The sequence below is a fragment of the Triturus cristatus genome, chromosome 8 (assembly GCF_964204655.1).
Source record: "Triturus cristatus chromosome 8, aTriCri1.1, whole genome shotgun sequence".
Classification (NCBI taxonomy): domain Eukaryota; kingdom Metazoa; phylum Chordata; class Amphibia; order Caudata; family Salamandridae; genus Triturus; species Triturus cristatus.
Genome location: NC_140591.1, coordinates 558,526,463 through 558,598,551, shown reverse-complemented (window position 1 = coordinate 558,598,551; position 72,089 = coordinate 558,526,463).

Below are 72,089 nucleotides of genomic sequence, written 5' to 3'. Positions count from 1 at the left end.
ATGGAGAGCAAACCTTTTAAATCTTAGGGGGATATTTACAAAGAAATGAAGGAGCGGGCGTTAGCCTTCTTGGCTTAATGCAGCGCTCTGCCACTTCTGAAACGCAGGCCTGCACCGTATTTACAACAATACGGTGCAGCCCTGCGTTTTCCCCTGTGCTGGTGTTAATCAGTACAAGGGTGCCTGCGTAGAGGGAATGATTGTTTATGTGCAGGAAGGTGTCCCTTTCTGCACATAAACAATCTTAATTGTTGATTTGTAACTTCTATGTGTGTTGCTTTGTGCATTTTTAATCATTTTTAAAATGATTGTTTATGAGCAGGAAGGGGCACCTTCCTGCACATAAACAATCATGCATGGCGTTTTCCTGTTTCTATGTGTGCAGCACAATGCACACATACAATGCACAATGCAGCAGACATAGAAACAGCAAAAACTAAGAGAAATAAAGCATTCCTCCTTGTGCCATATCAAGAACAGGTTTTGTTTGGTCTTAATTGTGACTTCTTCATATTTACGCCACCCTTGTAAATATGGGCTGCTCCAAAATCAATTGATGTTGTGGTGAAAAGACCACCGCAACATCCATTGCCCACCCCTTTCAGATTAAGGGGCCCATTAGGATGTCGGGCGGATCATCCCCGCCGGGCCAGCAGTAGTCACTGCTGGCCCGGCGGGGGCGATCCGCCCGCCATCCACACCTCAAAGACCCCCCACCATATTAGGAAGGCTGGGGGGTCTGCGGTGGACGGAAAGACCATCCACCACTTGTCAGCTGGTCGACTCACCGACCAGGCGGAAATCAAGGTTAATATGGTGGCGGTGTCTGCAAGACACCGCCATCCATATTATGATTACGGCGGAGATCAGCCTTCCCATGGTGGCGTTGCCGCCATGGACAGGCATGCGGTCTTTGCTATAGGGGGCTAGTAGCGGGCACCCAGGAGGTTGGGGTGTGGGAGGTGCACATGGGGGGTACCTATGGTACTCCTCTGCATTGGCATAGACAAGGTGGCAGGCACCGCGCAGTGCCTGTCACTTTCTGCATGCCAATGCACAACGTGCATTCCCAGCATTGTGGCGGGCGGTGCGCCACAATGCTGGGAATAGGGGATGCCACCGCCACGGTGGTGGCATCCTAATTGCAGGTGCGGGACCGCCGCACCCCTGGCGGACGGTCCTGCATTCCGGTATGGTGGCGGGCAGACAAAATAGACCCCTAAGTGTAGCATTAAAGGGTACCTTATGTACAAGGCAGCGTTAAGCCACATTAAGTGGCTTAACACTGCTTTGTAAATAAGGCAAAGCCCATATCGCCACAGGAATGTCAAAAAAGTGACCTTCCTGTGGCAATAGGACTTGTAAATATGCCCCATAGTGCTTCAAAAATCAGTGGAACTTAATTGGATTCTCATCCTAAAAGTCAACCTTTGGTTAACTGTGATGGACAATTTGCCTTGCCCAGCACCAAAGGCAGATAATCATGGTTTCCATTTTGGCCGAGATCTACCTCTGATGATACAGATTCAAGTTGTCTTTGCACCTGGGGTTTGGTAACTGTATTCAATGTGTAGAATGTTACTGTTTTGTTCTCCCACTTTTCCTGCCAGCCTAGTGACAAGAGCAAGTGTTCTGTCACACAATGATTTCAATCCTCTCTATCTAAAACGTCCCAGGGAGTACCCTCTAGAAATTCCAGTGAATTTCAAACCTTGTGATTTGGATGGTCTGTAAATTAAGAGCATTTGATTATGCTACAGATGCCTTGCATTCTTAAATTGACTACCCATCCTACAACGTATTCAATTTAAGGCAATGCTTAGTGCATTTGGGCTGTAACAGAACACACCCTATCAGACTTATTATTTTTTTTTAACTCTGTTAATGTAATAAAGTGCTTAGACAGGAGATTACATTTGCCCTGTAAGTCCTACATATTACGTTTGCCACCTGTAATAGCATTGCATTTCGAATATTCAACTCTAAACTTTTGAAAACTCTTCCTTTGCACACTGGAAATTATTAACCATCTTTTTTCTGATGGCTGTTAAGGACTACGCTTTCTGTTGAAGTTGTCAGCTTTTTGAGGAGCTATTTTATTATAGTCTCCAGTATTCATTCAGCAGTGTCCTAGGGCAGTGCACCAGACGTGTTCTGGCACAGTGGTACCTCTTGGTGACTTCTATATAATTAAAAATGGTAAATTTAAATTGGATGTGGGCACTAGATTTCTTTGCAGAATATTGGTTCTGTCAGAAGGCTAGCCATTGGTGTGTATGTGGGTGTGATGATATGTGAGTGTGGCTTTTTCATAGAAAGTATCTGAAACTCTTTCTTTCTTCTATAAGTGATTGTTGGACTTGGCCCTCTTTGCAGGCCAGTCAATAGGCAGCTCTCTTGCCCATGCAGGTCAGAGTGTTGGAGCACTAGTAGGTGATGAACGATCAAGCTCAGACATTATCCAACTGAGTAGATGGTGTCCCTTATCAATTAATTTACTGCCATGAGTTTTAGATCTTCCCGCAGGATATGGGTGGGCCAAGTGGAAGGTTGGCCCAGAACATGAAAAATTGCATGTTGCTGTTTTATATCGGAAGGACAGCAGTGAAAATCTGTGAAAGATATTATGTTAAATCTGACCATCATTGTTATTAGGCATGTTAATCTTAGGGCCAAGGAATGTCTCTTTTTTGTGAAACCTATTCCATCATGTACAATACGATTCTAACTGAGTCTAAAATGTGGATTGTGGATTCCTCCAGAGGAATCCCTTGAGCTGCTGGGTGATGGTGATTAGAGAAGGTAATGTAGGCCCTCCTCTAGCCTCCATTAACTCAGATGAGTACTGTGGCTTCTGGGAGTTTAAAATATAATGGTGCAGGATATGCAGGATTGTGTATGTGCTTTAAAACAGACAGTGTTAAACTTGACATCCTTGGTGTGGTATTGCCTCAAATCTGATTGGCACTCTTAATTTACTTGCAAGTCCCTAGTATATGGTACTACACATACAAAGGACCTGCAAATTAAATGCTATGAGTGGGCAGCAACAATCATAGTGCCACCCATTAACATAGCAATTCAAAGCATGCCTCAGGCCTGCCACTGCAGCCTGTTGTGCATGTTTAAACTGCCATTTTGACCTGGCAAAATAAACCTTTTGTCAGGTATAAACCTTCCTTTTTAATACATACAAGTCAAATCCAAGGCTTATAGGGCAAAGTGCATTGTATGTAAAAAGTAGGACATGTTTAATAATGTCTTAAGTGTCATGGCAGCAGAAATCTCCTAAAGTTGTTTAAATCTCTCCCTTTGACTAACAGTGGGTTACCTAATTACTTTAATTAAGTTTAATTTAAAATCCTTTATAATGCTGAAATCTGATAAGTGACATTTTCTTGTCTTAACAATGGGTGCTTTCTGCCATTGTCCTGGGTCACATGACTGTGAATGTCTCTACCGTTAAGGTGTGTGCACTGCTTTCTGACAGAAACACAGAGGGGGCTTAGGTGTTGACAGGATGCGCCACCCTGGTAGGATGACTGGGAGCAGAGCCGTGTTCTGCTCCACTTGCACTTCAGTAAACTATGCCTCATACACACACAAATGAATCTGACACCTGGCATGAACTGTCTTTTGTCACCCTGTGCTGGGGGCTTGAAAGGGGAAGGGAAGAACTTACCAAAATCAGATGTGTAGGAAGGACAGGAAATCCTTCCACACAAAGGCTGGACCAGGTATTAATATTGGCCCTCCAGAGCAACTCTTTAGAACACATCTAGCCCTGTTGACATTATAGAAGAGGTACTGCCCTGATACCAGAGGACTGCCCTGCTGATTGAGCACTGCCTTGCTGTCTGAGAATCAAGACTGGGCCTGCTTACCTTCATCCCAGGCTAACCTAAGTGACTCCAAGGATCCATTGGCTGACCTCCTGTTTGAGCTACAGGGACATACTAAGCCCCAGAGGCCTTCCCAAACCTGCCCAGCTGACATGCTGCAACTGGACCCTCCTGAGCCTGCAAATTGACATGTCAGAGCCCTGCTGCCTTGCCTTGGCTGGAGGGAGTTCCTGGTCCCCAATATGTGCCCCTAGGTCCTGAGCCTTTGACTGGCATTAGTCTGGCTCCTCCCAAGAAGAAATGTGAAATCCTAAAGTTTGGGCTCTTCGTGTCAGCGTTTGGGCCCCTATGTGCTGGGACTCTGCAACCTGTGATGACCACCAAAGTGAAACTCATGTGAAGACCTGCTCTTCACACTGATACCAACTACCAGAAACAACGGCAATGCAAGATCTGCACTTTGTGTACAGCATCGACTGCCTGCGTGACCGCCAACATGAAGCTTCAGCAATGACCTGTCTGTGACATCCGACTGGATCTTCACACTACAGCGATGACAGCCTGGGCTGCCCAGCCTACTCTTCGCGCTGCAGCAATGACCATCCATGACAGTCTCCCTGCTTCTTCATACAGAAATCCATGCACCAGACTTTGAAGAGGTAACTCTTTCAGTGGGGCCAAGCTGGTCCCTGTATCCGACCCATGCTCCTCCAGGGTTGGACTTAACTTCTAGCACAAGCAGATGACTGTGAGTGGCACTTTGTGCTTTTAGGCACTATATATTCACTAAATAGTTTAAAATTGTATATCTCCATTCCACTGATTGGACTTTTGTAGTTCTGGTGTCATTTAGTTTTTTAATTGGTTTGGAATGTTCTTTGTGTTATGTTTTCACTTTGTGCGTGCTGCATGAATACTTTACACATTGCCTCTTAGTTAAGCCCGACTGCTTTTGTGACAAGGTAACAAAGGATTAAGCACAGTCTAATTTAGTGACTGTTGTGGTTCACCCTGACAAGGATTGTGGTTGTTGCCTAAGTGCATCTTCAAACCCCCGAAACCAATAAGCAAATTGCTTACAGAGAGTCTCTCATTTGCAACAATGCTTGTTTTTTACGGGTGCCTTACGAAGAGGATACAATGTGTGACATCTGATGATATGAAAGTCAAGTAAAAAACAGAAATACTTTCGAAGGGCCACAAATATTCTTCACTTTGTAATAACAGCCCCCAAACATGAACTTTAATACATAGAATCTAGTGACGGGTTGTAAATGTCTGTGAAATAACAGACTCTCCATGCTGTCTTTCTCTCCTTTCAATGGACTGTAACAATTTCATTATTGACAGAGAAGAATTATCTTATGATGTATATTGTGATGAAAAGTTGAAAAAGTAAGTTTTTTGTGTGTTTCATGTACAGCTCATGACGTGAAAAACTATGAACGCTCTCTTATTTGGTAAAAACTAAATTCTTTCACTTTCAACTCAACTTAAATATCTACACAGGATTTCCTGCCCCAACAAGAAGAGGGAATAATGTTTTGTTTGGAGTAATTGTACTTTTGATCTCAATTGAGGACCTACCTGTAATCTCATCTTGGTATGTATTTTAGGTAGGTATTTGGGTCAAGGAATCTGTTGAGCTTTCCTTTTCTGATAACAATGCCATATCTAGTGGACCAAAATAATGTAGTGGAGTAGAGTAGAGCTCTCGATGCCTCACAACTCTCCGGCATATAAGGATAATTATCTGTATTCGGAGTCCTAAGGAGATGACACCAAGCCTTGATGGAATCTAATGAGCGTGCAAAGTGCTGAGCAACAAAAAAGAAATGAGCTGGACATGGCCCTGGATCCTTGATAAAAGAGCAGCCCTACTTGTATTAGGGAGGTGCGACCACCGGTGAGGCGGTGGACGCACTGCCACCATGGGTGTGGTGGTCCATCAGACTGCCAAACTCATAATAAGGCACATAGGCTCTAGAATCTTCAGAAGCAAAGGATACATTCCTCTGGCCACCAGAAACCTCATGGAATTTAACAAGCCTAAAGATGAGTACTGGAAGGCTAATGTTTCTATGTGTTAAGCCACAAAAAAAATATAAATGCCAGAGCCTTGGTTCAAGCCAACCTGGAGTCCCACCTCCGAAATTTTGAAGTTTCTCTATGGTTAACACTTATGGTTTCAAAGCAGTTTTTGATATTGACACTCCCATCCTTCATAAACATGGCATACGCATCACTTTTTCTAACCTCAAACATCTTCACCCAACTACACAGCTCAAAAAATGGATAATTCTGTGCACGACAAACACATTGAAATTCCTAACCTCTCTTTTGAGTATGGAATGTTAAATCCATTTCAATGAAAGTGCATTAATCACTAATCCCAGCAAATTAGAGTTTATAAATTTACTTTCATCATTTTATATGAACCATACTCCTGGCATTGTAATGCCTGTTTTCTTAGTGACCAGGGTACTTCCTGCAGCTCCTACAACTCTGACAAGGAAGGCATTGGCATGAAAAATCATCCTCTACAATACCCTTCACGCAATGTCTGCTCTTAGTTGAAATGACTCCCCATCATCAATCGAAAATATTTTGACTGCCATTTGCCCTATGGCCTTCACCCTTGTCCTCTATCATCTTCCTACTCTGCCACATTCTATAGCATACTCTTTTACAACAAAAAATATCTTGCTGTTCTCACTTATCCAGATGACACTTTTGCCCTACTACTCACAACTGTTGACCCTACTCCAGTCTTCCGTAGCAAATGCAGCTGCAAGCTTCTTTCTTGTAGGTGAAAATAATCCTTATTTCCTGGATGGCATCTGCATGTTATTTAAATAAAAATCCAGATCACTAGATTTATTTATGATAGTCTGCAAAGGGGTCACATATCAACATAACTACAGTCTTAGTTGCAACAGCATGAAAGCAAGAAAATACAAATTATTCATATGTGCCCTTTGAGGAATAACTTATATTAGCAGATATATAGGTCACATTTTCTATCAGTCACTCTCACTAGTCCCTGTAGCATTCAATGCACAGAGTATATAAAAATGTTGGATATATCAAGGAAGGATGGGGTTGACAGGCAGACCATCTGAACGCCAGACATGCATGCACTGTTCAGTATTTCAGAATGCAGTCTAATTGGCATTCACTCAAAAAGGCTGTTCTCCCCTGATCACAGTTAAAATGCTTATGTTTCTCCTACAACTCACTTGGAAAAAATATCACTTTAAATTTAACTTTAATTAAACATGTAGCATATTAGCAAATAATAAAACCAGTGTAAGCTGGTAATTTTGGGAGGGAGGGGGCCGGCGGGCCACACACATAGATATATATACACTCACTCACTCTCAGGGATTCACAAGTGCACACACACACACACACACAATCACAAAAACATTGCACGTTTATACATACAGGCACACAAGCACCAAACATTGAGAAACATAAAACTTACCTGTCCTACACCCCCGGGAGAGGAAAGCCTCAGAGGTCCCAGGAGGGTTAGGACTGCTGCCTTTCAAAGGTTGGCTAAAGTCTGTAAAGATGTGTCAGTGATAGACACTTGGTCCTGGGCACTTCAGGGCTTAAAACAAAAGCGCCCAGGTCCGAGACAATTGGTGATGCTCCCCCCTCATCACTAGGTGGGAGGGCTTCAAAGCACTTTTGCCAAGAAGAGGAGATTACACCCACAGGGCTGTGAAATCCTCAGCCTGGCAAAGTTCAGCTCGGGCAGCATGAAGCCTGCACATTCAGCACTTTCCTAGCTCCTGGCTGTCTGAGCTGAACAAGAAGAATGTCTGTCAGGCTGACCTTTGCTCAGCCCGACAGACACTCTTTCCAGTAAAAAGGTGAGGCGGCAGGGCCCCTTCTTCCACATGGTCAGACTGTGGCTGAACAAAATGCTCAATATGTATTGGTTTAGGCATGCTCCCCATCAAATTGATTTCTTTACTAGTGTACGCAAATGTGTTGACGCATCTCTGACATTTTAGAATGGGGTATTGCTTTTAACGGCAGTATGCATAGCAAATCAACATTATCTGAACACAATTGTTTAATGATCTCCTTTTTTGTTGTTTTGAATCTCCATTTGAAGAATCAACAGATGTGCTTTAGATTCAGTGTACTCAGGTATCACACAAAGAAACTGCACACTGACGCTGAAGTTCATAGTGAGCAATATATAATAAAATTCTGGTTTACTTCCGCCAGTTCAAAACTATTGTGCTTTTCATACATTTACTTAACTTGCTGATTTTTGCCATTATCTCCAAGAGCATCAGAGTTCCTTTTTCAAAAAGATTCAATCTGTTTTGACTAGAAGTTCTTTGATTTGTATCAGGCAAACACCCTCCTTGGCATACAAATATGCAAGTTGTGAGTAATCTTTGTGTTAAACAGATTGAGAACTTCATTAGTCTCTGTCTTTTGAGCTTCTGTGCAAAGTGTGAGATTAAGTAGTTCTCACAAAAAGGTTACATTTCAGTAATCTTCTTGGCACATCCCTAGCAGACTCCAAGGGACTCTTCTCACCTGGAGACTATGTGCCACTGATTAAGGATATTTGTCACAGTCCATGCATGAACCATCCATACAGGTGGAAATATTTCTGAGGATCCACTTGTGTTTAGAGAGAGGCTTATACAATTCAATGTCTGTTTTGGAGAAAAGGATTAATTATTCAAATGCTGTGCTACTCAAAATGTATCAGAGCATACTTTTAAAAGATGTTTTGTTTACATTTAACAAATCCTAACAGACAAGTCTATTAAAGGCAATGACTTTCTACGTTGGTAGCAGTGAATGACTGATATTTGGCAACATTTAGAAAAACTAGACATATATTAAAAGGACAATGTACATCTAGCCATCCTTTGGAAGATAATAAAATATAATTAAACTGAATGATGTGCGTGTGTGTATATGTGTGTAGATATACATATATATTATATAGTGACAGTCGGCACTGGATAGATATAGTTACTTCCAGATTTTAATAGAAAATTGATTTTTAGGATTGTTAAAAACTTTGGTGCGTATGACTTCAGAAAACCTGCCAGAAAAAGCTTCATCCACCTCAGCTCCTTCCTACCAAGCTTTGGGTTGTCCATCAAGCGGGCCGAGAAAACGGGGCGGTCGCAATTTATTTTCTCAATGCAATTTTCTATAGGCAAATTAGACACAGCTACAGCAATGGCTGAACAAAATAACACCAATTTTAGCCAAAAGATAGACCTTAGTCCAAAAAGTGTTTTTTTTTCTAATTTGATGTAAATACATTCAGTAGGTTTGAGAAATTAAGGTTCAAAATGTATATAGATTTCAAGGTAAGATTAGATCAGCTGACACCACATCAATAAAAATGAAGTTGCAGCCATTTTAGGACTCGTCTCCAGTCAGTCCTTAAAAAAGTTTACAAAAATAGAGTCGGGTAAGGTAGGGATACCCTTCCGCCATAGGCCTAGAGAGGGGCCCCAGAAGGACCCCCCCAGACCACAGTTTTTTTATTGTGGTGGCATCGCCGATCTGTGGAGAATCCAGGGATCTACTGTGCCATATGAAACAAGGTTTTTTCCTGCCCTTTTCCTTTTTAAGCCCCCCATGGGTGGGCCAGTACATCGGGAAGTTGCTAGTTTGTTTTTTTAATGTATTTGGGAAGGAGACATGGAGCCCCCATCCCTGATCTTTCTAGAGGCTGTGGGGACCCAGCTCTCAGAGCCAAGGTTAGTTTGATAGGGGATGGGTGTGCCCCCCCAGGTATTTGTAAATCCCTTGGGATGTCATCCTCCAGGGCACATCTCTTAATTTGGGGGAGAGGGGAATGAGTTCCTCCACACTTTTCTCTTGTATGGCTTTGGGACCCCATCCACTTGGGCCCAATTCTGTTATTGGGTGAAGGTGGAGAGGAGCCCCCCTACCTATGCTGTAGTTCATCCCCGGGGTTTGACTTATGTCTCCCAACTCTAGTGGGAGCAGTAACGCTCCTGCGGGGCAGGAGAAATTATTTCAATTTGTTCCCCGCCCTCAAGGGAAGGGAAGAATGTTTGCTTCCACTGCGGGAGCAGAGCTAAAATCTGCTCCAGCAGGGTGGGAGCATACATGTTGCTGGCTTCTACCAGCACCCACAATGGTTGCTGGCCTGGAACCTGCAGGATCCATCGGAGTCTTGGGGCTCCCCCACAGCCCCCAACAATAAAAAAGCTGTGGGTGTAACCACTCATTTATTAGCCACTGCTTCGGGAAAGAGCACCCCTTAATGCCCTTTGTGGGCTAATTTACATATTTTGTGATGCATGGCAGTTCCCTAGTCTGGGCAGGGTCACCATCAGCATATTTTGGAACTGTTTTTGGCAGCTGCAGGGAGTATAGAAGCCCTCAAGAAATACTTTAAAAAATAACTCTATGTTTCCTGGGGCCTATATAACATGACCTCACGTTTTTCAGCTTGAAAATGGTGGATGGTCTTGTGGTTACATTATGTGGCTTGAGGAGTGAAAAAGAAAGAGTTTGACAATTGACGATGTTTAAACTGAAAATATGTTATTTTGATGTTTATTGAAAGGTATTGTAATGACCCTTTGACAAAACAGTATTTACATATTGATAGTGAGTTACATAAAACAAACTAGAAATTCTCTTTTGAAAAACAAAGGTTAAAGGGATGTTATGGTTAGGGGAAAGTGTCAGCTAAAAACATACCATCTTAAATGAATGAAACCACTGAAACTCACCCTGCACTGCTAATTACCACTCATATTACATCACTCATGACATGTTCTATGGTATCATTGATTAATCACTGGGAGATCTAAAATGACATTTGTTTTTTCAGAGAATTACTATATTTTTTTGACTGCCTAAAGACGTGTGATCCTTGGCTGATCAAGGCATTCGTGAGTGACAATATGCAGAAGTTGATGCAGTGGTAGTCCTTTCTTGCCTCACCCGGGATTTTCTACATTAATCTTCACTTAGCCCCCAGTTGTCTAAAAATGATTTATCACCACAGGACTATTTGACCTCTATTTTCTATTTGTTGGTGTTGTATCTTCAACAACGTATATGGCACCCAAATGTAAGCATGAATTGATTGTTCTAGCTCTACAGTGAAAATAGATGTTGATAAATAACCTGTTAACCTGGTACATCTTTTGTAAATTACAAAATAAAGTGGTTCATTGGATGTCATTAGGCTCCTATTTTGTGGACCTTCACACAGCAAAAACTACAAAAAAATAAAGACTACACAAAGTTACAGATTGCACAATCACATACAACCCCTTGCAAGAAAAAAAAAACATATTGCAAATCCTCTACCCCGACAGTTTGTCTGAGGCGTCAGCCAATACTAAAACAATGCCTACTATTTTAAGACGTGAGACTCTATAAAACAGAATACCCGCCTGCATCATAATATACCATACAGGCATTTTTGCCTTTTGCATTTTCTTTTCACAGTGAACAATAATTAGCGACTGCCTTTCACAAAAGACAAATAATGTCATTAATGAGAAAAATCACCACTTAAATAGACCTACACATGAAGATACTCTCTAGAATGATGAACAATCACAACACCCTGACTCAATATTGATTATTAAAAGGTCTTTCACTAAAGGATCTTATGACCCAATTTAGGCCTTTAAGGGACCTTCTCCAATCACCAGAAAGCTAAGGCCAGAAAGAGGTCATATCACAGCCACAGTAAGCACTGCTTCTTTCTCTCAGTACCATGCCTTTTCAGGAAAACATCAATACAGCACAGTCTCTGGCCAATACATTTAAGAAGGAAGCCTTCACTAGTAAGGAGTATTGCGTCTAATGTGGTTAAGAATGAAAGCCCATAAGATATTCTTAGAAATATACGGAAAGGCAAAATGGCGCCCACATTGCTGGTTGATTAGCAAAAATTCTCGGACCCCCCTTCCCTCATTGTCTGAAAACCTCTTCCCCTGGCACCCCAGGAAGAATTATAATCACCTCCGGCTCCCACGAGGTATGCTGTGGTGTTTTTTGGCAGCCCCTCTGTCCTTGACGCGAAGGCTCCTCGGCACTGTCTGGCACCCTCCTCGGCTTCCGCATTTTCGTCACGAAGCAGAGAGCTGCTTCTGGGTTGGGGGCGGAGCTGACCCGGCTGGGTTTCCTTCTCCTATGTTTCTGAAGGCGATACGAGGGAAGCCTCGTATTCTAATGGAGGTGGCTGGGACCGCCAAAGGCAGCTTGAATCAACAACGGAGTGGCAAGAATGGCACTACAAGTACCACAGGAGAAATGGTGGAGGAGAAACGAGAAGGTGCACAAGGTGGAGGTGAAGACTTTGGTAAGTGCAAAATACCTTCTCTGCTTTTGCCTGAGAGGGGGGAAAAGTGAATTACAATCCTCAAAAATATGCAGGGGGAACGGTAGGAATAATTAGTAAACTGGTGAACTCCTCTGTGAACCAGGGACAGGCTGAAGGGGATATTGGCTACCCGCTACTGATCAACCCAGCAAGCGTAAGAGTCAGATTAAGATAAATGGTGATGCTCTTCTTAATCCTGGAGTCATGGGAGGTGAAGCCCACCATTCTGCAACCCCTGTCGTGGAGGACACCCCCAAAGGAGAAAAGCATGCAGGACTTAATAATATTATTGATGAAGCTGGGAACAGTACTATAACTGGAAAGGCGCAGACAGACAGCTCTTTGAATATGGATGAACCGGTGGATGATCCGAGGGCAAAGGATGACATCCACACTCAGAATATTGTTAAGTAAACAGACTCCAGGGATTATTTTTTCCCTTTTGGACCCCTCTAACTTATCAGGAGATAAGCTTGAATCAATTCTTAGGTCGTGCTCCAGGGGTGCATCTCCGAGCAGTGGCCATAGTGAGACAAGTAGCTTGCATCCCGAGAATCAGGACCAATGTCAGAAGCCGCCCTACGGACACTAAGCAAGAGGTATGAACATGGTGAGAATGCGATACATGCTGGGGCAGAAATGCCCTGGTATGGGACTACTCATTTTCAGCTGGGCTAAAGACAGACTGACGGGCTGCAACTAAACATACAACCAAAAACTTGATGGAGAAGCCTGGAGACATCTCACTGGCAGTGATATACCAAAGCATTATGGCATATAGAGAAGAAGCTTGCATGAAAAGTCAACGGACCCAAGCTGCATATGGCAAACTTCAGAACTCTGTATGACGGATTGCGAATCATGCTCTGAATTTGCAGAAAGGTTTAATGAGGCAGAAGCCTGGATCTCAAACTTGGAAGATAAGCTGGTAGCTCAAAAGGCAGTGACTAGGTCAATGCGCGCATCAAAACAGGACACGCAGTGAAAATAATGGATCTTGAAAACTGTGTTTGCCTAAATATTTTGAGAGTCCCGGGGATCTCAGAGGGCACTGAGGGGCGAAAGTTAATTGTTGACCTTTTTACTAAAGCCTTCCTTGAGCTCCCGCAGTGGGACTGGAATCAGGAGACTCAGAGAGCGCATAGATTCCCATTTGACAATGCATGAGACCAGGACAAACTACCTCTAGACCCACAGCAATCATAATATCCATTAACAACTTCCTGGCACAGGTTGGAATGGGGTGAGAATTTTTTGTGAGACCAGATTTTTGCCACCAGATGGTGGAAAAACGACGGCAGCTTGTCTCTCTGTTTCAGGGCAAAGGGGCCCAAGCAAACTCGATTTTTCACCTCAGAAGTGCAGGCCAAAGAGTACTTTCAGTCTATTAAATAGGGCTTTTAGTGTGTAGGCATATCATATTCTCTGTCTTATACATTTCGGTCTGGTCTCCCTGCCTGTCTGTTTTCTTTTATTTTTCTTTCTTTTCTTCTATTTGCTTCTCATCATGTATCTCTGAGTATGGGGAAGTGATTTATTCTGCTTGTTGATATCTAAAAATAATTGTGTGAGGGGGCATTCCCGGGTAACGTGAGCTATTCATCACAGGGACCATTGGTCCTAATGCCTCATTGCAGGGTGGGTGGTGTGGCTGTGGATCTGCATTGGAAGCTCCGTGAGGGGGGTGGAGAGGGGGGTTGGGCTAGGGGTCAGAGGGGGGTTGGGGAGCAGGAAGGGTCGTGGTTGGGGGGTAGGGAAAATGTAATCCATAACAAATGGAAGATAGAGGTGCAGAGGTGTGTGAAAATATGTGGCAGGATCAGCAATTGGAAAAAAATTGGCTGTATATGATGAGGGAAAGGACGTTATCCTCTGGATTGCGCATATGCTCCTTTAATGTGTGTGGGCTAAATAACAAGGGGAAACGGCAACGGGTAGCTGCTGAATTACATGTGGTCCAACCCAACCTGGTGTGCTTACAGGAAACCCATATCCTGTGGTGTAAATGGAAGATCTTAAATAAAGTAGGCTATTCGTTAGTGACTTGCATGCAACAGTCTACTATGAATCATTGGGTAGCAATTTGGGCTAAACATGGGATCCAAGGTATGGGTAGAACACTGGTAGACAAACAAGACTGGTGAGCTGTTACTGAATGTATGCTGGGGGCCATGAAGTTTGCCCTGTGCTCAGTCTATGGGTCTAACTTGGATGAGGCATCGGTACTGGAGGTACTCAATTTAGGACTGGCATCACAGCCCATCTTATTGATCTTGTGTGGTGACTTTAATATTCATCTGGGCTGCCAGGAAACCCAAAGCTTTTAAGGCACTACATCACCTTTTAGAGGACCACAGCTTGATTGATGCATGGGCCTTATTACGGGACCCAGACCCTGGTTTTACCTTTCATTCCCACCCACATAACAAAATAGTGTGGCTAGACTACTTTTTTACTTCATTAGCATTACTTGCGGGGGCTACAATTCAGGTCTATCCTAGGATAATGTCGGATCATGTTCCATTGGTGATGGATATTCTGATAATTAATACACTCCCCTCCCCGAGATCTTTCTCATTTGATAGGAAGCTTCTAATGGGCGCAGTATTCGTTAATCATATGAACAACTGGATTAGGTGATTTCTAGAAATTAACCATAATTCTACCCCTCTGGCTTATGTGTGTGATGCTTTAAAGGCAGGGTTTAGGGGAGAAGTTCTGAGCTTTGGACTATTGTAGTGATGAAGCAGGAACACAGTTGTAGATTTTGTTGAGTTTATTGATAAACAGCTATACGGCAGACAGGAGACATAGGAAGATCTCCATCCAGTTTCAACCGCCCTCCATGGCTTTTGACTAAGGCAAAACCCAACAACAAGGCAACTAGGCAACAGTAGAGCATTCTAACAAGCATTAGAACATTAAGCTGCAGCATAAGGCCACAGCATGAATAAAGCAATAAGAGAGAATACAACATATCCTCCTTTCTCAAATAACAGAAAGAAAACAAAAATAAGAAATAAAAGAATATAAAAAACAACATATCTTGAAAATGAAAATAAGTACAGGATATAAAAAGATCAAAGTCGACATCTACTGGGAATGACCCTCAATCTTGTGCTTCTTCTACCTGAAACTCCGGAGGGCACAGAAAAATCATGACCTATAGGAGAGTCAGCATCATCAAGTGGTAAATTCTTGACTTTAACAATCTTACCCACATTCCACCATTTTCCTCCTTCGACCTGGACAGCACTCCTTCCCACCTTAATTACAGTAATGGGAGGACAAACTTGCTATGTCCCTTTTTGACATGTGTAGGAGACTTTACACACCCCAAATCTCCCTCAATCAGAGGGACACTTTTAACAGCTCTCTTTTTGGCATACCAAGACTTTTGTTTGGATTGAGATATAGAGATATTTTCTCTGGCCAGATCCATAAGACATTCAACATCAGATATGGTCTTAACCCACTTGTTCATCCAGGCGGGCTTAAAGCTAGTGTTGGCTCTTCTTCCTCTTAACAGTTCAAAGGGAGATACTTTGGTCGTAGAATGGGGAGTTGTTCTATAGAACCAAAGCATGCTGTTAAGAGACTTAACCACATTGTGGTTACCAGATATTGCCCATTTAACTCAATCACCCACAACTCTGTTCAATCGCTCAGCAAGCCCGTTAGACTGGGGGTGATAAAGAGAGCTCTTTACATGTTTAATATTGCTTGACTGTAGAAATGTTTGGAAACTGGCACTAATGAATTGTGTCCCATTGTCTGTAAAGATGGTTTCAGGAAACCATTCCCTGATAAAAACTTCTTTAAGAAAATAAATAACAATTGCAGAGGAGGGATCCCTTACCAGATTAATCTCTGGCCACTTTGACCCATAGTCAATAAGCACCAAGATGAATCGACAACCACCAGGTAAGTTTTCAAATGGACCCATAATATCTAACCGTAGTTTGTTCCAAGGTGCAGAAGGATACTCGATAGGAAGAAGGGTTGGAGTCAACACTTTCAAACCTTTATCAGCAGTACGGCACACAACACACATGTCAACAACATCACTTATTTCGGCATCCATACAAGGCCACCAGAAAAATTCTCGTATGTGTCGTTTTGTGAAAGTAGAACCCAAATAACCATCATGAGCTTTGTTAATGATCCCTTTTCTAAGACTCTGTGGTGGAATAAGCTTGTCAGATCACAGCAAAACTCCACCCTCTATAGATATCTCAGACTCAATCTTCCAAAAAGGTTGAAGACGTGGAGAAAGAACATGTTCTCTTGGCCACCCACACTTAACAAACTCGCACACTTGCTGCGAAACATCATCATCGCTAAGAGCTTTCAGACAGTTTTCTTCAGTGCCAAGGTCATGTTCCTGTAAATCGAGAGAGGCTACAAAAAAGTCATCAGAGTCTTCCTCATTCTGAAAATCATGTTCCCCATCAATATTTTTCACAGGAAAGCAAGATAAAAAATAAGCCCTGATGTTCCTACCCCCAGAAACATGGGTGACATTGAATTGGTACTGCATAAGACGAGATCCCATCCGGACAATCCTGGGGGAATAACATTTACTGGTGCCAGAACCAAGAATATTCATCAAGGGCTTATGGTCAGTCCTCAATAGGAAACTTCCACCCCCGACAAATGGGTGAAATTTATTTTTCAATTTCTCACAGACAGGATAGAAGATCCTTCTCAATGATGGAATACTGTAGCTCTCTGTCCCTTAAAACTCTAGAGGCAAATGTGATGGTATTTTCGTCATTGCATGCATTTTGGGTTAACACAGCACCCAACCCAACTTGGCTGGCGTTAACTGTTATGCACATGGGTAATTCAGGATCATACGGTTTAAGAGCTCCACTGTTATTAAGACCTTGTTTCACACGTTGGAGAGCAGACGCACACTCATCGGACCAACTAAACACAACACCTTTTCTGAGAAAAGAGCTAATGGGTCGTACAATAGGCATAGTTGGAAATACATTTGGAATAGTATTCCAAAAGTCCAAGCAAAGTCTTGACACCTGTCTTGTCTACAGGTGCAGAAACATGGGTGATGGCATCTAAGAGCCCCTTCCTGGGTCTAATCCCTTCACCAGAAATGAGATGACCCAGATACTCAATCTCCTAACTGAGAAATTGACACTTCTCTGATTTGACCGCTACACCATGTTCTTTGAAAAACTCCAAAACTTTGCTAAGTAAGGAGTCATGTGATGGAACGTCTTTGGAATGTATCAGAACGTCAACCTGAAATACAAGAACTCCCTCAATACCACCAAGTAGTTTCTGCATGACACGTTGAAATACAGAGGCAGCGGAGGCTAACCCGAAGGGCATCCGCTTATAATGGAATGTGCCCAGGGGTGACACAAACACTGTGAGGGGATATGAGTCGGGATGTAACTCTATTTGATGATAGCCACTAGCCAGATCTAACTTAGAAAAGTACCTTGAGCCTCTGAAACATGCAAAAAGGTCACACATTTTTGGTAGGGGATGAGAGTCAATCCAGATCTCTTTATTTAAGGACCTCAAGTCTACATAAACATGCACCTTCCCGCACCTTATGAATGCAATGACCAAAGGCGAAAACCAGAGAGAAGACTCTGTCAGTTCGATAATGCCTTGGTCGCACAAAGACTTGAGTTCCTTTTCGAGATCGTCCCTGACACTAAAAGGTACATCTCTTAGCTTGTGCTTAACTGGACGTCCTCCATCTTTCACAATGATCTTGTGTTTGAACCCCCGTACCATTCCCAAACCATCACCAAAGACAGATGGAAATCTTTCCTTCCATTTACATTGCTGGTGTTCTTCCGACACTACAAGAACTTGTTCTTTTGAACCTGGCTTTAGAATCATGACGAACAATCATTGATGGTACCAGCCTAGAATGTTTAACCCCTATATAGCAACATAGAAATTTGCCTCTAATCTTTCGTCCCTTAAAAATCAAAACGTCTTCAAAGAACCCTAAGAGTATGATTTTTCGTCCCTCATACGAAACAGGGCAGCGATCGGGAGGTTCGAGAGGTCTCCACATGGTTTACAGAACAGCTTTTGCGCTATCATTGTAATTCTAGCACCAGAATCAACTAGTAAATTTAAAGGCTTATCTCCAACAAAGATCTCAACAACAGGATCAACACAGATAGATGGATCTCTTTCGACTGGTTCAGAATCATATACATCAGTAACAACTGAGACCACATCAGAGTCAGACTTGTGATCAGATTCTAACACACACGCAACAGTTTTTGAAAAGATTTTCACTTTTAAACATACCTTAGCAAAGTGTCCTACTTTTTTACAATATTTGCAAACAACATTGGCACCTGGACACTTCCCGCCCTTCTGATGAGGTGGATTACCACAACGATAACACATTTGTTTAGTGTTGGAATACTCTGACACATTTTTTTCCCACAGAGTGGTTTTTCCATGTAGTATTCTTGGGAGAAGAATAACGAAAATCGATTTGTTCACCCTTAGTATTAGCCATAACAACGTTTACAGAATCAAGAGTTTTGTCTTCTAATTCTTTCAATTTGAGAAGTTTCGATACTTTTTGCTATTTTGATAGAGACAACAACTTTTGATGAATGTGTTTGTCCTTGCACTGACATACAAATTGGTTTCTGATTAACTGATCTGTAAATGTTTCGAATTAACAAACAGAGGCCAGTCTGTGGAGCACAGAAATATATGCATCTACATCTTCCCCTTCACCTTGATGTCTGTTAAAAATTGTGTGACGTAAGACCATGAGACAACGGGTTGTTTATCAAATCTTATTTTAAGTTTTGTTATGGTTTCTTGATAGTCATCAATATCATCCTCTGAAAGGTGAAAAATTTTAGGAAGGTGCTTAAAGATAGACCTACCCTCAAACCCCAAGGAATTGAGAAGTAGACATTTTTTGCGCTCACTGCTGAATCTCAAAGCACCAATTGCTCCGAGATAGGTTTTAAAAGCATCAAACCAAATCTCCCATCAAACAGGAGGTTCTCCTGGAGAGTCCAGAAATGACGGAGGAGGAGCAACAGATTGCATTGCCAATGCATGTAAACACAATACTAAAGAAATATGTAAAACAGTAGTGTGCAGATAACAGTTTTGAATTCCGCTGTGCAATAATAAAGTGTGCGGATCACAGAGCGAATATCCGCACATAAAGTAGAAATATGATAGTTGAAATGGTGTGCGAATCACCGCAGTGGGATCCGCAAGTGTAGACCTCAAAGTAACAGTTCATAAAGCAATGTCAAGAAAGACCAAAAAATAATAATTAATGAAGAGTATGCCAATAACTGTGACTGGTTTGGTGTGAGGCACAAGAAATTAGAGTTTGTAACTATTTTAAAACAAAGGTGTGCCAATCACCGTGACTGGCATGACATGAGACACAAAATGCAAACCCCTTTTTTTTTATTAAAAAAAACAAAGGTTTGCCAATCACCGTGACTGGGTTGGCATGAAATACAAGAAGACATTTTGTTGGTGTGTGGATCACAGTAAAATGATCCACAGTAATGAGGAAATGTAAAGTATAGCACTTCTCTGCAAAAGAAAGAACGTGCCGATCATTGTGACCAGCTTATGCTGAAGAATAGGAGTGCAGGGATGAAGAGATAGCTTTGCTAGGCAACTAGTTGCCAAGCGTAGGTAGAGTAGTGAATAATGCTTTATTAACAAAAACGGTGCGTGGTTGGCAAACATCACTGCACAGCAATCGCGTTTGTTGACTTTACAAGGACTCCAGTCCAAAGATGGCGGCACGCAAGAGACGCAACACCGGGTGGCTACAGGCATGCTTCTGCAGCCAATCGTGTGACAGCAGGATTGAATAATTGCAAGATGTCACGAAAGGTTTTCAAGGGGCTCCACGCGATACTGTGAAGATGCGTGAACCTATTTTGACTTTTGAAGATGCAGCCAGGCAAAGTCAGGCAGATTTGGACCTGCAGGAGTGCGCGCACATGACAAGTACGCCAGGCATTCACAGACAACACGGTCCGGCTCAAACAATGCGCAGATCCTATGCGCAAAGGCAGACAAACAGATACATTTTCTATATAGAAAACGGTGCGTGGAAGGCTAAACTAAGTAGCGAAAACAGGATCAAGATGAGTCACTCGTCAAAAATGAAACATGCGTTGCTGCGCACAAAGGGAGCTTGGAAGCAGTACACCGAGAGGAATGTCCAAGGAAGTAATAGAATAAGGAAAATAGACTGCCTTACCACCAAAGAAGGTAGGGGCTTTCAATTTTCTTTTGTAAAATTGAAGATTTGAAGAATGTACATGCAGGTCCAGAGTGTTGCTGTGTAGCCAGCTCGTTGCCACAATTTGTAGTGATGAAGCAGGAACACAGTTGTAGATTTTGTTCAGTTTATTGATAAACAGCTACACGGCATACAGGAGACATAGAAAGATCTCCATCCAGCTTCAACCACCCTCCAAGCCTTTTGAATAAGGCAAAACCCAACATCAAGGCAACTAGGCAATAGTAGAACATTCTCACAAGCATTAGAACATTAAGCTGCATCATAAGGCCACACCATGAATAAAGTTAAAAGAGAGAATACTATAGCTATAATAACAGAGACAAGGGAAAGTAGGGATCCAAGACTTATACGGAAAACTTAAAATAGTCGAAGAGAATCTTATGCAGTTAATACAGGCTGGAGTTGATACCACCACGCTACAAACTGGGGTTGTCCATAGTAAAGCCAAAATCAACCTACATTGGAGTAAGGAAATAGCCATCAAGTATAAGTTGTACAAGAAAGAGAGTTATAGGTTTGGGGAAGCTGCTGGGCACTGTCTTGCAGAAAGGCTCCGCTCTAAAGAAGCGGTGCAGAGAATTAAGGTTATGAAAAATGCATAGGGTAAGATAGTCGAAACCCCCCCTGAGATTTTGAGCGTCTTTCATACTTTTTCAAGGCTTTATATGCAGAAGACAACTGTAGGGAATAGGCAGGTGAGGCTCAACTTCAGGGTCTAAATAGGGAACAACTGGGCCGAGATGAAGCAGCCATTCTGGATACCCCTATTACTATGGAGGAGCTTGAGGAGGCAATAAATAATGTAGCTAGTGACAAAGCGGCTGGTCCAGAAAAGCTACCCCTGGAGGTTTATAGAACCTTCATCCAGGAATTAAAAACGGATATGCTGGCTACTCTGCAGCAAGCGCAACTTGGGGGTGCACCGCCGTCCTGGGATGAGGCAAACATTATTGTTTAAAAAAAATAGGATTAACATGCAGATCTCCCTGGTTCTTATCGGCCTATCTCCCTGGTGAATTGCGATCGAAAGATCTATACCAACATTTTGGTGTTCCTTTGGCCAGGGTTATTACTCCACTAGTGTTGATACGACAACATGGGTTTATACTTACCAGGGGCACGGTCAGCCATATCAACAGGGTAGTGACCTTGTTGGATGCAGCCAATATGCAGGGTACCATGCTTGGGCTGGTACTGTTAGACGCCGAAAAAGCTTTTGACCGTGTCTCCTGGGATTTTTTATGGGTGGTTTTATGACATTTGTCCCCCAAGGCTAGAATTGTGCGTATATTGAGAGGTACAAGGCAGGGCTGTCTATGCTCCCCACTGTTATTTGCGTTATATATAAATCCCTTTCTGACTATGTTGGAGGGGAGCTTGAGGATTAAACCTGTGGTTTGTAGACAAGAACAGTTCTGAGTGTTTGCTTATGCAGATGTCATAGCGGTTGTGACATCTGACCCAGCCACAGCCATACCCGAGATAGAACAACTTTCGCACAGGTTTGGGTCCCTGTCTGGTTACAAACTTAATACATCTAAAACACAGATTATCTGCACAAATCAAGCCTGCAGTGGGGACCCCAGAGTGACCGATGAGGTGATATATCTGGGCATTAGAATGAAGTCATGGGTAAAGGAATTGGTAGAAGTTAATTGGGGCTCCATTCCCGCTAATATTAAACAACAATTAGAGAAAGTTGAGGGTCTTCATTTGTCATTGGTGGGCAGGTTCAAAATAGTAAAGATGACTATCTTTCCCAAAGTACTTTACTATTTTAGATCTGTACCTCCAGAACTTACTCAGAGACAGTTACAGCAGCTTCAATAACACTGCAGTAGGTTTTTATGGGCCTAAGGGAAACTGCGGAGAACAATGTGCTTCATGACACTAACCCGGGAGAAAGGTGGCTGGGCTGTCCCGTAATTTTCACTCTATTACTATGCTTGTATATTGCAAAATATGTGGATAATGTTAACAGGGGAGGAGGTTGAAAATCTTGCCAAGACTCCTTCTATGTATCAGATGCTGTTAGGTGTGAAGGTCAAGACCTGTCTATTCAAGATGCTGGAACCTAGCTATTACAAAAATACCTGCTTTAAGGTTTTAGCAACTGCTTTTAAGGTTTGGAAGGCGGTATGGAGAATGCTGCAGATAGAGTGGGTCTGTCACTATACACCCACAGTCGCATTAACTCTATTACCGACTGTCTTTTGGGATAGGATAGTAGATAGGTGGAGAGGCAAAGGGATTGTTTTTATTTATAGGGGATCTGTACAAGGATAGAGACCTTTTATCCTTTGCAATGTTGGCTGATGAGTATAAGCTCCTCAAAACGGATTTTTTAAAGTTTTTAGAAATGCGTGACTTTTTATGTAAAAAGCGGAGGCTTTTAGAATTCTTTAGTTAAGGCCATTAGACATAAAGACAGATTGGGGTTTTATATAACTGCCTGTTAGACACACGGAGGGATGAATTAGAAGCTCAAAATCTGAAATGGGATAATCGGTTGGGGTGTTGAGCTGTCTGTGTGGAGCAGTCGATGACATGGCCGGGGGGGTTTTAGTCTCCACTAATTTAAAGACACAGCATTTTAAAACTCTGTTACATTTTTATCATACCCCTGTTAAAATGTTGGGGTGCAGAGTTGGCTGAGTTGGCTGATATTGTACATATCTGTCACATCTGTATTTTACCTTACCCAGTTTTTTACCCCGCTGATGAATTGCTCTTTTTTGTAGGACATTGGTGTATATTGATATATTTGTTCTATGGAGTGACCGTGTATGTATTCATTTTGTGGATTACAACAAAAAAATGTTTTTAAAAAAAGAAACGTACACCAGTAATTTCATTGATCCCATTGGCCCTATTCAGAGAAAGTGGATTTTTGAGGAAACTCAAAGGTATATACTTTATGTATACCAGTGACCCTTCTCTAAACCTGACCGTCAGACTGTGAGCACAGGTTATATTTTTGTGTGTATTTTAGTGTGTATCTAGCTTATCCTGATTAGAGTGGTGGTTCCTGCTTGGACAGGGTACATGGCTCTGCCAACCAGAAACCTGTTAGAAATGGGGTTTCTGGTTGGCAGAGCCATGCACCCTGTCCAAGCAGGAACCACCACTCTAGTCAGGACAAGCTAGATACACACTAAAATATAACCTGTGCTCACAGTCTGATAGCTTGGCACAGAGCAGTCAGGCTTATCTAAAGAGGCAATGTGTAAAGTATTTGTACAACACACACACACACACTCCACATAGTTTTAGAAAAATAGATAAGAATGACAAAAATCCAATAGGTAGAACCGGTGTTATGAATGTTCAAAGTATTGAATCAGGATATAATGCTTAGAGACATAAAGCAAAAACTGGGGATATCTGGTCGAGCTAGACAGGGGTAAATCTAAAAGTTCAGGTCGACCACTATGGAACGTGCATCAGATACAGGTACCAGCTTTGGTCTGCTGAAAAAAAGTACCTTTGGAGAACCAACTTCGACGTTGTGATGCGAGGAGCATGGAGGTGAATCTTCACCGATCCAAAGGATTCATAGGTGTAGCATTGTTGTCAAGCTGCGCACTCTGGGAGACTTCATTGTCAATCAGCACAGGAGCTGGCGATGTGTCAAAGCGTTTCTATCGATAGGCACAACAGCAACAATGTGTCGACTTCATAGCTTGTAGCACAGAAGGCCTCACTTCAAAGGGCCCAGGACTGCGCTCACACCACTTGGCAAGGCATGGACTCACAGGTACTGTTGAAGGGTTGCCGAAAGTCTTTGATGTCCCTGAAACTTCAGTACAGGAGGAAAGTCAGCATGCCCTTGGAGTCACTCTGGGTTCAAATGAGATGGGTCCAGTCCTTTCCTCAGCAGGGCAGAGGGTATCAAGCAGCTGGTAGCAGGCAGCGCATCAGAGCAGAAAAGCAGTTCTTCCAGAGCAGCAGCCCAGCCGAGTGCCAGTCCTTGTAGCAGCACAGCAGTCCTTCTTCCTAGCAGAGTTCTTCAGAGGTCCAGTATTGTTCTGTCTTGGTAGAGTCAGACACCTAATACTGATACCCATTTGTGCCTTTGAAGTGGGGATGACTTCAAGGAAGAGTGTTTGAAGTGCACACTGGTCCTTTCTTCCTAGCCCTGGCTCCAGACTATCAGTAGGACACTGCCTATTCAGGTGTAAGTGTCAGCTCCCCCCTCCCTTCCTGCTGAGGAAGAGCCATCAGAATGCAGATGAGTATACAGACACACCTAACATTCCTTTGTTTGAGGCTGTCTAGAGGGAATGCACATTGTGTAGCAGTCACATACCCCAGACGTGAATTAGAGACAGGCTGCAGGCACACAGAGCAGTAAGCACAGAGAAATGCCCACTTTTAAAAGCGGTATTTCTAAATTAGCAATGTTAAATCCAACTTTACCAGTAAAGAGGATTTATCACTACCATGCCAAAAATATAAAATATGATGCAGCTGCTCCTCTATAGTCAGGAATTACAGCTTAAAAGTGTATTAAAGAATTCTCAATGTTAGTTTATGAGATGAGTAGGCCTCACAGTATTGGAAAAATTAGTTTGTGCGTTTGTCACTACCAGAACATACAAATCTGAACAGTACATGTCCTACCATTTACTTACATAGCACCGTGCCCTATGGGCTACTTGGGGCATACCATAGGGGTGTCTTATGTGTAATGAAAAAGACTTGTATGGCTTGGAAAATAGTTTTAAATGCTAAGCTAAAGTGGTAGTAAACTGCACATATGGGCCCTGCAATGGCATGCCTATGACAGTTCTGAAAGGCTGTGTGTGTGGGTGGCATAATCAGCACTGCAGGGAACAGCCCTGCTTCAACCAAAAGTTATAATTTCATGCATTTTAGAAATAGAGCCCTGTGTAAGAACACTACAGATTTTAGGGCACATTTATCAAGAGCTTCCATTGCCCTGGTGTCATGCAAAGTGACACAAGGGCAACACAAGCACTTAAGTGAGATTTACTATGCTACTTAGAGCCATCTTGTGTGGCTCTGCGTGGATAGTAGATCTGGAGCACCGGAAGGCTCCGCAAGTTGCAGCCTTGCGTTAGTCTGCCCTGGGAATGAGTTCCATGGTTCTAGCATGGGTGTTACCAAGCATTCTTCCATGGTCTATGGTGCAATGCCAGATCTACTAACACTAGTAAACTTGGGGATGCATCTAAATGATATGCCTTCCCTGCGGAGGTGTCCGGAAGAAATATGGTAATTTCTCATTGTTTTTCCCCCTTTCTACATACGCTAAATTCTGCAGCACACATAGAAATAGGGAAAGATCTCAGACGATTATTTATGTGTGGGAAGGTATTTTGTGTAAGAAGGTGTCCCTTACTGTACATAAACAATACAGGCTGCAAGACAGGCACCCATGTACCATGATGCCAGCGCAAAGGGAGAGCAAGAATATGCCTTATTTTATTAGTTATGGTGCATTTGTCCTCTCCTCTTGAGATAGTGCAGCACAGGAGCTTGTCTTTCTGTGCTGTATAGCCCAGAATACAAGCACATCTGCCCCTATGTGTTTTACCCCAAAAAATGTGGCCTTCACTTTGGAACCCAAATGAAGCTGACATCCTTGCCACCACTATGAGCCAGGTCATGTGTAATTTAGACAAGGTCCTACCACCCAACATAGGTGCTAGTGTACAAATGACAGAGTGAGTCAGACAACAGGTTTCCTCATTTAGCACACAAAGAACAAACTCTTGACATATGTCACACCCAACCTAATTATGCTTGGGATTACACAAACTATGCTGATCTGTCTCCAGAATTGCAGAATGCAGCATTCAGACTGGAAAATTTGGAGGTTCAACCACATATCATTAAAAAATGCCTGGTTTGACTTGTTCCCCATAGAGCAGCCGATTATAGACTGCATGATGACCAATGCTGGGTAATTTGTGGAAAAGGTTGTACATCTATGGTGGAACACACATGACATAAATAACAAACCTTGACCCTACCACCTTACAATCTAAAATACTTTATTCAACTGACAAATAGATGTAATCACAACTAAATTGCTTAGCTCAAATTGTGTAGCCCATACTGTAAGGCTTTTGAGCTTTATCATCCTTTCTACTACCCTTCTAGATCTCTTTGACCCTCATGGCCCTCATGGCCCTCCTTCTTTCTTGGACTATTCAATCCCTAATTGTCCCATTGCCAGCTGTTCCCTGTTAACATCAAAGTCATATTCAGTACAAGCAACCACTCTTCCTTATCATTACAGGAGGGATAACCTACTCTCTTTTCAAATTGTTTTCAATCTGAATTGCTACCCTCAAAGATCTCTCTCTGCTTCAATGTTTCTGGGGAGGCAAACTTCATACATTTGATATTCCACTATCCAAATGCCATCAGTGTGACCCTGATTAAAGTATCATTTGTACATACTGTGTTTACCCTGGCTGGTTAGTGGCATAGCTGACACATAACTTCCATCAGTTCTTCTCAACATGTATGGTGATTAAATTAGGTGGACGCTATGCTCCTCCAACTGCAACAACAAACTCATATCATGTCAGGGCTTGGTACCTTCATATATCTGAAACTCAGTGCCAAGTGACTCTCAAATGTTTGTGACCTGCATACTAGCTGACTTCACTGTAGTATTTATAAATACACACTTTCTTCCTTTTTATTAGGCCACCCAATCGCTGGGTTTAAAAATGGAAAGACAATAATGATTGTGACATTTCATCACACTGGTAAGCCAGAGAAAGCCTCATTTCGCACACAGTCATGGATGATCTCTTCACTCTTCCATATCCTAACACTTTCTGCAACATGCACATACCTAAGGGAACATGTCCCATTCTTTCCAGTCCAGTTTGAAACCACTCCTGGAAATTGTTTCACTGTGCCCACAAGTGAATCTCAAGAGTGCATTCTCTTTTGGTCCATTTTCTTTGGCCTTCCCTGCGAAGACATATAAGTTATGTTTACCCCGTTGTATCTGGTTCAATGCAATTCCAATATTTGCACTACTTTTGCAATAGTACACTTGTGGAACTATTCACAACGGCTTGGTTAGAACATTGGCTGCTACATTCATTCTACTACTACAGTTTCCATATTTGTAGTGTCCTTCTACCAATGGTTCATGTTTTCAAAACCTTTTTCCACAAAGAGGTAATTATAGTTTGATGGTGGGGCATATTTCACATCAATAAAACAAAAAAGAAAGATGCTACTACACCTTTGTTGTTCAGTTGAAAAGAACCCTACTAATTGTTCTTTCTTTTTAGCTGTGCAACTATTTCTACTGGAAGAAACAAAAGAAAATTACATTCTGTGTTGCTATTTTTTAAGCCCCTGGTCATTGATCTGTGTGAGGTTGTGCTTAAGATGTTTGTGGGGGCTAGAATGTTAATAGGTAGGATAGAACTTGGAATGTAGAAGAGAGAATGTGAGTTGAAGGGGCAGTGGAAATTACTGCTGGGCTCTGGCTAGGTGAGGTGTATTTAATAAAGAGGACTGCTACTTACACAGTGGTGGAAATAAACGGTGGGGGATACCTGGTAAAGAGTGTACTCACCAATATCACACTCTGCATGCCGAGTGTTTTAAAGATTGTACTCCTGGAAAATTAATCCTGGTGGGAGGGGAAGAAAAAATTGAATGGACGTCGATGAAGGAGTATAAGCTGAGAGAGTTTTGATTGTACAGCTGTGCCCAATTTCCTTTAGAAAATGGCATCACATGTGTGAACCAGGGCAATTTTAGAGGATTGGGCTTTCTGGCAGAAATGTGCACTCAATTGGTCATCAAAATAGATGGAACATGTCCGGCTGGGAGTCTGGTTGAAAACAAGTTCTATAAGCTCATGAAAGAGGCATTATTTATGGACAGGGCAGTCATTTTGGCTGATTGGGAAAAGTTAATATTCACAGCTGTAGTTTGTGGGAGGAGGAGTTCACCAGAGAGTGGTTGAGGTGTTGAAGAAACATTGCTAGACCTCTCTCTCCTTCACAGACACCGGCTTGGCATCTCTGCGAAGCCATGTTACACTCCCCGGCCATGTCCTTGCATTCTGGACAGATAGTCAGGAATACTAGACCCTCAACGATACGGGCTCCACTGCCCTTGCATTGGTCTGCGAGGCCCTGAAACTGGTTGCACGGGGGAACTCATTGCAAGATGGGCAAATGAGAATAGAGCACGGCAACACAATCAAAAGGTCCTAGAGTAAAGGCTTCTGGAACTGGAAACCATTCACAGACACACTGGCGCCCTGCAGGTGTGGGCAGACCTAGAGAAAGAATGTCTCCAACTGAAATGGCAAGATCTCGACTAGGCAGAAAATGCTATGCTACACTTCAAACATAATTTTTATCTGGGGGGCAATAAAGGATGTCGCATGCCATCACATTGTCTATGTTACAGGCACTACGCACACTCAGTAAAGTCCATCACAACAGACAGGGAGGCAGAAGTGACGGTCGAAGAGGGCATTACTTCAGCCTTTTAAGCATACAACGCTAACCTCTACTCTGAAGATAGCAGCCATCCTGTGGCTTATCAAGCATATCTTTATGAAGCAGTGGTCACTCCTCTTCCGGCAGCAGAGACAGAGGCTTTAGATGAGCCTATTCGGGTAGAAGAGGTGATCTCTGTGATCGCCCAACTGAAACCTCTAAAAGCCCCGGGTCTCAACGAGTCCAGTGCAGCATTCTACAAGACCTTCTGTCCTGAACTCACACTGCTTCTCAAGTGCCGTTTTCATTTCCTTGCCAAAACATGCTCTCTATCCAAGTCCATACTAGCCCCTTCCATAACGGTCATACCCAAACAAGGGAAAGACAGAAGCAATGTGGGTCTTACTGGCCCATCTCGCTATTAAATACGGATGCAAAATTATGTGCAAGTGCTCTGGACCATCGCCTGAATGCCCTTATTCTGGGGCTTGTCGACTCAGACCAAGCCGGGTTTATTCCCTCCTGGAACTGCAGCGCTAATACAAAACACATATGCCACTTAATAGATAAGGTCCATCGGTCATGAGTGGAGACTCTGCTGTTGGCCATCGATGCAGAAAGTTTTTGACCGAGTGCACTAGCCCTGCCTTTTTGAAACACTCAAACGGTTTGTCATTGGTGAGCGTTTCAGGCGATGGATTTGGACAGTGGTAAGAGTGAACGGAGTCCGGTCCAATGGGTTCCCAATACATTGGGGCACCTAACAAGGCTGCCCATTTCCCCGCTCCTCTTTGTGCTCTATATGGAGCCCCTAGAGCAAATACTAAAAGATAACCCTAGAGCTACGGGAATAACCTTTGACACAACCACCACCTGATTAGCTTATATGCGGATGATGTAATTCTTGCAATCACACGACCCCTGATTTCTCTCCCTGTGATCATGACAGAGCTTCGAGACTTCAGAGCAATCTCGGTTTCTGTGTAAACATGCAAAAATCCCAAATCCTAAGTCTCAATCAATCAATCAATCAATCATGGAATTTATATCGCGCACTACTCACCCGGAAGGGTCTCAAGGCGCTTGGGGGAGGGGGTCTGCTACTGCTCGAACAGCCAGGTCTTGAGCTGTTTCCTGAAGGCGAGTTCCATGTCTTAGCCGCCAGGTAGGAGAAGGATCTTCCACCGGCGGTGGCTCTCTGGATGCGAGGAACGGCGGTAAGGGCGAGGTACGCGGATCGTAGCTGGCGGGTGGGCGTGTAGAAGGTCAGGCGGTCGTTGAGGTACCTTGGGCCCAGGTCGTGGAGGGATTTGTGTGCGTGGGTGAGGAGTCTGAACATGATCCTCTTGTCGACAGGGAGCCAGTGCAGGTCTCTCAGGTGGCCCGAGATGTGGCTGTGTCGGGGGACGTCCAGGATGAGTCGGGCCGAGGCGTTCTGGATACGCTGAAGTCTTTTCTGAAGCTTGGCTGTTGTTCCGGCGTAGAGGGTGTTTCCGTAGTCCAGTCTGCTGGTGACGAGGGCCTGGGTGACCGTCTTCCTGGTTTCGGTCGGGATCCATCGGAAGATCTTGCGGAGCATGCGGAGGGTGTGGAAGCATGATGAGGAGACGGCGTTGACTTGTCTGGTCATCGATAGGAAGGAGTCCAGTATGAAGCCCAAGTTGCGTGCGTGGTCCGTTGGCTTGGGTGCGGTGCCTAGAGCCGGGGGCCACCAGGAGTCGTCCCATGCGGAGGGTGATGGTCCCAGGATGAGGACTTCTGTCTTGTCCGTGTTCAGTTTCAGGCGGCTGATGTTCATCCATTCGGCGACGTCTTTCATCCCTTCGTGTAGGCTGGCTTTGGCGGTGTCGGGGTCTCTGGTGAGGGAGAGGATCAGCTAGGTGTCGTCGGCGTAGGAGATGATGTTGAGGTTGTGTTGGCGTGCGATGGCAGCGAGGGGTTTCATGTAGACGTTGAAGAGGGTGGGGCTGAGCGACGATCCTTGTGGGACGCCGCAGATGACTTCGGTTGCCTCAGAACGGAACGGAGGGAGGCGTACTCTCTGTGTTCTGCCGGCGAGGTATGAGGTGATCCATTCCAGAGCCTTCCCTTGGATGCCGGTGTCATTGAGGCGTTGGACTAGGGTGCAGTGGCAGACAGTGTCAAATGCTGTGGAGAGGTCTAGGAGGATGAGTGCCGCTGTTTCACCGTTGTCGAGCAGGGCTCGGATGTCGTCGGTGGCTCCGATGAGGGCGGTCTCGGTGCTGTGGTTGGTTCTGAATCCGGATTGCGATGGGTCGAGGGATCTGTTTGTCTCGAGGAAGGCAGCCAGTTGCTTGTTGACGACCTTCTCGATGACTTTGGCAGGGAAAGGAAGGAGCGAGATGGGGCGGAAGTTCTTGAGGTCGGTCGGGTTCGCTGTTGGTTTCTTCAGCAGTGCGCTGAGCTCGGCATGCTTCCAGCTTTCCGGGAAGGTGGCTGTGTCGAAGGAGGTGTTGATGATGTCTCGGAGGTGGGGTGCGATGGTGGAGGTTGCCTTGTTGAAGACATGGTGGGGGCACGGGTCGGTCGGAGATCCGGAGTGGATGGTGTTCATCATGCGGGCCGTGTCTTCGGGGGTCACCTTGGCCCATGTCTGGAGGGTGGCGGCGGGGTGCGTAGGTCCGACCGATGGGTGCGGGGGTGGAGCGCCGAAACTATTGTGGATGTCGGCAATCTTGCGGTGGAAGTACGAGGCGAGGGAGTCACAGAGGTCCTGTGAGGGAGTGATGTCGTTGTTGCCAGTGCTGGGGTTGGAGAACTCCTTGATGATGTTGAAGAGCTCCTTGCTGTCATGGGCGTTGTTGTCCAGTCGTTCCTTCAGAGATTTCTTCTTGGTGGTGCGGATGAGCTGGTGATGTCTGCGGGTGGCGAGTTTGAGGGCGGTCATGTTGTCGGCGGTCTTGTCGAGGAGCCAGGCCTTCTCGAGGGTGCGGCAGGCGTTCTTGGAGTCCTTGAGTTCGTCGGTGAACCAGGGGGCCTTCTTGCTTCTGGGCCTGGTGAGTGGGTTCTTCAGTGGGGCAAGGTCATCGGCGCAGGAGGTCAGCCACTGCGTGAGGTTGCGGGCTGCTGTGTTGGGGTCCGTTGTCCTGACAGGTGGGCTCTGGCTGAGGGAGGTGGCGAGCTGGTCGGCGGTGATCTTGCTCCAGTTTCTGTGGGGAACCTGCTTAGGGTGGTGGTGGATCGTGTTCTTTCTGAAGCTGAAGTGGACGCAGCTGTGGTCAGTCCAGTGAAGTCCGGGGGAGTGGCTGAAGGTGATGTGCTTGCTGGATGAGAAGACGGGTTCGAGCGTGTGGCCGGCGTAGTGGGTGGGGGTGTTGACCAGTTGCTTGAGTCCGAGGTTGGCGAGGTTGTCCAGCAGGGCGGTGGTGTTGCGGTTGTTGTTGTTCTCCAGGTGGAAGTTGAGGTCCCCGAGGAGGATGTAGTCGGTGGAGTGGAGGGCGTGTGGGCTGATGAAGTCCGTGATGTCTTCGCAGAACTGTGTGCGCGGTCCCGGGGGTCTGTAGATGAGGGTGCCTCTGAGGGTAGTCTTGGGGTCGGTGTGGATCTGGAAGTGCAGGTACTCGGCGGCGTTGAATGCGTCGATGGAGTCAGTCGAGATGCGAATGGTGCTTTTGTGTACGATGGCGATGCCTCCTCCGGTCTGGTTGATGCGATCCTTCCTGATGATCTTGTACCCGTCCGGGATGGCTATGGCGATGTCGGGGGCTGAGGAGGCGCTCATCCAGGTTTCCGTGAGGAAGGCGACGTCTGGAGATGCGGTGTCGAGGAGGTTCCAGAGTTCCACGGCGTGTCTGTGGACGGAGCGGGTGTTGAGCAAGATGCACTTGAGGTGGTTGCTGTTGTCCGTCTTGGTGGGCGTGGTGCCGGGTCGGAGGCAGGAGAAGTTGCAGGATCGGCAGACGAAGGGTCCATGGGTGCGTCGCGGGGATGCTCGGTAGCATGCGGGGGTTCGGCCGGTGTTGAGTGCGTTGAGTGTGGCGGCATCGTAGGTCCTACGGGGGGGTGGCGGACGCGGTGGCCAGGGGGTGTGGCGCTGGGTGCGGTCCAGGCGTGGACGGGCGCAGACGGGATTACCTTTGGCGCACCTTCGGCGCACATAAGGCGCTCCCGCTGGGCGCGTCCGCTGCGCTGTCGCTCTGGGGGCGTCATAAGTAAGGAGCTGGGAGGGGGGGTCAGCTGGGAGGTGGGAGCGGGGTGGCCAATGGGCTGCGAGGGGAGGCGAGTCAGTGGGGTCAGCGGCGGGAAAGCGAGGGAAACTAGCCAGGGGCAGCGGCGGCGGTAAAAAGTCTCTATATAGACTCTGAAACTGAACGTCCATTGAAGACATAATTTGATTTTGAGTGGGTCACTGAAGGTCTCCTGTACCTGGACCTTACGCTGGGACACAACCTCTCCAAAACTGCTGCAGCAAACTATGCCGCATTGCTTACCCAGACATGAAAGGATTTGGTACACTGGCAACTTCTACCACTCTCATGGCTGGGCCACATAGCGGCTGGCTGTGAAAATGATCACCCTGCCCGCACTGTCTATATATTCCAGAAACTCCCTCTGTTCTCCCCCACCCATTATGATTCAAGCTCTCCAGAGAGACATTGACACTTTTATCTGGAGGGGCAAAAAGCCCAGGCTACAGCAACAACTCCTACATGGTGCAAAACATGACGGGCCTAGCGGTTTCCATGCTGCTGAAATATAACCATGCAGCCCAGCTTAGGTATCTTGTCGAGTAGAATCGCACACTCACTCGGAAGCATTCGGTATTTATGGACCAACAGAAGCAGGATCCTGTATATGGAGGGCAGCATGGCTACCCCGGCGGCAGAGGGCATGGGGACATTGCTCTTCACCTGTGGCAAGGCTGACTCTCAATGTTTGGGATAAATTAGCGAACACAACGGGCTTGACAATGTTACCATTGCCTCCAACACCCCTTTTTGCAAATCTGGACTTCCCTCCAGGCATGACGCAACACAAATTTAGATGCTGGACCGAGGGTGGTTGTAAATGCATGGGCAGTCTCTTTGATCAGGAAGGACTGATTACATTTGACCAACTCAAGAAAGACTACTCTCTAACAGAGACAGACCAATTCTCTTACATGCAACTCTGACACTGGGTGCTCTAGCCGAGGTTCACACTGGAGCAGGCCAGCCGATAACCCACTTTGAAAAATGGCTGCTTCTCAAAACAGATGACGAGAGGCTAATTTCAGAGATATATCCCTACTCGACAAAGATAGAAACACACCACAAGACCCCTGGGCAGATCTGCTGGGAGGGGGATCTGGGTAGAACCTTATCAGGCAAAGAATGGAAGGCTATCTTCTATAGTACTCATCACACGGCATACACCTCGGGACATACAAAAACCGCGTACAAGGTCATCTCTTTCAGGTGCAACACACCAGCCCACATCCAGAAATGGAATGATCGATGCTCCGGGGACTGTTGACGAGGATGTGGCAATTCAGGGACTCTGATTCACCTCATCTGGCATTGCCCAAAACTGAATAGATACTGGGACCAGATTCTAGACGGCATTGATGCTGCCTTTAATACAACTATATACCCCATTCAACAGATCTTATGCATGATCCAATGCACTGACATTTCCACTTCGCTCCATCAGTGGGAGACAAATGGCCCTAGCACTGAACGAAGCACTCAGGGTGATTCTGTCTTCCTGAGGCACGGACAGAACTCCTGACTACAAGCAATTGCTGCTTCAATTATGGCTCTTGCTTGGCATGGAGCGACTGTCCATGGCTGATACTTCTGACAGCTCTTCCTGTGCCGAGATATGGGCCCCATTTATTTCTATTTTCTGCAAATAATTCAAAGAGCAAACCTGTCCAACATAACTATGTATTTTAAGACTCCTCCCAGATCCCCTTTCCTTCAAAGTGGCAGAGAGGACGGTGACAGATTAGGAAAAGAGCCCTGGAAAAATAAATCGGTAGAAGGCTTATACTTTCCCTAGCATGGCAGGCTCGGTGGGGTAGAGGGTGGTGGCTGGATGAAGGGACAGTTTGCATTTATCTTTCTTTGCCTCTTATTATTCTTATTGTTTCTTATGGGAAAAACAGTTCTTACAATATATCGCTGCTGGTCGCCTTTGGTATCAGAAGATGCAATATAGACGTAGCCAGCCTGATGGATGGTAGACCGCTTGCTGTGTACACTCTGCTTTTCACACACTTGACTTCTAGACACGGCCAGCTGGGTTTGGATTGTAGAAGGCATGCTGTGTACAATAGAGGTTGTATTAATGACAATAATAAAAAAGATTTGATCCTGAAGAGACAGTGTTTGAACACAGATTGGAGCGCCGATGATGGGCACATCTTTGATTTTATATCAAGACGGGAAGCTCCTATTATGCTTTCTAATCTTGCTTTAATTTGTAAAGCAGCAGTCAAGAATGTTAAAACTGCAAATTCCAAGAGACTTAGGAACAGGCTAGCTAATGGGAACAAAGCACGTAATATTCTACATAACTAATAGTAACAAAGGACCATGTGTAATGCCTCACTTGACTTTATACAGCCCTCTTTTGTTGCTGCTTGCAGTCAAGATAAGTGTATTTACTACATTTTCGATTTTGATTTATTGTACAATTTAGTTGATTCTTTGTAGTCTTTCAAGCGTGTTGTGGCACTTCATGCATATTCATAACATTTTTTTCACACCACACGCTCGTGTTAGGGAGTTCACCTGTGGCTGTCTTTGGTTTGGCTCAACTGCTCAACATTTACCACTGCACATCGCCCACGTGTCAGCCATTGACGGCTGCACTCTTGGCCACGTAGGTTAATAATGCAAGAAACAGCCCTGTTTCATGCTCACTCCTTCCTTAGTCTCGAAGCTTCAGTGACAGTGACGCCCAGGGCGGTGGCCCAGTTTTGGCACTCTGGCGCCTGCAGTTTCAATCAGGCACCTCCTCTCTTTCGCAACTCTCTTCAGAGGAGTGCCTTTCTTTACATTCCAATGGCAGAGGGAGAGGCTTTGAGCCTGCCTTCCCTCTTGCTCACTGCTTCCTCTATAAATGTTCAGGACCAGTGGAAGTGCCTTGGTGTTTCTCCATGCCCCTAAAGTTTCTGTCACAAAAATAAACCCCATGATGCCTCTCCACAGTAAATATCCTTATTCACTATGGAATTTGTCAGCTCTCCATTAATGAATGAAAATGATGAGGAGAGGGAAGCTTTTAAGAATGGATTAAATTATTTTATTCACTCCTCAGTAGAACCGGCCATTGAGCCTCCATGAACTAGATGGAAAAGAATATTGAAAACTCTGTAATGACTATGATGTCAAAGTCTTGAATCGCCCATTCTGCGGGGATAGTGGAAAGAGAAAAACACAGTCTGTACCTATAAAAAAGAATACTGCATCTATTCCCATTCCTGAAATTACACTTTCGAGCAGTGAGGCTGCCTCACACCAGAACAAGGATGTTTTTCCTCCCAGGCCTCCTTCTAAGGAGAGCAACTCCAAATCTTATTCCAAGTGCAGAAGCATATCAAACTATACCAAGAATGTTTCCCAAAAAATAGTGATTTCTGATATTTTGGATAAAGATGATGATTTGGACGATACAGATGATGGTACTGATGATTTTCGATTCAATGATCCTTCCTCTCCTCCCTCTAAAGAAAAATAAGCTTTCTTCCTCAGATACTTTCCAAGCTAATACAGTCCTGTATGAACAGGACATTTCCATGTTTGAACCTTCTGTCATTTACCATCCTAATTAACAGAATGGTTACTGTTGCCCATGTTGGGGATTATATTTCCTCCAGGCTTCGTCTGCCTTTGGAGAATCAGACTGGGGCTAAATTAAAATCAGAATGCCCTGGGGCTTTGCTTCCCTCCCACATTACCGCCACGTCATCTATTGATCAATCTTTACTCACTTTTTCTCAAAATTTGGTAAAGACCACTGCAAAGAAGTTGATAAGGCCTGTTCTACTTGCCAAGACAAGTTACTGGATTTGGTGGGTCCTTTGGCTCACATTTTTGATATGGTCGAGGCTGCAAGACTAGACAATCTTGACATTGATCTTCTTAATTTGTCTATGTGGATTCAGAGGGCATTTTGTCTGCTTGGTCATGCTAATGTGGCAATTACCAATGAACGGAGGAAAGGCCTCCTTCTAAAACTGGCCCTAAAACTGGCCAATGTAGCCAATCTTGATTCAGGTGTTAAGAAGGATGGCCTTCTTTTCAGAGCTTCCTGTATTAAGGACCTTAACTGCTACGTTACCTACTTTTCGTCCATTGAAAAGGCTCAACAATCCTTGAAGAAGGAATTTTCCAAGCATGTTTTTGCATGGGGGGGCAGAGGCAGGAGCCACTTTACTAGCTGTTTCACTCACCCCCAGGCTCCTTGAATTCTTCCTACAACTATCAAGACTTCAGTCCACAGTATTACCCCCAAAGAGGAAGAGTTGTTTGTGGTTGGCGACAAAGGAACTACAGAGCCAATAAAAGGGTGAGTCTGTCTTCTGGCCCTCCTCTTGTAGGAGGCCGTCTTCAGTATTTTCTGTCAAAATGACAAACAGTAGCTGCAGAACCCTGGGTACTCAACACAATTCAGGGTTATCTTACAGAGTTTCATGCAACACCTTTTCAAAACCTTTTTCTCCTCTTCCAAAGTTCTCTCTAGACATGTCCAACCTAATCTCGCTAGACGTTCAGGGTCTTTTATGCAAACAGGTAAATCAAATATGAAAACGAGATCATTTAGGGGTTTTCAGTTCCGTTTCTAGTCCAACAAAATCCCAAAAAGATTAGACCAGTCATCAAGCTCAAATTACTCAATCAGTTTGCACTTTACTGCCATTTCAAGATGGAAAATATTATTCACCTTAGAGACTCGCTGCTTCAACTAGATTGGATGGTAAGACTAGATATACAGGACGCTTATTTTAAAATCCCCATTCATCTTTCTCACAGGAAATTTCTTCAATTTCAGTGTATGGGTCTAACTTACCAGTCTTCCTTCCTTCCCTTCGGACTTCATCAGCACTATGGTGCTTAGTTAAAGTAATGAAACCTGTAGTGGAATGCCTCAGGTCCCAGGGGATCAGATTGATAATTTACCAGGATGACATACTAATTGTGAGTCAAAATATTCAGATTCTTTGTTCTCATCTTCAACTCACTTCTTCATTGCTAACTGAGTTGGGTTTCTTGGTAAACACAGAAGAATCCATCATGATTCCCACTGAAGAAATCAAGTTTCTGGGTTTTCTATTGAATTCCTCAAGCACTACTCTTCATCTTCCTCATCAAAAAGTAAAGCCTATCAAAACTGGAATTCTTCACAAGCTTCGCAGTTCACAAATCTCCCTCAGATCTTTAGCAAGGTTAGTGGGCCTTCTCTCTTCCTCCATTGAGGCCATCTTTCCGGGTCCACTTCATTATTAGGCCCTTCAGCATCCCAATATTTGTCATCTGCAGAATGGCCTCGCATACTGATTATATCAACATAAATCCAGAGTCTCATTTAGAGCATCAATGGTGGATCGACCATTTAGATGCCTGGAACAGCAGGACTATCTTTGCGTCAGCTCCAGATCTTATGTTAGAAGCAGATACAAGACAGACGGCCTGGGGCACCTGTTGTGGTCCAATATTGACTGGAGGTGCATGGTCGTCTGAGGAGTCCAAATTGCACATCAACTGTTTAGAGATGCTGGCAAGCACTTTTGAAATTCAAAATGTAGCACAAAAACAGGGTGCAGTGCTGGATGTATGACGTTACAACGCATGCTATTACAACGCATACCTTTACAACGCATTTTTTACAACGCAAACACTATTACAACGCAATATTTTACAACGAATACTGTTACAACGCAAAACTGAGTTAAATACTTAAAAGTGCTTTTACAACGAAAACAATTACAACGCATACCATTACAACGCCAAAATATATATATTTTTTTAAAAAGTACAATAAAATCTGGCACGGGATGCAGGGAAATTAGGGGTTTTAGGGTGGGGAAGTGTATTAAAATGTGGAGCAAAACTGAACGTAAAATAACAGAAATTCATTACAAAATGAATGCGCGAGTATTAAAATTAATACTCGAGTATTAAAATTAATACTCGGGTATTAAAATTACTACTCCTCTTCCCCAAAAAAATCCGTTATAACAAATTTACAAGTTTTACACATATAACGAATAATTAATCAACAGTTCATATACATGCAAATCATGATTATATCAGAAAATAAGTAAACGGATTTCAACACAAAAACATACACATAGTCGCCATTTTAACCATCCCACTTCTAAAACTTGTCCTACAACACTTTCTATGAAAACAATAGCAAAATACATGTTCCAAAATGGATGCCAAAATGGAGCAAATAAGAGAAAACTACACATCTTTTAATGCTTTTTTAAATTAACATTTTCCACAGCAAATAAAAGTATACTAAAAAACACAACGAACGCTGTTTTAAAAAAATGTTATAATGACACTGACTAAAACTTATAAATACCAGCAAGACACCATTTTACAATCAGTTGATTATCAACTACCAGAGAGACCAGACGCAAAAACCTGACCCTCTGACACCTAGACTGTGACCTAGACTGAGAGAACACTGCAATCCATTGGAGAAGCATTCTTTCTTTCCTACTACAAGTAAGTCACTATTATATTTTAACACCATGTTTTGTCCTAAATCATGTTTCATTTCCATCCAAACAGTGCATCAAAAATAATTTTAATATTTTATAAAATGTACTCTAACCATTTTTTTTCTCTGAAGTAACTTTAATATATACGAACTTATAACATCTTATTTTTGTTCCTAAAACAGAAATTTGTTTTTCTATCAAAAGCAACATATCGTTTGCCAAATTTTTCTTCATCTCAACCTACTCGACTCACCTTTCTTATTGTGAAGGTAAATTATTTAATACTTCTTATAATTTTAATTTTTTAAATAAAAACATTAACTTTACCATTAGCAAAAGTGTTGGATGGTGTTGGGGTAAAAAATATTTTTTTAACTCATTGAAGGTGCATCATAAAGGAAAGTGTGGGATGGTGCAGGGGTAACAATTACTAATGTAACTCCAGTTAGGTGCAGTAGTAGGGAAAGTGTGGGATGGTGCAGGGGTAACAATTACTATTCTAACTCCAGGAAGGTGCAGCAGTAGGGAAAGTGAGGGATGGTGTAGGGGTATCCATTACTATTCTAAGTTCATGAAGGTGCAGCATTATTGAAAGTGTAGGATGTTTAGGGGTACAAATTATTTATCTAACTCAAGTGTGGTGCAGCACCAGGGAAAGTATGATATGTTATGTAGTTATACTTAAATAAAATGTCAGCATTACAAACAATTTTTCAAATTTTGCATTTGTCACCAACGTTGTCAAAGTTTTTCATTTATTATTTTTTTTTAATTTCATTTTCACAGACAATTGTTTGCAACTTTGTCGAAAAATTCTGAAAAACAAATAACCAAAAACTCCAGCCAGCAGGCCAAAACCATAGCAGAAGCCAAACCAAGAAAGAAACACCAAAAACAAAAGGTATTTAAAATGTACACTGTTATAAATCCAACAATATAATAGTCAAACCTTTTTTTTAATAATTTAAATAAAATTCCACAATGCATAAAATATGGGTTGTAGTTGGAATAACTATTACTATTCTAACTCAAGGAAGGTGCAGCAGTAGGGAAAGTGTGGGATGGTGTAGGAGTAATAATTACTATTCTAACTCCAGGAAGGTGCAGCAGTAGGGAAAGTGTGGGATGGTGTATGGGTAAAATTTACTATTCTAACTCCAGGAAGGTGCAGCAGTAGGGAAAGTGTTGGATGGTGTAGGGGTAACAATTACTATTCTTACTCCAGGAAGGTGCAGCATTAGAGTAAGTGTGGGATGGTGTAGGGGTAACAATTACTATTCTAACTCCAGGAAGGTGCAGCAGTAGGGAAAGTGTTGGATGGTGTAGGGGTATCCATTACTATTCTAAGTTCATGAAGGTGCAGCATTATTGAAAGTGTAGGTTGTTTATGGGTACAAAATATTTATCTAACTCAAGTTTGGTGCAGCACCAGGGAAAGTATGATATGTAATGTCTTTAGACTTATATAAAATGTCAGCTTTACTTAAAATGTTTCAAATTTTGCATTTGTCACCAACGTTGTTAAAGTTGTTCAAATTTTTTTTTTTGTTTTATTTCATTTTCACAGACAATTGTTTGCAACTTTGTCGAAAAAATCTGAAAAACAAATAACCAAAAACTCCAGCCAGCAGGCCAAAACCATAGCAGAAGCCAAACCAAGAAAGAAACACCAAAAACAAAAGGTATTTTAAATGAACACTGTTATAAATCCAACAATATAATCGTCAAACCTTTTTTTTAATAATTTAAATAAAATTCCACAATGCTTAAAATATGGGTTGTAGTTGGAATAACTATTACTATTCTAACTCAAGGAAGGTGCAGCAGTAGGGAAAGTGTTGGATGGTTTAGGGGTATAAATGTACTATTCTAACTCCAGGAAGGTGCAGCAGTAGGGAAAGTGTTGGATGGTGTATGGCTAAAATTTACTATTCTAACTCCAGGAAGGTGCAGCAGTAGGGAAAGTGTTGGATGGTGTAGGGTTAAAATTTACTATTCTAACTCCAGGAAGGTGCAGCAGTAGGGAAAGTGTTGGATGGTGTAGGGGTAAAATTTACTATTCTAACTCCAGGAAGGTGCAGCAGTAGGGAAAGTGTGGGATGGTGTATGGGTAAAATTTACTATTCTAACTCCAGGAAGGTGCAGCATTAGAGTAAGTGTGGGATGGTGTAGGGTTAAAATTTACTATTCTAACTCCAGGAAGGTGCAGCAGTAGGGAAAGTGTGGGATGGTGTATGGGTATAAATTTACTATTCTAACTCCAGGAAGGTGCAGCAGTAGGGAAAGTGTTGGATGGTGTAGGGTTAAAATTTACTATTCTAACTCCAGGAAGGTGCAGCAGTAGGGAAAGTGTGGGATGGTGTAGGGGTAAAATTTACTATTCTAACTCCAGGAAGGTGCAGCAGTAGGGAAAGTGTTGGATGGTGTATGGGTAAAATTTACTATTCTAACTCCAGGAAGGTGCAGCAGTAGGGAAAGTGTTGGATGGTTTAGGGGTATACATTACTATTCTAACTCCAGGAAGGTGCAGCAGTAGGGAAAGTGTTGGATGGTGTAGGGGTAAAATTTACTATTCTAACTCCAGAAAGGTGCAGCAGTAGGGAAAGTGTTGGATGGTGTTGGGGTAAAATTTACTATTCTAACTCCAGGAAGGTGCAGCAGTAGGGAAAGTGTGGGATGGTGTATGGGTAAAATTTACTATTCTAACTCCAGGAAGGTGCAGCAGTAGGGAAAGTGTTGGATGGTGTATGGGTAAAATTTACTATTCTAACTCCAGGAATGTGCAGCAGTAGGGAAAGTGTTGGATGGAGTAGGGGTTTCAATTACTATTCTAACTCCAGGAAGGTGCAGCATTAGAGTAAGTGTGGGATGGTGTAGGGTTAAAATTTACTATTCTAACTCCAGGAAGGCGCAGCAGTAGGGAAAGTGTTGGATGGTGTAGGGGTAAAATTTACTATTCTAACTCCAGGAAGGTGCAGCAGTAGGGAAAGTTTTGGATGGTGTAGGGGTAAAATTTACTATTCTAACTCCAGGAAGGTGCAGCAGTAGGGAAAGTGTTGGATGGTGTAGGGGTTAAAATTTACTATTCTAACTCCAGGCAGGTGCAGCAGTAGGGAAAGTGTTGGATGGTGTAGGGGTAACAATTACTATTCTAACTCCAGAAAGGTGCAGCAGTAGAGAAAGTGTGGGATGGTGTAAGGGTAGCATTAGAGCTTGTGTATTTACTTTTACATCCTAATTTTTTTTCCTTCTCTTCTCTTCTCTTCACAGATGTCTACTCTTGAAACTGCAAAATATATAAAATCGAGGAAAGGAAAAAATTTATTAAACCATGCAGGATACATATATAGTAAGGAAAGAATAAGTTTTCCTAGAAATCATTGGAGGTGTGTGCAATACTACTCTACCCATTGCAGTGGCAGAGCGGTAACACTTGATAATTTAGTTGTAAAAACAACAGAACATAACCACTCTGCCTCTGCAATGGAGGTAGAAATAAGAGAAACTGTAAATGAAATGAAAGCTATTGCAAGCACCTCCAATGATTCTACAGGATCCATTTTAAGAAAGGTTGCACAGCATGTCCCCAGTCATGTTGCTAGTAATATGCCTATAATTCCTAATTTGAGAAGAATTATTCAAAGACAAAAGCAGGCAAGTAACATCCAATTATCTACACCACATACTTTTTCTGATATTAGAATTCCACATGATCTTTCTATTTCTTTTTCTGATGAACCTTTCCTTCTGCATGATAACCAAAACCCTCAGAAACGAATTCTTATTTTTAGTACCCCACGTAACCTAGCAAAGTTAGAAAATAGTGAAATTTGGATGATGGATGGGACGTTTAAAAGTACACCCCATCCTTTCACTCAAATTTACACTATACATGCAAAAATGAACAATAATGTAATCCCCTTAGTATATAGTTTGCTACCTGATAAGACTTCTGCAACATACTCTGAACTTTTATCAGTTATTAAAAGTAAAACTTCTCAAAGTCCTAGGAAAATAATAATAGATTTTGAATTGAGCATGATCAATGTGATCACTAAAACGTACATGGATACCCAAATTCAGGGATCTTTTTTCCATTTTTCCCAGGCATTTTGGCGTAAATTACAAAAAACATCCCTAGTTGCAGAATACTGTCGAGATAGCAAACTACAGTTTGAATTAAAAAAATTAACAGCACTTTGTTTTGTTCCTCCCGATAGTGTGGACGAGTACTACACTGCAATTACAGAATCTGTTTTTTATACAAGTAATGAAGAGAAATTGGCACCCATCCTAAATTATTTCGAGGACACATGGATTGGGCACCTAAGCAGATCGGGTCGCAGGAGGAAGCCACGATTCCATGTGGAGTGGTGGAACTGTTACACAAGCTGTTTAGAGGGAGAAGCAAAAACAAATAATGCCATAGAGGGATGGCATAACTCCTTCAACCATACAATTGGCAAACCTCATCCTAATTTCTACTCTTTCTTGGAAACTTTGAAGAAGGAGCAAAGTTTTCAAGAAATGAGACTTGCCCAAACACTTGCAGGTAGTCTAAACCCACGAGTAACTGTAAAAACAAAGGAAATGTCTGAGAGACTATTGGCTATATTACAACAATTTACGTTGTGTGTGGCTCTAGACTACCTGGAAAATCTTGCTAACATTCTTTCTTTTTAAAAATAGTTATCTACTTACTTTCCTGCTTTGCTTCAAATTTAAATAACCTTTAATTTCAATTGGCATACAAATCTTTTACAAACATTTTTTCAAAATTACGAGTCGGGTCTCCTAATTTTTCCATTTTTTTTTCCAATCTTCATTTTTCTCCAAACAACCAATGTATTCAAAACAACTTTACCATAATATTTGTCCAACTTTCCAAAGATCAATAGCAAGATATTAATTTGTATTAAACTTCCTAACTAACTACCACCCAAAAAATCCAAAAATTCTCTACCTATTCAAATTTTCAAAAGTCAATCCATTTTTCGAAATGCACATTGCTGCATAAACACCAAATAAATAACAATCATTTTTTTCACATATTATGAATACGCAAAAATATTTTTTTTTACAATGAAGATATAAATCATTTATAATCGTACCGAAGTGTTGAAATAAACATTTTTAATTGTAACATTAATTACTGTTACAGTTAATTACATTTTTTTTTTGTTACAAATAAATTTTCGCGACCCGACATAGACATACACTAATAACATGAACGTGGACATGCTTTTTTACATTTTAAACATCAATTAGTTATTCCGCAACCTCTCCTTATTCTTTATTTACTATATATGTATCTTTTTTTAACTTTATATCTATAAATAAATGTGAAAAAGTTTCCTACCTGGACGCAGATCAGCTTCCTGCTGCTTCCTCCTCCGATGCTCTCCAAAATGGCGCCTTACGTTTACGTTCACGTCATGACGTCATCGCGTGCATCAATGTTAAATAAGGACTATTTTATTTACTATTTCAATAAATATATGTTTAAAAATAATAATAAATAATGTATATTTTTTATAAAATATGTACATTATGTTATAAAAAAGAATAAAACAAAAATGTTTTTTCTATGTTTTTTCCAATAAAGAAATATTGATTACACCTTATTTGTTTACTGTTATTTATTATTAATTTGTTATTTAAACATGTTAAATATATATTATAATATGTAAATTTACTAAATGTGTTCCTTACCTCGACTCTAATTTCTTTTTCCTTTCAAACTTGCTTTTTCTTCTCTTTTCACTCCTTCCTTTCTTGTTCCGCGGGTTGTATCTTCTTAAGCTGCCAAAATAAATGAAGGACAATTTATCACATAGACTTCAATACAAAAGCGTGGGAATTTTTTAAAAGTTAGTTCTATTTTCTTACTTCTTTTTTGTTTAGGTATAATTTAAAGTTAAATTATTTTTAAATAACTCTATTAATATTTTAAATATTTTAATAATTATTTTAAAAAAATTTATAAATATTTTTTCTTTTCAATTTTAATATATTTATTTTTTAATATAAACTTTTATGTATTAATGTCTTGTCTCAATAGATCATATTTTTTTATAGTTATTTATTTATTTATTCTACATATAAATAAAATATATATTTATTAATTATATATTTATTTTAATTGTTTATTTTATTAATTTCCTTTTTTTTTTTAAAAAAAACATAATACTCAGGTATTTTATATTTTCTTATTATTTTATTTTATATTAATCAAAAAATACTCCATTTTTTTTTTTTTTCAAAAATAAATTATTTTTAAATACACAATTAATACTTAAGTATTTTTCATTAATTTAAATTCTCTAATATTTAACATTATCTTATTTAAAATTTAAATACTCAAAAAGTACTCATTTTTTTAAAAATAATTAATATTATTAATTACATTTTAAATAAGAAAGTTAAAAATACTCAAGTATTAATCTTTTATAATACTACTCATTAATTTTCCTTTATTTATTTATTTATTTATACTCAAAAATTACTCTTTCATATTTTTAAAATACTCAAGTATTAATCTTTTATAATACTACTCATTTATTTTAATTTTTCTTATTTATTTATTTATTTATAATCAAAAATTACTCTTTCATATTTTTAAAATATAGTATTTAATATAAATACTAAAATATTAATTAATTATTTTTTCTAACATCATTTTTCAAAAAAATAAAAAAATAAAAACAAATGCGTTGTAATGGTATATGCGTTGTAAAAGTACTTACCATATAAAAGCATGCGTTGTAAATGCATGCGTTGTAAAAGCTTTTGCGTTGTAAAAAATGCATTGTAATAGCATTGCGTTGTAAAAGTTGTGTTGTAAAGGTTGTTTCCAGCAGTGCTCCATTCTTCTCTGCATGGACAACATTTCTGTGGTTCTTTATCTTAAGCATCTAGGAGGCACCAAATCCAAACCATTAGCGGAGTTGGCAAAAAGATTCAACTAGATCTCAACAAGATCTCAGTTTGAGTAGAATGCATACCAGGCACTCTCAATTCAGATAGCAGACTGGCACTAGCATCATCTTCGGGATTCCAGCGATTGGAGGCTTCATACTCCAGTGTGTCTCCCAAATCAGGGCCATTGAGTATCGATCTGTTTGCATCCCGGCTCAACTCTCAGTTACCTAATTTTTTCAATTGGGGGCCAGATCCTCTAGCCTTAGCAACAGATTCCTTTTTACGGGACTGGTCTCCATTGATCAATTGAATAATTTTGTCTCTTTCTTATGACCAACAGAGTCCTGGCTCAGGCCAGGTTTCAGCAAGCTACTCTAGTCATAGTGGTTTTGTTCTGGCACTCTGATATCTGGATTCTTCCTTTTCTCAAACTAACAATAAGTTTCCCTGTCCTTCACGTGACCTTTCCCAGTCTTCATCTAGACCCTTTGGGCTATCCCAGAAACCTAGTGCTCAACAACTCACTCACTCTCTTGGCCCGGAAAATAGCATGCAAGATCAATGTATCCATTTCATTTCACCAGAAGCTGCAGAATTCATTAAAAAACCTGGGCCCCAGGCACCACCAAAGCTTACAAGTCCGCTCTGGCTTTATAGCCAAGCTGGTGTTTGGAGAAACACTTCAATCACTTTTCAGTCAATATAATCTACATTGTAAATGTATTTGTGGCGGAAGTAAGTGGAGGTAAGTCATACAGGACCGTCAACTTATATAGAGCGGCAATCTCCATCAACAATCCCTGTATCGATAGCAAACCAGTGGGAGAGCACCCGCTCATTTGTCACCTGTTAAAGAGAGTAAAATTGGCTTTTCCCCTGTACCAAATCAATCAATCAGGGGTTTTTAAAGTGCGCTACTCACCCGTGAGGGTTTCAAGGTGCTGGGGGGGGGGATGCAGCCCCAGGTCAGCTGAAAAGCCAGGTCTTGAGGTTCTTCCTGAAGGTGTGCAGGGTAGGGGAGTGTCTGATGTTGACTGGGCGGTTGTTTGGCTGCAACGTAGGAGAAAGCTTTTCCCACAGCTCTGGTTTTATGGATGGACGGGGTCGCTGCCAGGCTGAGTTCAGCGGAGTGGAGGTTTCTTTTGGATACGTGGAAAGAGATTTGTTGGAAATGGCGCTTTTTGCAGGGTTATCTCCAAACATTTTTGCTTCTTCCTCCTATTTTTTCCTGACCTGAATGTGTTGGCTATGGGACTCTGGGCACTTTACCACTGCTGATCAGTGCTAAAGTGCATATGCTCTCTGTGTAAATTCGTATTGTGATTGGTTCTTCCTGATTGGCATATTTGTTTTCCCAGTAGGTCCCTATTAAAGTGCACTGAGTGTGCTAGGGCTAGTAAACCAAGTGCCACCCACATGAGTAGGACTAAAAAGATTTCTCAGTCCTACCACCGTGGTGGGCAGTTAGTTAACTGCCATGTCACCTTGGCAAGTGCACCCACTTGCCAGGCCCTAACCTTCCCTTTTTTAACTATAGGGTACCCCCCTGGTCAGGGTGCAGTGTATGTGAAAGGTAGGACATGTGTGTAACATGTCTTGATAGCGAAATACTGCTAATTTTGTTTTTAACTATTGAAAGGCTATCTTGCCGCACAGGACAGAATGGGGAATGCTTTGTAACATTTTACAAGAATATCTTCCCATAGGGATAAGATGGAAAAATTTAGTTTGGTAAGCCTGATTTAATAACACATCTTTTAGTAAAGATGGTTTTTAAATTGTGTGTTTGAAAATACCACTTTTAGAAAGTGGCTATTTTATTGTTCAACCATCCTGTCTGGCTCTGTCTGTTTGTGGATTGTATGTCTGTCTTTGGAGTGACAAGGGCTGGGGAGGTGCAGTGGCTCCAGGAGTCTGAATGAGTCAGCACTAGGCTGAATAGGCCTGATCTGTATTTGGAGTGGTGGGAGGAGTAGCACCTGTACCTGAATAGGGTCTGTACCTTCCACAATGCTGGCTCTGACCCCCTGCGGTGTGTCTGGAACCAAGGCTCACACTGACAATGGATGTTGTTGTTGTGCACATGCAAGGGGCCCCCCAGAACTGGTTTGAACTGGGCTCAGAGCCTCTTGCACAAAGAGAACAAAGACATTTTGGGCTATAAGTATCAGACCCAAAACCCAAGACTTTAGATCGTTCCTGGAATTCAAGAGGAACCTTTGCCAAGGAGAAGAGCTGGAGAGACTGAGGAGAAGTACTACCCTTGCTGTGTGTCTGGGGTTGGCCTGTAGTTGTTGTTTCTGTCAAGGAAAAGAGAAGGACTTTGCTGAGTGCTGTGTCCCCTTCTTGAAGGAGATCTCCAAGGGTCTGAAGTGAGCTGGCCTTCTGTTCTGAAGTCTCAGGGACACAAAGACTTCACCCCCAGCACCCCTGAACGCTGCTGTTGTGAGTTCTGGCCTGCCAAGAGGTACCTGTGGCAGTTTTGAGCCTCTGGAGGTTGTTGCTGCTGTTTGGGAGCTGGAAGGAAGAAGAAACGTGAAGAACTGCTAAAATCGACGCATCGCACTTCTTGCAGCTGTTTTCTTGACAAATCTCCACGGCGCGAGAAGAATTTCCACGTACCACTGTGCCGCTGCGAAATACGTCGCAGCCTGTCACTGCTACAAGAATCGACATATCGAGGGATTGCGGCTCAAGAGGACCGACGCAGCACAGCTCGACACTGCTGCATCGATCGACGACACCTCCGGGCTTTCCAAGCATCACACCTGTGCGGCAAGTTTTCCCGACGCATCACCTGCGAACCGGAACCATCATGAAGAATCGATGCATCACTCCCCATACAGACCGAATTTGACGCAACTTGTCCTTTGCATGTCACAGAACTGTCGCATCGCCTCCCCATGGTCTCAGGAGTGTCACATCCCTTTGTTTTCTGACACTGCTGCTGTTTGGCTTTGGAACTTTGATGCAGGTACTTTGATGAAAAATCACGCATCCATAATTTTCTATGATACAAATTGTTGAAACCTTTTGAAAGTCATATTTTTAACTGTATGCTGGATTTCTGTTGTTTTGGTCTTGTTTAGTTTAGATAAAGGTATTTTATTTTCTCTAGACTGGTGTGGTGTCCTTTTGTGGTGTTTTCACTGTGTTACTGTGAGTGCTGGTACAAATACTTTACACATTGCCTTTGGGATAAGCCTGTCTGCTCATGCCAAGCTACCAAGAAGGGGAGCAGGGGTTTTCGAAAGTGTGTATCCCCCTTACCCTGACTAGAAGCAAAGGTCCTTATTTGGGCAAAGTTACCTACCTCTGCCAACTAGAGACACCCATTTCTAACAAGATTCTTTTGTTGAGGTATTTGGGTTTGATATTGTGGAGGGATTTGTAGGCATGGGTAAGTAGCTTGAAAGTTACTCTCTTCTCGACGGGGAGCCAGTGGAGGTCTTGCAGGTGTTGGGTCATGTGCTTCTGTCGTGGGGTGCCGAGGACAAATCTGGCTGTGGTGTTCTGGATGGCCTGGAGTTTGTGTAGCAGGAATTTGTTGATTCCTGTGTAGGGGGCATTTCCTTAGTCCAGCCTGCTAGTAATGAGTGTGTGGGTGATGGCCTTTCTAGCTTTGGGGGGAACCACTTGAAGGTCTTGCAACGTGGACAGAGTTGAAACAGTTGGTGGCAACACGTTGATCTGGTTAGTCATGGTGAGGGAGGAGTTTAGAATGATGCTGAGGTTCTGGCATGGTCCGTTGGGGTGGGTGGGTTTCTGAGGGTGGAGGGCCAACAGGAGGTGTTCCAAGCAGTGGGGGAGGGTCCAAGGATGAGCACTGAGTTCAGTTTTAGGCAGCTGGTGCTCATCCATGCTGCAATGTCTTTCATTCCTTTCTGAAAGCTGAGTCGGGTGTCTTTGGGGTTCGTCATGAGGGAGAGGATGAGCTGGGTGTCGTTAGCATAGGATATTCTTCTGAGCCCATGCTGTCTGACGATGGTAGCGAGTGGGGCCATGTAGATGTTGAAGAGCATGGGGCTGAGTGAAGATCCTTGGGGTACTCCGCAGTTGATCTCTGTGGGTTCAGAGAGAAAGGGTGAGAGTCTGATCGTTTGGGTTCTGCTGGCAAGAAAGGATCCGGTCCAGTCGAGGGCAGATCCCTGTATGCTAGCGTCATGGAGTCTGGCTGCAAGAGTGCGGTGGGAGAAAGTGTCGAAGGCTGCGGAGAGGTCTAGCAGGATGAGGACCGTGTTGTGTCCCTGATCGAGTAGCACACAGATGTTGTCAGTGGCGGCGAGGGGGGCAGGCTCGGTGCTGTGGTTGCTGTGGAATCCGTACTGGGAGCAGTCAAGTATGCCGTTCTTTTCGATGAAGGTGGTCAGTTGTGCGTGGACAAATTTCCCAGTGACTTTGGCTGCAAAGGGAAGGAAAGAGATGTGCTGGTAGATTTTCAGGTTTGTTGGGTCGGCTGATGGTTTCTTGGGGAGGGGCTTGAACTCAGCCCACTTCCAGTCGTCAGGGAAGATGCCGGATTTGAAGGTGGCGTTGATGGTGCAGCGTAGTTTGGGTGCAATGGTGGCGGCGGCTCTGTGGAAGATGTGAGGTGAGCAGGGGTCAGTGTGGGCTCCTGAGTGGTTGCTCTTCATGGTTGTGGTGGTGTCTTCAGTGGTGACCGGTGTCCAGGTGGTGATGGTGGACTGGGTGTTATTGCTGGAGAGGAGGGTGGTGTATGGAGTCTGTTCATTGAAATTGTCATTTAGGGCCTTGATTCTCAGGTGGAAGAAGGAGCTGAGCTTGTTGCAGAGGTCCTGGGATGGCGTGATGTCTGTGGCTTCGCTGAAGGGTTTGGTGAAGTGCTGGATGTACATGTACAACAAATTGTAGGATGTTAATGTTGTACTGAACATGTTTTTTCCTGGCCTGACAATGCAAATCTTTCTCTTAAAATGCTTTCAGAAAATCTCACGATGCTCTTTATGTTTTATCTCTATTAAACGTTTGTTAGATGTGAAGGCTTTGGATGTTTCTTCTCACCAATACATTCCTACTGGAGTGACGTTCACTGTTAACAAGTGAACTAAGACAAACTTAAACACAGTATTTTACCCTTATTTTCCGAATCATCCTAAACTTTATCTTGGTCAGTGTCTTAAAATATACGAACAGCAAATATTTGATCTCAGAATATCCTCTCATTCCCAACTTTCCATTTCCCTTTGGAAACCCCACATACCGTTGAGGCTGCCACCCATCAGATGGATTATATCACAGGAGATGTGCGACATCCCTGCCCACTTCTTCTACAACAAGATCATAACCATTTACATATATTTTGAACCCCAACCCACACCTATAGACTTCATCAACAGATACACAACCACAGTAACCGACATGAAGCACACACTACCCACCAGCTCCCACAGACCCATGCCCACACCACAACTTCCTGGCACCTGGAAACACGCCAAAGTCAGACCACTACTCAAAAAACCCTCTGCTGACTGCGGAAAACTCAAAAATTACTGCCAATCTCCCTGCTCCCATTCTCAGCAAAGATACTGGAAAAGATCATGAACAATCAACTGATGACACACCTGGAGCAGAACCAGCTACTCAAAGCCTCCCAATCCGGCTTCCACAACAATGACAGCAATAAAACCACCCTGATCGCAGCCGCTGATGACATCTGAACCCTTCTTGGCCAATGAGAAACAGCAGTGTTTATCCACTTCGACCTCTTGGCAGCCTTCAATTCCGTATCCCACCACACACTGATCAAAAGACTCCACCACATCGGCATCCAATGGTACACACTCAGAGGGATCAGCTCCTTTCCCACCAAAAAAACCTAAAGGATCCACTTCCCACCTTTCACCTCTGAACCCAATGAGATAACCTGCAGTGTCCCCCAGTGCTCGTCTCTCATCCCCACTTCTTGAACGCATATATGACCCCGCTGGCCAGCATCGTCAGATCCTAAAGTCACTACATAATATCCTACTCAGATGACACTCATTCACCGATGATCTCACCACCACAAGGACAAACTTCTACAGATGCATGACAAACATTGCCTACTGGATGAAGAACAACTGCCTGCAGCTGAACACAAACAAGACGGCAATACCGATCTTTGGCAACAGCAGCAACACATGGAATGACTGCTGGTGGCAATCTGACCTAGGAGCTGAATCTACTCCCTCCAAACATGCCAGAAACTTCAGAATCATCATTGACAACATGCTCACCATTAAAGCACAGATCAACGCTGTATCATCCACATGATTCCTCACTCTGTGCATGCTACGTAAGGTGTCAGGTGGCTACCCCTACACAGGAGATGCACCGTGCCAGAAGCCCTCATCACCAGCCTACTGGACTATGGCAATGCCCTCTACATAAGAATCGCCCCACTCCTTCAACAGAGACAGCAGGCCATACAGAACCCCACAACCAGACTCAAAATCCGCCTTCCCCGATGAACCAACATCACACCCCACCTCAAGAAACTCCACTGGCACCCCGTATAGAAGAGATCCCAATTCAAGCTGCTGACCCATGCACTCAAGGCTCTATAGAACCAAAGATCAGCCTATATTAACCACCGCCTGAACTTCCACCAACCATCAAGAAAACTATGGTCCTCCTCCCTTTCACTAGTCCTTACTCCTCCCATCTGCTGAATCAGAAGTGGAGGACGCTCTTCCTCCCACATTGCAACAAGACCTAGAACAGCCTCAACACCCACCTCCAGACCATCACCTCACTTCCGGAAATCCAAATGGTCTTCAAGACCTGGTTGTTGAATAAGCATTGTGTCCTGCAAGTGCCTGGATACTCTGTCAGGTGAGTAGCCATGTTTTATAAATCCTGATTGATTTATTGATTGACAGGGCATATGAAAAACAGTGTTGATGTTGGCTCACAATGGACGTATGGGAATCATTAGAATGAAAGAGAGCATCCATGAAGAATTTTGGGGGCCAGGGATGGATTTGGTGGTTTCTCGTTTGAAATGTACCTATGTGTATCATACTTCACCTACGTCATCAAGGCAAGTGGTAGCGATATATTTGGTAGAACTATGAAAAATGAGAGTTCAACGTTGTACTTGGCAGTGTTGGTGGATTAAGTTTCAAGGTAAGTGTAAGTTGCAAGTGTGAAAAATGTCACATACAGTTTCATTAAAAAAAATTGGGGAATTTGAAAAGAGAGAGTTGCTCATAGACTATGTTGTCCGATAATGGGAAGCGGTTTTGTTCCAATGAGATGGAAAAGTATTTCAAGGAGTATGGGATTATGTTTAAAAAGTGTTAAATTTATCGCCCACAAACTATTGGAATGGTGGGGGGATGAACAAAGCTCTGGAAGAGTGCATACAGTTGGCGAGGGTGAATAATGTAAATTGGAGGGGCATGTTGCAGGAGCGTATCCCAGCATAATAGCTGACCCCCCTCCCTCATTTGACTACATGAAAGTCCCCATTTGAGTTATTTAAAGGAAGAACTATGTGTACAAGAATGTGTCTGGGTTGGATGCAATAGACAAAGGAGTTGAAGGAGAGAGATTTGGAACAGTGGAGTAGAAATGAGCGAGACAAGTAGGATAAAATTAAAACTGATTTTGATAAAAGGGCAAAGGTAATTGATGTGGAAATAGGTTTGGGTACATGGGTTAAAGTAAAATCACAAATAGGGTATCAAGAGTGGTCAATAGTCATTAAACTGATGAGGGTCTGAATAGTTGCAATTTTCTCCTGCCATCAATGGTACCACAAGGTTCATTGCCATGACTGTGGAATGTAACAAATATGTGTCACACTTCTGACTAAATCAATATCTTGACAAACGCAAAGGCATCTTAGTAGCAAACAAGTTATAGAGATTTGGATATTTCAATTACTTCTTCCTTAAAAGTTGGTATGGATCTAAAAATGTGAGCCAAATTCTGATCATTCATTAAAACAGTTTTGTCCACGAAAAATTCCCCTTAAGGATTAACAATACTCTGAGTTCTTTAACACCTACGTGAAAGTTGATTTGATGTTGAACTTCCATATTCCCCACCACTAATGGCTGTATGCATTGCATTCTTTGAACCAGCTTCCAAAGTAAGCAATGTCAAACCTCATTGTTAACCCCTTCGCTGCTAGGCCTTCCCCCTGTGCTAAGCTTTTTTGGGCTATTTGGGGTATTTGTAATTTTTTGACCGCACAAGGTATCCACACCAAATTTGAGTCCTTTTCTTCAAACATCATGGGGAGTTTAAAGGTATCCAGGGTTTGTTGATTGCCCCAGAGGGGACCCTAAAATTAGCCGAAATACAGCAAAAAAATGTTGGGGGAAAAATGAGAAAAATGAGAAAAAAGAGCTGCAGATGAAAGTGTCTGTTTTTTCCCTGCAAACTGTATCAACAAAGGGGTTGTGGTGTGGTGCTGAAATCACCATCTTCCCAGCTTTCAGGTACAGACAGACTTTTGTCAGAAAATCAACATCTTTTAAACAGTTTTGGCATTTTACTGGGACATATCCCATTTTTGCTATTTTTTGTGCTTTCAACAACCTTCTAGTTAATGGTAGGAATGGGTATGAAAGCACTATTAGATCCTGGAAAGCTATACATTTCAGAAAAGTAGACAACATTCTAAATTTAGCATGGAGTCATTTGTGTAGACCCTTCAAGGTTTTTCTATAGAAACTAACAGTTGAAAATAGGAAAAATTGAAAATGGGTTGAATAAAACACCCATTTGTGCCAACATTTTCACCTGTAACTACTTCTAAGTATGACAGATTTTTTAAAGCAATATACCGTTACATCCGATTGACCGTTCTAGTTGTGGAGATATATTGCACTTGTAGGCTCGCCAAGAACCAGACGAACCTAGAGCCAATAACTGAGCAGCGTCTTGAAATGTTTTTTTATTGTGTGCAGGGAATATAGCAATTCATTTGGGAAAATATAAACTGTGAAAAATCGGTATGAAAGACACCTATGTATTTCTGAAATGGGAACAAAATATAGAGTTTAGAAACAGTAGCTATTGGCACATCTCCAAAATTGTGGGCACCCATACTAGCATGTGAATTATAGAACATTTTTCAAAGTGACTTCTTTTTTACACATTGTCTTACATTTGGAAGGCAGAAATGCATCGAAAGTCAATAGGAAATAACAGTTGCTATACAATTCTGTGTTCCCATAAAGTCTCCTGATAAAAATGGTACCTCACTAGTGAGGGTAGGCCTAGAGCTCGCGACAAGAAACTTCCCCAAAAAGCAATGTGGACACTCCACCTTTTTATAGTGAAACAGACAGTGCCTAGCTGTGGATTTTAAAGAATCTAGGATGGGGTGACTTGAGTGGCTCTCACCAGGTTCTGTTACCCAGAATCCCTTGCAAATTTCAAACGTTGTGGAAAAAAACACATTTTTCTCATATTTCTGTGATGGAAAGTCCTGGAATTTTTGTGGATCCACTAGATTCCACCCTCCCCACATTTACCAAAGTCTTCTGAGAAAAATGTTACCTCACTTGTGTGGGTAGGCCTAGTGCCAGCAACATGAAATGGCCCAAAACGCAACGTGGACACACCACATTTTTACATTGAAAACTGACAATTTTTTTGCACAGTGCCTAGCTGTAGATTTTGAACCCTCGCTCTGCCGGCATCTAGGGAAACCTAGTGAACCTATACATTTTTGAAAACTAGACACCCATGGGAATCCAGGATGGGGTAACTTGTCTGGCAATCACCAGTTTCTGTTCCCCAGAATCCTTTGTAAACCTCAAACATTGTCAAAAACAACACATTTTCCTCACTTTCTGTGAGGGAAAGTTCTGGAATCTGCGTGGATCCACAAAATTCCACACACCCCACATTTCCCAAAGTCTTCCAATAAAAATGGTACCTCAGTAGTGTGGGTAGGCCTAGTGCCCATGACAGTAAACAGCCCAAAACGCAATATGGACACACCACATTTTTACAGTGAAAACTGACCCTTTTCTTGCAAAGATCCTCACTGTAGATTTTGAACACTATCTCTGCCGGCACCTAGGGAAATGTAGCAAACCTATACCTTTTTGAAAAAAAGACACCCAGGGGAATCCAGGATGGGGTGACTTTTCTGGCTCTCACCAGGGTCTGTTAACCAGAATCCCTTGCAAACCTCAAACTTTGTAAAAAATAAATAAATAAACTCCTCACATTTCTGTGATGGAAAGTTCTGGAATCTGCGTGGATCCACAAAATTCCACACATCCGGCATTCCCCAAAGTCTTTCAATAAAAATTGGTACCTCACTTGTGTGAGTAGGCCTAGTGCCGGCAACAGGAAACGACCCAAAACGCAACATGGACAAACCACTTTTTTACAGTGAAAACTGACCCTTTGCAAGGTGCCTAGCTGTGGATTTTGAACCCTATCTCTGCCAGAACCTAGGGACACCTAGAAAGCCTATACTTTTTTTAAAACAAGACACCCAGGGGAATTCAGGAGTGGGTGACTTGTGTGGCTCCAAACCACATTTTCCCAACATTTCTGTAATGATAAGTTCCGGAATCTGTGTGGATCCACAAAATTCCACACACCCAGCATTCTCCAAAGTCTCTCGATAAAAATTGTACCTCACTTGTGTGGGTGGGCTAAGTGCCCGCGGCAGGGAAGGGCCCTAAACGTATTGTGGAGACATCACAATTAACTATCACAAAACGACCTGGTTTTGCAAGAGGGGTAACCTGGGTTTTTGGCCCAGGGCTGGGCAACCATCTAGGGAAACCTACCAAACCCACACATTTCTGAAAACTAGACACCTGGGGGAGCCCAGTGAGGTATGGCTTGCATTGACCCCCAATGTTTTCCTACCCAGAATCTCCTGCAAACCTCAAATTTAGCTGAACAAAATCACCTTTTCCCCAAATTTCTATGTGGAAAGGTTGTGGGCTCACCCTGCTGACAAAAATTTCCTACCACCCAGCCCAAGTACCCACGACAGGCAAGGGCCCAAAACATATTGTGGAGACATCAAAATTACCTATCACAAAATTACCTGGTTTTGCAAGGGGGGTTCCCTGGGATTTTGGCCCCGGGCTCAGTGGCCATCTAGGGGAAAACTAGCAAAGCCACATATTTCTGAAAACTAGACACTTGTGGGAGTCCAGGGATGTACGGCCTGCATGGACCCCCTACGTTTTCCTACCCAGAATCCTCTGAAAACCTCAAATTAAGCTGAAAAAATAACTAATTCTCAAATTTCTCTGAGGGAAGGTTGTGTGATCACTATGCTGACCCAACTTTCCTACCACCGGGTGTTCCCCCAAGTCTCCCTCTAAAAATGGTATCTCCCTTGTATGGGTTGCCCAACTACCCCTGACAGGCAAGGACCCAAAACGTATTGAGGAGACATCAAAATTAACCATCACAAAACAACCTGATTTTGCAAGGGGGTCACCTGGGTTTTTGGCCCCGGGCTTAGTGGCCATCTAAGGAAACCTACCAAACCCACACATTTCTGAAAACTAGACACCCGGGGGAGTCCAGCGAGGTGTGGCTTACATGGATGCCCCAATGTTTTCCTACCCAGAATCCACTAGGCCGCCAAGCCCATTGCCAAAAACCCAGGTGACCCCCCATGCAAATCCAGGTCACTATGTGATAGGTAATTTTAATGTCTTCTAATACATTTTGGGCCCTTGCCTGTCCCGGGTACTTGGGCCACCACACAAGTCAGGTACCATGTTTATTGGGAGATCTGGGGCAATGCTGGGTGGTAGGAAATGTGTGTAAGCCCGGTAAACCCACAACTTTCCTAGACAGAAATATGCTAAATTTGAGGTTTGCAGGGGATTCTGGGTAGGAAAACTTTGGGGGTTCCACGCAAGCCATTCTTCCCTGGGCTTCCCAGGGTGTGTAGTTTTCAGAAATGTGTGCATTTGGTAGTTTTCCTTAGATGGCCACTGAGCCCGGGGCCAGAAACCAAGGTGACCCCCTTGCACAACCGGGTAGTTTTGTGATAGATGGGTGGGAACCTTTTTTTGGTCCCAGGTTTGAAGACATCTAGGGGAACCTAAAAGACCCAGACATTTATGAAAACTAGACACCCGTGGGAATCCAGGTAGGTGTGGCTTGTGTTGATCCCACAACATTTCCTTTCCAAAAATTCACTGCAAACCTCAAATTTATCTCAAAAGTCAAATTTTTCACTAATATCGGTGTGGGAAAATTGTCCGATCATCGCACAGCACAAATTTCCTACTACCCAGCATTCCCCTCAGTCTCCCCATAAAAATTATACCTTAAGGGGGTGTGGCTTGCAGCCGAAAGAAATGGCCGCAGCCTAGAGAAGCTCTGAGACTCAGCCAACACCTAGTCGATCCGATCACTAATACGTGGGCATACACTCCCCAAAAAGCAGGGCAAGGAACATCAGAAGAACGTGGGCATCCGAAACACTGGTCAAGAGGCCCACTTAATGCATACCAGCGAGGCACCAGTCCGTTTGTCCGTTTGACTCCGCCCATATTGAGAGCGCTGCATCCTGCGCATACAGACACGACTACGCGGCATTGGCAAAGAAGACCGGCTAGTGTGGAAACGACTGAGGAACACGTCGGAGCCGACTTCGATCCAAAGTCGGTGAGATGGCACAGGGGAGAAGTGAGGACGCGGAGGGGACGTGGCCTGTGAAGTGATCCACGACCGGCACCTTGAGTGAAATCAGCACTGACCATCTGGAATAAAGCGGCCCCAGCCAAGACGGCAAGATTCAGTGAGCCAATTACGGCGGACGCCACTGAGAAACGGTCAGTAGGGTTCAGAAGGAGTAGATTAAGAGCAGATAGACACCGAGCAGCTGCTTCAAAAATGGCAGATTCCTAATGGGGCAGCGGAACTAGATGAGACAGTGCGTGTGTCCGACTGCTTAACAAGAGATCCGGCGCATCTTATGAACTCCGGGGGTGTTGGATCAGATCCCCCCCTCGATATAACCCCTTTAAGTTCTCGATGTGACCAGTATGCCGCACCGTAATGCACGGAATGGTCATAACACCCAGTAATAAGGCAACCAAGAGGGAGCCGGTATGAGAATCCGTACTAAGTGACGGCTGGTACTATTGAAGCATCGAGACCTGGGTAGAGGCGAGCAGGGCCTAATAACACCTCCACGCATTGAGCTATCCTGCAGACCCGCAGCTTTATGGGGTGTATATAATAAGAGACTAAATAAGAGGAAACCCGCCCCCATCCCTGGACATTTGGCCTACAGGCGTCACGCAAACATTCCGGGGGTCTGCGGTGGAAAACCAGAAAGCCACCTTGTGCCTACGCAACACACAGGCAGGCAGCGGTGAGTACCACCCCAGTCCAATCTTCAATACACGCTGAGAAGGCAAGGCATTGTTGCGATTGGGGTAGAGGCCAGTGGGGGACACAACAACCCAAACTACACAAATACGCATATACCAAGACCACCGGAGCCTCTGGACCGGGACGCCAACCAAGCGGCGAGCCCTGCAACAACAGAGAGGCCGGAAGTGACATTGCAAGACATTTTAAACACCTTGAATAATGTTCATACCTCCCTAAATTCACGTATTGGGTCAATCTCGATGGAAATATCCCTGCTCCGTGCAGACTTTCAAAAGATGTCTACTAGAGTAGCAGAGGTTGAAGTACGAAAACTCTCACTACTGATACGACAACTCTTTAAAAACAAGTACGCCAGTTGGTGGCAGACAACAAGCTTCTGGCCGCCAAACTCGACGACCAGGAAGGTCGTTCGCGACGCAATAATATCAGAATTATTGGCAGGGAGAAAAGCACTCGATCGATTTGTTGAAGACCTCATCACGAATCAACTTCAGCCACGGGGACTGTCCTACTATTTTTCAGTGGAGCAAGCCCACCGAGTTCCGGGGGGGAGGCCAAGGCCAGGGGCCCACCCTAGAACAATACTAGCCCGCATCTTTAATTTCCGGGATCGCACCTTGATTTTACAGGCTTCCCATGTTGCCCTCCCACTGCGTCTGGAAAACAGTACTGTAGCAAACTTTACAGACTACAAGGCAACAGTATCGAAGCAACGCCACGGATTTCTGGAGGTAAACAAAGAGCTCAGAAACCGTGAACTCAAATACTCAATACTATTCCCGGCAAAACTAAGAGTGGAGGCGGAAGGAAAAACATGTTTTCTGCGATGCCCAACGAGGCCCAAGAATGGCTTGAGGGGTGGCACAAGGCCTCGGGCTCAGGACGAACTGGCTGAAGGGGGGTGCAGCGCTCGTGAGATAGAACACCAACAGAGCCAGAATCAACGGGAGGGCAGGACAGGACATCACAGGCGAGCGGAGAAGAGTGAGCAGCCTCTCCCAAGTAGCGAATCCCAGGACTGATAGTATCGCACTGGAAAAAACATGCAAAAGGAATGAACAAAGCAGACATAGTCCGACCATAAGAAAACAACGCCCTTTAACCGCAGTCTAAGAGAACATACAGCTGACACACCTATTGAGACAGCGACACAAACCTGTGGCAACTGTTGACCACTTAACACTTTAATGTTTACTTATACCTGTTTGGGTTTGCATGATTGCCACCTATTTCCACTGTACTGAAGCAATAAGTATGAGTATGCCACCAAGATGCACCATAGACGTGGGGTGTACTGGAAGGTTCTGTGGACGAATCTCCCCCCATACAGGTACCAAAGATGGAAATTAAGCACTCTGCGCTGTTGGATGGTTGGGTAGTTTTAAGTCCATCATGCAGGGAGGCAGGGAGGAGGATGGGGATGGGCAGGGGGCTAATGTTAATCGGTTCTGATTAAATATGTTCTTTCAGTTGCACACACTTTACGGTTCGGACTCAACACATACAAGAAGCTTCCCACACGGAATCCTAGGGACTCCCATTTTGTAATTGTGAATTATGGCACTGGCGAAAATACTGATTGACGGGGCGACCACCACACCATCAGAGCCCATGATGGATGACTCCCCGTTGGCACTTCTATAATGGAATGTGAATGGGCTGGTCGATAAAATAAAGAGAGAACTGGTCCTACAGTACCATAAACGGCAAGCGCTGGCAGTAGCCCTACTTCAAGACACATATCTAGTGGGGAAGGCATGTAAGGCCTTGGACAGATGGGGTTACTGAATGATGGCACACTCCGAGTTCACCACAGATTAATGAGGAGTAGGTATCCTGGTTCAAAAACAATTCCCAATTATTGTTAAACAAACATGGACAGACGACCAGGGACGATTTGCAGTCATCGCATGTCAATGGGAGGGACGAGCTCACAATATAGCCTCAGTGTACATCCCCCCTGCACTCCATTCGGTGGCGCTCCCAGCCCTTAGCACATTCCTCCTCTCACTCCCTGAAGGGGAACTCCTTGTAGGCGTCGACTTCAATGCCACAGTAAATGATACGCTCGACCGTAAGCCACCTAAAGAGCAACGTAGTACAAATTCCCGATTTGCTGATTTCCTCGAGGTGTTGGGCCTCATGGATGTATGGCGTTTTAAATATCCTTCAGAACAACAATATACATTTTACTCCAGTGCACATAATAGCCTCTCAAGAATAGATACTGATGCTGGCAGATAGTCTGGGAAAGTTAGAAGGGGCAGCTCACCTACCTAGAGGCATCTCCGATCACTCCCCCGTGGTGGTTAAATACATACATCCAGCTAAAACCTCACGCAGAACCTTCCCAATGTATCGGGGATTTCTTAAAAATCCCCGAAACAGGAAAGATCTAACCAGAACGACACAACAGTATTTCAGAGAAAACGAACACTCGGTCGCTTCCCTAGCAGTTCTTTGGGAAGTATATAAGACAGTTCTCCGGGGTCAGGCCATAGCGTTAATTGCAGGTCATAAAAAAGATAATCAAAAACAAGTAGAAGCCCTAGAACAGAAAGTGAACCAAGTGCAGAGAACACACGCCTTGAACCCCACTGCAGACACTACTCGAGACCTGAACTTGAAAAAGCAAGGTTATGAAGAATACATGTGGGAGGAAATGAAAAACAGACTTTCAGCCAACCAACACAAAATATGCGAAGTAGGAGATAAAGCGGGAAAATTGTGACTTGGCTAAATAAAAGGGAGCAAGCTAGCTGGTGGGTGACACAGCTACAGCTGAATGATTGAGACCCCATAACAGACCCGCAGAGGATAGTAAATGCATTAGCTAGGCATTACGAGACAATTTATACCCCAGAGACCACAGCCACAATCAACGAAGCACGAGCATTCCTCAGAGATATCAGTTTGCCCACACTCACACCGGAGGATGCCCACGCCCTTGAGACAGACCTCGCCACAGATGAATTAGCATTGGCCATATGTGCTATACAGTCAGGGAAAGCCCTGGGACCTATTGGTATACCCATTGAACTCTACAAAAAAACAGCAACAACACTCACACCGCATTTACTAAATATGTATGTCTACAGCTTCAAAGCCGGAGAGCTCCCCAGAGACCAACCCATAGCGACGATAATAGTTATTCACAAACCCGGAATGCCTGCCCAGAAAGGTTCATCATATCGGCCAATATCACTGCTTAACGCAATGGCAAAAATATTGGCAAAAACTCTAGTGACTAGACTGACGCCCCATCTCACTAAATTAGTACATCTGGATCAATCTGCCTTCATGCCGGGTAGGAATACAGCACTTAATCTGAGACGACTACATAGTGTACTGGCTCGGGCACCCACGATCCAAGAAGGATCAGCCAAACTCTCGTTGGATGCGCATATGGCCTTTGATAGGGTTGAATGGCCCTTCCTGTTCGCCATCCTTAAACACATGCGCTTCGGCCCTAAATTCTGCGCTTGGATTCAGCTGCTAAACACAAAACCCTTAGCACATGTGGTAGTAAACAGTCGCACTTCAGTGGATTTTCCCCTTGGGTATGGAACACATCAAGGCTGCACCGTATTGCCACTCTTATATGCCCTGGCATTGGAGCCGCTGGCGGCCTGGATAAGGAGAGACCTAGTCATACAAGGCCTCAGATGGGTGGAAGGGTGGGAGCACCGTATATCGCTGTACGCAGATGATATACTATTGTACGTAGCCTCCCCTATACAATCCATTAGCAGACTCCTGGACATATGTGCAGCATATGGCAAATTCTCCGGGTACACTATTAATTGGGCTAAATCGATCCTCTACATCCTACATGGTCCCCCCTCTGCAACTCCCACAGGGGTGTAGCCTACAAATCACAGATGGTTGCTTAAAATATTTAGGAATTTATATCACCCCACTACTGGAGGAATTCATGGAAAAAAACTCCTAGCACCCCTGCAAAGACTCCACCAAGACACAAAGCACTGGCGCTCCCTACCACTGACGCTACTTGGGAGGGCTGCACTTTTTAAGATGATGGCACTCCCTAGATTCCTATGTGCCCTTCAAAACACCCCATTTCTAGTCCCCTTGACTTATTTTAGGGCAATTGAGGCAGAAGTAGGTACCTTACTCTGGGATGGTAAGCTGGCACGCATTGCCATGAACAAATTAGTGGAGGGATGGTAAGATGGGGGAATCGCCCTCCTGAATATGCAAACATACTACTGGGCCTCCCAGCTGATTGTACTGAATCAACGGCTCTATGCCCCACAAATGGAACCGGCTCTCTGCTCCAACAGAAATAGTTTAGGAGAGGTAGGAGTCATGAGGGCCCTATACAATAAAAAGTGTAAAACCACACTAATGGGACCCACAGCACACACAGTCCAAATTTGGCACACAGCACTCAAGCAGCTAGCTTTGGGAAACTCAACGGCTGGGCAGACTCAGTACAAGTAAAGGCTTTAAACACTGGGACTCAATCGGAATGTCAACAGTAGGGGACCTCTGGCGAAAGGGGGAAATAGTCACTTTTGCACAACTCCAAGAGCAATATGAAATGGCACCCACGGAACTGTTTCTTTATACCCAGATCCGGCATGCACTCATTAAAGCAATTCCAGCGGGCACTACGGTAGGAGACCTCTGGCGAAAGGGGGAAATAGTCACTTTTGCACAACTCCAAGAGCAATATGAAATGGCACCCACGGAACTGTTTCTTTATACCCAGATCAATGCATGCACTCACGAAAGCCATTCTAAAGGGCACTATACTCCATGAGGCCTCCCCATTAGAGGATAGGCTCTTAACAGAACAGATGGACAAGAAAGCCATTTCCCTAACTACCGTAAAATTATTAATAATCAACCGGATCCCACAAAATCGCTCTATGAAAAATGGCAGAGGGAGGTGGGAGCATTAGATGAGACTGATTGGCAGGAGGCGCTCGCGTCCCCATGGGAAGTGGCAATGTCTTCAAAATTAAGGTTAGTACAGTTAAAAATACTTCATCGTATATATTACACAAGAGTAACCCTGCATAAGATAGGAAAGGCCGACAGACAAATTTGTTTGAGGCAATGCGGGCAGTTGGTATCTTCTATCATACACTGTGGGAATGCCCAGCAATAGTATCATACTAGGAAACAATAATGCACGTAATTACACAATTTGAAGGAGTGACGTCCCCCCGGAGCCCAAGAGATATCTCCTAAACATATGGGAACTCACAGATCTCAACCACGCGGCTCAAGACTGGGCGACACTGGGTATGATGTTCACGAAACGCAATATAGCCAAGCACTGGGGAGCTCAATCTGCTCTGCCGTACCAAGAATGGTGTTATGGTAGCAGAGAGGGCGGCAAATGTGCATCGGGGTGCCCCAAGAAATAGGAACGAACATGGGGCATGTGGAACAAGTACAGAGGGAACATTTGTGCTCCACCTCCAAGTGGGTCGTTAGTGGACTTGAGTTGACTCTAACAAGTGTGGGACCATATCAAACACTTTATGGGAAAGCAATCATAGAAACTGTATAGTTTAACAGACGAGACAACTGTACTGGGAATCTTAAATGGAATAACAATATCTGTACTGTAACCGTATAAGTGTAACCTCAATTTGTAATCAATAAAAAGAATTACAAAAAATATAATACCTTACATGAAATAAAAGTGTAGACTGTGTGTGGCATATGGAAAGTGACCTTCTAATGCATGTAGAAAAGCATAATCATTTAGGTGTTATTTTGCAATAAATCTAAAAAGGAAAATCCACGGAGAGGTGATGGCAAGTTATCTTGTCACAGTGATAAATGGGCACACTAGATTTTATTTTGCTTATGACGGAACTTACTGGCTCCATTGGTCAAGGATTTTAGGAAAATAGGTGCCACTACAATATCGAATGGCACAGGAGCTCCAATATTGGTAATTATATATGATTTTAAAACCACCTAAAGTAAGTGTTGGATAAAAGCTCAGGCACTCCCCACTCAAATGTGATCGAGGTGCTATAGTTAGAACTTGGCCTTCTGGTTCTTAACTTTGATGCTAAAGGAACTAAAACACCTATGTATGAGGCCATTTGCATTGCTCTTGCACCACTCATTGTGGTGCTAGAGCAAAGCAAATGTTAAGACAGATTTTTAAAGCCAATTTGCGTCTCTCTGAGTGGCTCCAAAAATCTGGAGCAACGCAACACAAATCGCTGTGTTGCATTACTCTGCCCTGGGAAGGCATTCCATGTGTGTTGGGTGGGTGTTCCCACGCGATTCGCATAGAGGTTGATGCATCCCCAGATTTTCAAGAAGTTGTAAACCTGAGGAAGCGACAAAATCCTATACATTCCCTGGTGAGGGTTAATGGGAAGAAATATTTCTCTTCGTTTCTTCCTTTTTCTATTTTTGCTGCTTTCTGCAACACAAATAGAAAGAGGAATATGTGTGCATGGGTGCCTGTGTTGCATGCAGGATTGTTTTTGTGCCAGAAGGGAAACCTTCCTAAATAAATCTATCCTGAGAGGCATATTCATCTTTCTATGTGTGCTGCAGAAAGAAGCACACATAGAAAGAGGAAGAACCATGGAGAAATTGAGACATTTTTCCTCATTGCACCTCCTCTGGAAAGGTGCTAGATTTTGGTGCATTCCCAGGTTTAAAAGATCTTGTATGCCAGGGGATGCATTAAAATGCATTGGAGTAGGGTGGGAATACCCACACAATGCCAGTGAAATATCTCAGGACCTAGAACAAGGGAACCCTACTCACTAAGGAACCTTGGTAGGTAAAGTACTTTCAGAAACAATGGTTCCTGTGGACTGATACTTTCTTTTATGATATTTAGAATTTGCGTAATAGCAATGTAACGGGTTAAATTGTTGCCAGAGGGCCAAGAACCACCAGTACCAATGATTAAGCATGTTACAGTAGTTTTTATATATTGTATAAGGAAGAAAGGAGTATATACAATTACTGTAAAATTAAACAAAATGGAAAACAATTCCAAAAAATGAAACACAATGGAAAACAATTGTGCGTAGTGTCCCAAGTGAAAACAGGAACCTTAAATAGTGGTGCTAAATTGTGACAAAATTCATACAAGGTTTCCACAATTCTTTGTAAGTCGACCATTAAGTATGTACAGGGTGAACATCAGCTATATACAATGATATGTGCTTATTAATAGTTCGCTTTTGCTTTGTGCCGACGACTTTTCGAACCTCTATGCAGTATGGGGTCTCATCAGGACCTATGGTTGTAGGGACATCTGGTGGTAGGACCGCGCAGCCACGTGTTAAGTGTGTGCCACAAGTGAGTGAAGGAAAAGTGAGAAGATACTCACAATGGGACCCAGCCGGGTGCCCAGTTGTGAGAGGAAAGCTTGGACTGCTCACGGATAGCACAGTGTTCAAATGAAGAAATGGTACTGATGCAGCGCGGAAACCTGGGTAACGGCAATCAGGACAAAACCCCATACCTAATATATCCTCCCGTCGTCACAGACCAGATATCACATTAACACATTCACTCGTACAATCCTTGGTGGGCCCCTAAAACACCAACATTCACACTCCGCTTCTCACTGACCTGCACTTACAGGAGGAATACTGTTTCCAAGCGCTGACGTGAAAGGAATACCTAGTGAGCTATAAAGAGAAAATTATTTACATTTCTATACACTAATACCCTTATTACTGCACATCTTAACCCTAAACATCAAGATAGTGCTTCCACGTGTTCGACGGATCAAATTAGTTGAGTTGGTATTGATGACTTAGTCCAGCTAAAGCATTCTCAATGATCCTGATCTACCTCCTTTCAATAAATGACCAAACACGTTAATCAATATTTTTGTTTATCTAAATGATGCAAGAATTTTAGTTCCATCTAGTAAATGTATTAATCATTACGCAAATCACAGAATACCATATTTACCTATTCTGGCTATCGGTCGTCCTCTAAGTCATCAAATGTAGTCAGCACGTTACAGTCCCAAAGATCGGGTCAAGGACCAGAGACGTGCAAGTATAGATCAGTGCCCATGGATTTTCGTAAGTCTTTAGTTCATCAAGAAATTGGGCAGCAATTCAGTCTGTCAAAGATTCAGGAACACAGCCGTCACGTAGTGTCACCGTCGTCTCCGTCAGCAAAAAGGGAAGTACAAGATAGAGATGAACGAACAGCAAGCCAACCAACGAACAACATCCTCTCTATTCTAATGTCATTTATATAATGGAAATAGGACTAAAAGTTACAATTTTGAGATTTGGGCTCATCCCATTGGTTGGTTGGAATCGTCCGGTGAAGTTTCACACAGTTCATGATGTCATATCGTCAGGCATGATCCATCCGGTTCCTTGCATAAGTCCTTTGTTGGAACATTTGGCAAGCATCCCATCGTGACCTTGCTTGGGTACACCAAGTCTGGGGTCATGACAAGCCCACTGGTACGTGAGGTTGGCGCAGGCGCACTTTACCCAAACTTCGTGGAATGGTGGCCATCGTGTCGAGCATGTCAGGCGGCCATCTTGATTTTAGGCCCAAAGGATAACTTAAGCGAAACAAACACAAAAAGTAATTAAAACATGGAAATTACGAATAAAATGTTATACCCTCACTAATTCCCCTATGTGCTTGTAATTATCTAGCATATGGCGACATTTAAAGTGTTCATATTCACCCAGTGATGTCATCTGGTGCAACATACGATAACATCACAAAAGCAACATGTATCATGCAATATTCTATTTTTCTATTATTAGTATGCATACATATGTTGATTACAAATTATTTTAGCCATGCAATATGCAAATCCCACGTATGTTTCATACATTAGTAATGTTGATTAAATTTCACACAAACACATTAATAGTATTATAATTAATAGATTATTTTAATTAGTATAAACATGCAGAATGGGGGGTATACAAAATTTTGCACTACCCGCTCCATCAGTACACTATAGCATAGGTGAGCTAATAGTGTGAAGATGAAACTCTTAATAATGATGAAAACGCGCCAACGGGATCCAATGCCAGCAGTTGTACTGATTGATATCCACTTTATGCTTGAAGGCCCTAGTAAATAGAGAGTGTCTCCTCGATGCAGGACAGGCCACCGCGTGGAGTACAAAGCCGCGTGATTCAGGTTTGCTCGAGAACAATGGCCAGAGTAACGCAACAATTGTGCTGCGTGACATTACTCTAGACTTTGCAGCCACTCAGAGTGACACAAAGTGGCTTTGTGTGGCTTCACATATCAGACTTAAGGTTTGCGTCACACATGTACCAAGCTGCCTGGTTCAAACGTGACGCAACTCTCTCATAAATGAGGCCCTAAGTATTTACATATCTGGCTGATAAAACATTTTTTTAAGGGTGAAAATGTGTTGGGTTCATACTAGCGCCGCCTTTTTATGAGACTTGTCCGTGAAATATGAAGTTAATGTCGCATTAAAGGAGACTAAATTGCAGAAAATAGGAATAAAAGAGATAACGATTTTTCTGTCATATGGTAGGAACATATGCATATGCTGAACAAAAAAGATCCCTTACTTTTTAAAGACATCATATAACAGGGATGGAAAGTGGTAAATATTTGTTCTTTTGTTCCTGTTGCCTCTTGGGCAGATTCCAAGTAAGAAACAGAAGGAAATCAAATCATTTGTCAAAAAGAGTGTTGTTATTGTTACGCTGTAATCTGAAATTTTTTGGCTGATTTACGGTATGAAAATGCACATATGTCCATAGTTTTGAGATTGAGGCATAATGTAATGTAATGTTTTGTTTGTTTATACAGGACAAGTGTTTGTCTAAATAGGCTTTTTAAACTTAAAAATGTAAACAAATTCTTCTGTGAAAAAAATAAATGCTGATGTACAATGATCCCTGTTTTAAGGAAAACTTGGGCAAAAGGTGTGCCACCTCGATGTTGTCCTTTTTTGAAGTTTTTGTTGAACTGTGAATGCTTCAATAACTTTAACTTCTTCCTGAACTTTACAAAGTTGGCAACAAATGAAAAAATTTGGGGGCATATTATCAAGCCAGGCGATAAAATTATCGCCGCTTTAGCGGCAGAAAACTGCTGCTAAAACGGCGATAATGGGCTTGATAATATGCTCTATGGAATTCCAATTGAAGCCCATGTTAAATGTGAAGAACGTCTAACATGGGCTTCAATTGGAATTCCATAGAGCATATTATCAAGCCCATTATCGCCGTTTTAGCGGCAGTTTTCTGCCGCTAAAGCGGCGATAATTTTATCACCTGGCTTGATAATATGCCCCTTGGTGTTTAAGGAGCCATGGCTAGTGCTGTTCCAATGAAGATGCACTAAAGGAGAGCTCCCAGCCTGGCCCTTGTAATTCTATTTTAAATTATCTGCTGATGACAGCGGAAACTTTCAGTGTAAGTCCATGCTGCTCGCAAGCAATGCCCGCCCTTCGAATTGGACGAAAATTATGAGAGGCTTGTAAATATCGAGTACCTCTCCCAACATCCTTGAAGCTGTGTGGCGGTCATCTTCAGCAGTATGTAGCAAGAGTGATGGGCAGCAAAACACCGGCCTTTCATTGGCTGCATATCAGAGGAAGGGACAGAATGGCAGTGGCGGCTCCTCTGCTAAGGTGGAGGAGCATCGTCCCACGGGAAACAATTAATATGATTATAACTTAATGTTATTATCATTTTATTTTGTCCTCCTGCTGTGGCAGCTTTGCGTGAGGGTGCTGGGCGGGGTTTGCGAAGCTCTTTGTTTCAATTGTAGGGGAAGGAGTGTCACAATTCTTAAGGGTAGAGCGGGGTCATAGAGTTGGTCGAGCAGGTCTAGACCCTGGCAAATGTCCCGCTGACAATCTGGTGAAACTCGAAACTTCTGATATTAAAGATAAAATGGGGAAAGCTGGATGTCAGAAAGAAGTGATGGAATTTGACGAATGTGTATTGCAACTCGTTTAGGACATGTCGCAAGCAACACTTGTAAGAGAAATGACATGGCGGAAATTACCATGGATCTCAGTAATAGGAAGATCGGACACCGTTGAGCCTATCCCTTTGCCCTTATAATCTTATTTAATGATCACTTATGTTATACCTGACATTCTTGACATGGTATTCTTTGTTATACCTGACATGCTTGCCATGGTATTCCCCCAGACCTTTTGCCTTTATTAGATGGTTTTGCTGAGTTTGTTTTAGTCGTCATTAAGATTCTCTGCACTTTACCCCTGCTAATCCGTCGTAAAACATGGTAAAATTGGCATACACCCTATCAACACATTTAGTTTGTTTATAATTCCCAAGCAAATTGCACTACCTGTATGCAGGGCCTGTTAATTAAATGCTACCAGTGGGCTGCAGCACACATTCTGCCACCCACTAAAGTAGCACTGCAAAACCTGCCTCAGTCCTGACTAATGCAGCTTAGACCTTGACCTAGCTGCCCTTAGTTACTCTAGACAGTTTAGAGCCAAACCTCGGAAAGGGGAAAACTTAGACAAAGTGGGGGGACTCGCCCACTGACAGTCTAGTACTCAGAATAAAAGTGGCACTTTCAGGACCTCTCATGAGAAATCTCCTGGACCTGTAAAAGATTAAGAAGAAGGACTGCTCTGCTGTCTGAAGAAGGATGATTGGACCTTCTTGCCTTGAACCTAGACATTCCAGAATATCTCCAATGGTTAGTTGGCTGATGTCCGGGTTGAGCTACAAGGAAACAACAAGCTTTTATAGCCTCTTTGCAGCTGCCCAGCTAACCAGCACCAACTGGAACTATCTGAACCTGCCTGACCCCTTCTGCTGGAGTGTGCACTGAGCCCTAAGAGGTGCCCCAAGTCCCGGACCCTTGGCTGGCATTAGAGCATACTTCTCCTGAAGATACGGTGGACAACCGCCAACGTTAAGTTCCACTGACAACTGGGTCTTCACGCTACAGGAATTACCTTCTCCTTGTGCCAACAACAACCTCCTACTGGCCCCCATAAAAGTGAACAGAACTTTTTGAGCAGACCTAGAAAGGTAACTCTTCAGTTGAAGTAACCTGGTCCCTGTATCTGACATGCGGTATATCATGGTCGGCCCGAACTTGTGACTTTCCCCCATTACAGTGCAGCCATATACCTCGAGTGGTGCTTGGTGCTTCTTGGTAGTAT